The sequence below is a fragment of the Lissotriton helveticus genome, chromosome 4_2 (assembly GCF_964261635.1).
Source record: "Lissotriton helveticus chromosome 4_2, aLisHel1.1, whole genome shotgun sequence".
In the NCBI taxonomy this organism is placed as follows: Eukaryota; Metazoa; Chordata; class Amphibia; order Caudata; family Salamandridae; genus Lissotriton; species Lissotriton helveticus.
The window spans coordinates 122,381,713-122,453,801 of record NC_136064.1 but is presented as its reverse complement, the minus strand read 5'-3'; the positions used below and the strand labels follow the sequence as shown (position 1 = coordinate 122,453,801).

Sequence of the window (72,089 nt, the reverse complement as noted above, 5' to 3'; positions counted from 1 at the left end):
CCAGCTGCTGATATGACTGTAGCCATCTCTGTAAGGAAAAAGCAGGTCTTCCTCACTCAAATAACAAAGTGAGAATGAGGAAAAAAGGTTGGGGCTTTGATCATTTGGAAAACAAAACTGTTCTGAACCAATGAAAAGTGTTATTTTCAAGTCAAATGATCCGGGCTTTCATCATTTGGAAACCAAAACTGATCTGAACCAATGAAAAGTGTTATTTTCAGATCACATGACCCGACGCGCTTACGCTATGCGCCCCGGTGCGTGCCCGTAGTCGCGCTCTGGGGCGCGCCCGTAGTCGCGCCCTGGGGCGCGCCCGGCGACGCTTACGTTGCGCGATCGTATGCGCTCGAGTGCTTCTGGATGCGGTTACACCGTGCGTCATATGACGCATCAGGCGGCTACGCGATACGTCACGTTGTTGTTTTCGTTTGCGGCAATAGCGCTAACAGGACGCTCATCGGCACGTGCCCTGGGGCGCGCCGTAACACTTCGCTCACCGGTGAGCGCATCGGTACGCGCTAAAGGAGCGCTCCGGGGCACCAAAAAAAAAAATATTATATAATTATAAAATATAAAATTCATTATAAAAAATATTACATTTCATACCTATAGAGATTTGCTATTAAAAAACCTATGGAATTCACTGAAAAAACCAGAGGTTTCACATCAGTTATACTTAGGAATTAGCATTTGAAAAACCTATGAAATTCACTGAAAAAACCATAGGTTTCACACCAGTTATAGCCAGCTGGAAATTTTGCTCGCATAAAACCATTGAAATTCCCACGTTATAGTTAGTTGGACTCACTATAACTTGCGCGTGCAATGTACTGCTGATGACGTCACATATTACATCACTCATGACATGGTCAGTGACATCACTCATGACATCACTGATGACACCATCTAGTGAATGTGTGTCTTTCTGAAAAATAAATATGTGCTATATATGTATATGTAAAAGTTGATGGAAGAATAAATGTTTAAATAAGTGTTTACATGGATGTTTTTTAAAAAAAATTGATTGGTTAACTGGTTTATTAAGTGTATCTTAGTGAATACATATATCAGTGAGTAATGTTTAAATATTTAAATATATGGATTAGTGTTTCACTTTGTGTATAAGTGGCTGCATGGGTTGGTGAGTAGCTACATGTGTAGGTATACGGTTTATTAGATGTTTTTTTTAGTATCAGTATGAGTGTTTGTATGGTTGGGTGGGGGTATTACCTAGCACATAGATGCATGAATGATTGACTCTCTCTTTGTATGTGTTTTGAAGAAAGCATATGTGCAGGACTGTATGGGTCGATGAGTGTATATATGTGTGTGTTAGTGACTGAATGACTGTCTCAGTAGTGTCTTTATTAGTAACTACATATGTTTTAATCTAATATATGTGAGTATTGATGTATATAAGTGAGTATATGTGAGAGTAAGAAATTGTAAGAGTTCCTGTTTAAATAAGTATGTGTTTCTATAAGTGATTCTTTAACAGAGTAAGTATGCGTAAGTTTACTTAGAAGTAAGGTGGTTGTGTGTGTATAGTTATATATGCAAATAAATGGATGTTCAATAGTTTATTTGCATGTGTGAGTATGTGTGAGAGTATCTTTTGGATGACTGTCGGTGTGTAACAGGATGTATAGGTGTATCACTACATATGATGAGTGAGTATATGTATGAGTGAGTATATAGAACTGTTGGTGAATGAGTGAATGTGTATATAGATGGTGGAATTATTGAATTGGTATGGCTATCTCCATTTTTTTGAAAATATTAGTTTCTATTATTGAATATGTGTTTCAAGGGTTACATTACAGTGAAAGGAGGTCTGTTACTCTGTCACAAGGATGGTGCCATCAGTGATGTTATGTGTGATGTCACTGACCATGTCATGAGTGATATAATATGTGACGTCATCAGCAGTGCATTGCACGCGCAAGTTATAGTGAGTCCAACTAACTATAACGTGGGAATTTCAATGGTTTTATGCGAGTAAAATTTCCAACTCACTATAACTGGTGTGAAACCTATGGTTTTTTCAGTGAATTTCATAGGTTTTTTAAATGCTAATTGCTAACTATAACTGATGTGAAACCTATGGTTTTTTCAGTGAATATATATATACATATATACATATAATAATTATATAAATAATTAAGATATTAAAATATATATATATTAAAATATATATATTTTTTAAATACAGTTTATACTACATTGACTGGAAAAATAAAGAAAACGTTGTGTGGTAAATAAATAATTAATTACCGGTACTATTTTTGAATACATTAATAAAACAGATAGCTCAATAAATAAGAGGCAGGATCCGGGGAATCTGAGTCTAACAGGCTTTAATCTGGCACAAGGGAAGGGACAGGATCGGAACAGCCTGAAATAGAATGGCATAGAAGGCAGCTGCAACGTCTCATTAACAGTACAAGGTATATATAGTAAAACATTAGAATTACATTGCATACAGTAGGCGTAACAAGTGACAAGCGTAAGATAAGAACACATGGGCGTGAAAAGAAGGCGTGCACAGGGCGTGCACGTAGACATGTGATGAGAACATCACAGAAGTGTCATAAAATGGGTGGATACATGGAGGGGGCTGCCTGGGCAGCTGGAACCTTTAACCTAGTGGTGCGCGCAAACGGGCCATGACGTGTTACCGGGGAGAACTGGGGGCTATGACTTCTACATTGGAAGAGGAGACTAAAGTCTGCGATGTCAGGACGACATGTACCTATAGCATATCTGGTATCTGGTGTTTAGAGTACATGTTGATAGAATCTAAAAGTTATCAGGGCAAAGGCTACTTGACACTAAGGCTGATGCATGCATATATTCTACATGCATTGCGTGTGCTATGAATCTTCTATGGATATTAATTCAGTAATTCTCTTACATGGAGACAGAAAGACTAGACTATAGCTGAAGCTGTTTATGCGGTTCGTTAGCTTAGGAATGTGAAGACGGAGAGCTGAACTGATAACTAGAGGCATAACATATTCTTGGCAGACAGGCAGGCAGAGCCAGGCCGGGCACCGCGCTGCGCGGCAGGAAGTAAGTGAAGGGTCAGGGATGCAGGTGGGGGCTGCATCGCTCCTCGGAGTGGGTTCAGGAGACTGGAGCTTGAATCTGGTGTTCAGGCCCTTTGAGGCCTAGAAACGGGGACAATTCAATGAATTAACGTGCACAATGTAAAACGTGGCAACATAGGCCTAATACTCGTTGCTTTCACGAGAACTGGAAACTGGCATACTGACGTTGGACACAACTATAATTGCGTCTTTAATCGATCATAGGGGGATATATGCATATCGATCATGCACATATATCATAGGATGGGGAACACGTAGGCACATATGACAAGGCAAAATTAAATTTTCCTCATTCCCTCCTTGTGCCCTACGTTTCCATCAGGAAACATCAATATTCATGATACCATCTATCTGTTCATATAGCATCATTTGCTCGTCTCGAATTTTCTTGGAACGGGACTTAGGACTAGGAATGCAAGAGGTAGCGCACAAGCCGCAAATCGCAGGGCCACATTGTAGACATAGGCAGCAACTGAATATGATCATTACTGCTATACCTAGGAATGACAATACTTTCCATCTCCAGGCAGATATTATACTCCAGAGCCAACCGGACCATGTCCAGGTGCCTGGATTCTGGTGTAACTGATGGGCTATTTTATGAAGTCTGGTTATAGCTGAATAAACAGACGGTGCGTTATTAGGAATGAAAATGCAGCAACTAGATCCGATGACTCTACAAGCTCCTCCCCTATCGGCCAGTATGACGTCAAGGACGAGACGATTTTGGAGCACGACAAATCTCATAGCATATTGCTCTTCAGTTAAGTTACCTAGAGCGGAAGTAGTCTCATTCACTACTGCTTCAAGGGTTCTGGTTAGCCTACGTATTAGCTTACTATTCTGGACAGGACCTATGAAGAAAAAGAAACCTTTATTGAAGTCTTGATACTGTTCTAAGGCAGTTTCAGTTTGATCGACAATTGGGGACTCAGTCTCCCTTCTATGTCTAACGTGTACTAGATGTGTATTTCTGTGATAATCGGATGGGGCTAGGAAAACTGGTGGCAGTAGGAAGGCAATGTAACATGTTCCATCCCAATCGAGGGGCAGACGAACATATGCGGTCTGGCCACATACAAAATAAGAATGACGTGAGGCTTTGAAAGTAGATTTCCCACTGTCACTATACTCGACCACAGTAGTACAATCACTGTGTCCTACGTGTACGGAACCATTCTTTCTGACACAGAATTCACCTTTCACTGGTAGAACTGAAATAGCAGGCAAATCCGGAGTAGTCTCGGACTGAACATTCAAAACCATGAAATTCGAGGAATAATTACCTAGATCATATACTTCATTTTCTAGATCTAACCCTGTTCTATGGGAAAGACCTTCCTTGTCTGGGAAACATGTTCTATTCAGAAGAGACATATCAGTTAAAGATGACGTTAACGTGGACCATGCTCCACACGAACCATTATGTGAAAACGGGTAGGGAAAGAGTGGCAGAACTCCCTTCGGTGTCTGGAAAGGGGGGAGTCGACCACACACCCAACAATTAGTGGCATTGCTGGTCTGGTGTGAATAGTGTAACATTCGAATAAAAGTATTGTTGCGCATGGCAAGACGATAGGATAACTCGTGAGGAGGCAGGTCACTAAAAGTGTGCTCTACTGTAGCATTAGAGGAAAAATGTACATGTGAATTAATTGGAAAACATAAATGTAAGGCATAACTTATGCAGGTAACCATAAGACTCATAAATAACATGAAAAATAAAGTAACAATGCATCTACTTCGAAGATTCTTACAATAGCGTATTCTCTTAGAGTTTTGACTAACTCTCTCACTGTGTGGGTCTATCTCATACATGTCAGGAACCTGTCTAACCGTTTCACCCGAGAGGGACTTAGACAATTAAACTGGCTGACTTACTAGACCTCAGTTTTTCTTTATACTCCTGCTGCGGAGTTTTCTCTAACAGGGGAAGTTTAGAGTCAGTATCTGGGCAGTCCTTGAGAACGGGGCAGTCTTTGAAAAAAGTTTTTGGCCGAAGTCCATGAAATCGCTTCACATGACTGGAGTGCAACCACCCCTTGCGACCTTCGATCTTGATCGCCGTCCTTGTTGTCATAAATACGAGTCTTGGTTCTTTCCAGCGGGGCTCCAGCGGACTTGAACGATCAAAATTACGAATCAAAACGAGGTCGCCTGGTATGACCTCGTGCGGTTTTACTTGAGTGTTGTCTGGAAAAGCAGCGGCAACCTGTGAACGACAAGAGAGTAGTGCAGACATCAAGGAAGCCAGGTAATCTGTCAGCATATTACTGTCAACATCTGTAATTGTACGTGGTCTAGGTGTACCCCACATGTTTGGGGGACGACCGAACACTACCTCATAAGGAGACAGACCTGAACGGGAGTGAACGACCATTCTCATATAAAAAAGAGCGACTGGCAGTGCTACCATCCAATCTACGCCTTTCTCTGCGCATACTTTGGCAATGCGGATTTTCAGAGTCTGATTATGTCTCTCTACGAGACCAGCTGCTTCGGGATGTCGTACACAGTGGAACTTCCACTGGTACCCTAACAGAAGGGATACTTGTTTCATGAGTTCGGATGAGAATGGCTGGCCGTTATCTGAATACACGACCCTTGGTAAACCATAGCGGGGGAAAAACTCACGAACCAACTGCCTGGCAGTGGTCGCAGCAGTGTAATCTGGGACTGGATAGGCTTCTGTCCACCTGGACAAAGCGCATACAACTACGAGGACATACTTGAAACCTCGACATCGATCCATCTGAATATAATCCATCTGGAGGACTTCAAAAGGGTGGTCAGGAGGATGGAATCCACCTTGTTCCACCGGGACACCTTTACCTGGATTGAACTGACAACAGATCATGCAGGTACGCACTTTCTGCTTGGCTGCTGCTCGTAAATGCTTGTTAAACCAGAGGTTCTGAATACTGTCTAACATGGCCTTTTCTCCTAAGTGTGCTGGACTATGTGCGGTGTTAATAATGACTTGAACCATAAAGTCGGGGAGAAACCATGTGGCTTTTCCCTTCGTCAACCATCCTTGATCTGTCTGGACCCCTCCTTGTTCAGACCATTTCTTGATTTCGTCTGGGGTAGCATGTAACTGTATATCTAGTACATCTTGTGTAGGGTCCTTAACTGTCATACAAGTAGTCTGATCTGGAATGTCTGTCTGTGTCGTGTTAACTGGAATGTCTGGAGTCTGAGCTGTAAGCTTGGCTGTTCGATCTGCCAGGTTGTTACCCTGGGAAATGATGTCAGTGACTTTCGTATGTGCTTTGCACTTCATGATAGCGATAGCTGTCGGTAAATGTATTGCATCTAACAGAGCTTGAATGAGGGGGCCATGCTGAATCTTGGTTCCATGAGAAGTCATAAAACCTCTTTCTTGCCAGAGCACTCCAAAGTCGTGTACGACTCCGAATGCATAACGTGAATCTGTGTATATGTTTACTTTCAGGTTCTTCGCTCGTATGCAGGCTTGGGTCAGAGCGACGAGCTCTGCTGCTTGAGCAAACAGGGTGTCAATACGATGTGTTTCTATAACTTCAGTTTCAGTAGTCACTGCATACGCGGCTACTAGTTCTCCTGTACTTGTTCTCATACATGAACCATCCACATAAAGTGTCAGGTCGGGGTTAGGTAATGCAATGTCTGTCAAGTCTTGTCTTGGCTTCGTCATGGTGTTAACAACTTCCACACAGTCATGTGTGGCAGGATTCGAAGTAACTGAGGGTAACAGTGTAGCGGGATTTAAAATGTTGCAGCGTCTGATTTCTATGTGTGGCTGAAACAATGTCAGTTCATAACCTGTTAAACGTGCAATTGTCAAGTGCTGAGTCTGTGTTCGGTTTAAAAGAACTTCCACAGAGTGTGGAACTTGTACTGTCAGGGAGTGTCCTAACACTATGGAATCACTTTGTCTGATAGCTAGAGCTGTGGCTGCAACTGACTTGAGGCACGCAGGCAGAGCCTGGGCCACCGGATCTAATGTGCTAGAGAAATAAGCACAGGGCTTGTATTGTCCTGCTTGATCTTGTGTGAGAACAGATAATGCAGTACCATCACGTTCAGTGACAAAAAGTGTAAAAGGCTTACTGTAGTTCGGTGTCGCTAATACAGGTGCATTACATAAAGCTTTCTTTAACTCATTGAAAACAAGTGTATGATCTTGGGTCCAAGGGAGGACAGTCGATACGGCTGCCTCCTGTGTCATTAACTGTATCAGTGGCTTGGCTAGATATGCGTACTGAGGAATCCATTGTCTGCAGTAAGGAGTGAGGCCGATAAAAGCTCGTACCTCCTTCTGAGTCTTGGGCTGTGGAAGATGTGCTATTAACTGGATACGATCAGGTGTCAACTGCCTACCCCTCTTGGACAGTAAGTGTCCTAGGTAGACCACTTGCTGGACACAGAATTGCAATTTGGAAGGGGACACCTTGTGCCCCATCTCGGCCAGGAAATACAAGACTGTAAGTGACGCACGTTCGCAGTCACGTTCAGAACGGGCTGTGATCAATAGATCATCGACATACTGGAGCAGGGCAGTGTCAGTTGGCATGTGAATATTGTCTAGTTGTCTTTTCAGTGCTTGACTGTAAATGCTAGGACTTTCTGTGAAACCTTGAGGAGCTCGTGTAAATTTATAGCTCCTTCCATTTAAACAGAATCGGAAAAGAAACTGGCTGTCTGGATGAATGGGGACACTAAAGAATGCGTTCTTGAGATCAATAACAGTGAAGAACGTAGCTTCTGAATCAATGGCAGTTAATAGGGAAGAAATATCTGGAACCACTGGGTACTGGGGTATGATACATTTATTAAGTTCTCGAAGGTCAATCACTAATCGATAAACTGGAGGTGCATTGGGATCAGTACGTTTCAGAATCGGAATGATAGGAGAATTACATACATTGGAGTCAGTTTCTACAACTACTCCTTGAGCAATGAGCTCGTCAATAATTTTGGATAAGGCTGCTACAGCCTCAGGTGGCAATTTGTACTGTCGGATTCGTGGTAATACAACACCTTTTTTCAGAGTGACACGATGGGGTGTGATGTGCATACAACCTACATCAGTTGGACCTTGCGCCCATAAATGCTGTGGTACATTCAATAATCTTGGATCAAAATCACGTAATACATAATGACCTTTAAAATCTCGCAAAAACAGTCGCACCCCTTCTGGGGAGCAGCATATAACTGCTCCTAATTCTTTCAGGGTCTTAATGCCTAGTAAATTTTCTGGACATGATTTCGTAAGTAAAAAGTCTGTAGTTCGGGACAATGGACCAACTTCTAGAGTAACTGGTTTCGATATTTCATTAACAATAGGCTTTCCTGAAAATCCAAGGGAAACATTTCTAGAGCCTGAGAGCGGAGCCCCTGGAATCTCGTCATGACTGATGGTAGTCCTACTTGCCCCTGTATCAATCAGAAACTTTCTGTCTTTCCCTAATACTTGACTGTGCACATAGGGACCCTCTTGATCTACAGGAATCTCGATGAGAGGCAAGCCAACCTCCCTCTCTAGGCTGTTTCATGAATACGGCTGATAATCTGGATACTCTGACTGTGCATACTGGTACATCTGCTGTGTAACGTGTTGTGTTGCGGCTATAGGCTGCGGTACTGTAACTGTCTGTTGTGCATTCTGCGGTGACTGAGAATTCTGCGGAACTTGTTCTTGTCTAGGCGGACGTGGTCTCTCTTTCGTTTTACCAGTAGCTATGTTGTGTTTCAGAACTGCACATTCGTTTATATAATGACCTGGCTGTTTACAGTAATTGCATGTCCCTTTAACGGGAGCTGCAGGATGACTAGCTTGATTCGGACCCTCTTCTGTCTGTCTTGTGGAACAGACTGTGCAACTAGTACTTTCATTTTCGTGTCTTTCATACGTCTCCTTTCATGTTCCTGCTCCTCCCTAATTCTGTTCTGGTGGTATTGTAGCATCTGGAGCATCTGCGACGGAGTATTAGCTTGCCAGGTACTTTCGACTTTCAGTACTCGATTTTTAACTTGTGGTAAAGAATTCTCAACTAGTTTGGTAACAAAAAGATGTGGATACGATTCACTACTTGTTTTCAGACCACTATTAATAATGAAACATTTCTCAAATCTAGAATAGAAATCACTAGTGTCTTCGTCTTGTTTCTGTTTACAGGCTGAGATGGCATCCCAATCTTCCTTTTTCGTGGCTAATAATCTTGGCAAGACTCGGGCAATGCTTTAGCTTTATCCCTAAGACCGGTACCTGGAACTCGTGTGTTATCTTCAGTCTCTAATGCGGTCCAATCTATCTTATTCTCTCTCATCTCCCATTCCTTTTCTTTGAGTTTTTCATATGTGCCCGCAGGCAACAGGACCTTTAACATTTTAATGATATCAGGATACGTGTATTCTCCCATACGGAGCATGTCCTTTAATTCACGGTGAAACCCTGCTGGGTCTTTATCGTGACAGGGTATTAACTTTTTCATTTCTAGAAGTTCTATTTTCGTGATAGGGGTGTAAACAAATACTCGTTCTAGATCACCCCCCTCTCTCTCTATAACTGGATGTACTTCTCGTAACGGATTCTGTCTGTCTATGTAGAATGATTTTCTTTCTGGGGGTGGAACAGGAACAAAATGTGGATTCAGGAACGTTCTGTATTTGTGGCGCTGTTCTAAAATGACACTAATTAAATCGGTACCTAGACCTTTCCATCTGTTTAAGAGTAACTCGTTCAGTACATCATGTAAAGGACCTGGATCAGAATGCTGATCCTCATACAGTGTAATGAGGTGCTGGATCATATAGTACCCACCAGACGTTGCTCGGCTGGGGGCAGTTTCAGAAACGTTTGGGCCACTATTTCATCTGGAAACGTGGTAGAATCACTAGTCCATCGGACGGCTGATCGGGCTAGTTCTTGTTCATGCATTGTACTAAGCTTGCTATAACCTATTCGTGATTTCAGAATTTGATCGGTGGCCTGGAATACTTGTTCAAGAGAACACTGTTCTGGTACTGGAGGAGGAAAAACTTTCTTGTAATCTAGACGTGAATGTCGGTCGGAAAGTCTAGTTCTACCTACATACGCTATTCTGGAGGGATTCTCGCTGTCTACCTCTTCACTGGAAGAGTCATTCTCTTTCTCGGTTGCTCTTTTTGCTTCCTCTTTCTGGTGTATTCTTCTAATTTCCTTACGAATTTTCTTGTACATACTTTCTACACTACCTTGTGTCTTGTGTTTTCCCTCGGCTATATTGTCACTCCACCTAGTCAGGCCTTTCATCTCATCTTTGTCTTTATCAGGATGATCTTGCTCTCTTATTAAACAGTTAATCAAGAACTGTAAAATCATATTTTGAATCTCGGCTTTCCTGTGTGCCATAGCTTCGTGAATACTTCCTAGATTCTCCCCTGTACGGACAAAATGATATATTCTGTCTAGATGTTCCTTCATGTCAGGCAGGGTGGCCAAAAAGTTGGCAACCCGTCTTAAACGTACTGAATATAATACCATGTGATCTTCGCCTGGAACTGGATCATATATACAGTCAGTAAGAAGTCGCTTGAGGTCTGTGTATGTAGCCACTTTTGGCGTACGCTGTAACGCTGCTTCTCGCGGCGTCAGTCATCTTACTTGAGGCGGGGTGATAGGAGCACCTCCCCCCACTGCTCCTGAACTAGAATCGTCAGTTAATACTGTACGTGCTGGTAAAGTGACTGGCAAAATGGGTACACTTAATGTGGGCTGGTCCGGGGTTACTGGCACATTAACTTGGTCCCCGGGACCAGTGACTGGAGGAGCAGGAATTACATTATTCACAGGATGCTGAGGGTGAGCAGGCGGAATATGATTTGCATATGCTGGGACTGTATGTCCAAGTAGGACGAAAGAAAAATTTCAGCTGCGGTCGGTTTATGACGTAGCTTAATCGGGACCAATGGTGGCGGTAAATTACAGGGTGCTTCCGGGGTTGCCTTCGGCAAGCCCTCGGCAAGAAGAGGATACATACCTTTAATAAGGGCATTTCTCTGTCTGTCTGACTGTTCTGCTCTAACTCGTTCACCTTCTTCGATTAATTCCCTTTCTTGGGCTTTTTCTGAGGATTCCCTACTTAATTCTGTTTTTCTGAATTCTTTTTCGGTTCTTTTATGAGATTCTTTGCGCCATAACTCGATGGCATCTTTCTGAGACTGTCTGGCTTTCTTTTTCCATAATGCTTCTTCTACTCGCATGATGCACTCGGCATCCCATGTACCTGATACAGGCCATCTGTATTTCTCTTCAAGATCCTTCGTATAATCCACCCATAACTCTAGATATAATATGGCATCTAAGCCGTGCTTGTGATACATGAAATGTCCAGGACTGTCCCTAGGAGGGACAGGAACTGCTTCTTCGAGTAACCCTTTTCTGGTTTTTATCTGACGTAACTTCGAGAACAGAGGCATGTCTGAATTGGGCTTGCGAACACAATACACAATAATCACAGTAATGAAATGGCAAACAAATCACTCATACCACGACATAGAAATACATTAATAACAGTTCGAACAGAATACTACCTGATACACTGAAAACATAACACTTGAATTTCTCGAGAACGGACTTACTAGAATTACTGGATGCACTGCTAAAACAGTACAGAACATACCGGTCTCCTAAAGAGACACGTCATACCGTATCCACCTAGATGGACACGTCGGACTGGATCTGTGTACCCAAACCCATCGGACCGGAGACAAACTAATGACCCCGTCTAGATACTCCCCCAGCCACGGTACTCACCGGGAAGCAAAACTTGAAGGCCTCGGACTGGACTGGACTGCTACGACGTCGGACTACGAACTTCGGACTTCAGAAACAGGTGGGCCTCCGGATACCTCGGACCTTGCTCTCTCGGCTTGGGCTCTGGTCGGGACGAACCGCATTCCTCACCGCCTCGTCTGGATGCCGGACCGCAGTCTCCGTCTCCTCCGTGGGCCTGAGGGAGACTTGAGCAGAAATATCTGCCGGTGCGCAGTAGAGGTTCCGTCACGGCTGTAGAAGGGTCAGGGGGCCTGCGTTACATCGCCGGCGCGTGGGGAAGGGGCTCGTCCCTATTCGGGCGCCATTATGTGGTAAATAAATAATTAATTACCGGTACTATTTTTGAATACATAAATAAAACAGATAGCTCAATAAATAAGAGGCAGGATCCGGGGAATCTGAGTCTAACAGGCTTTAATCAGGCACAAGGGAAGGGACAGGATCGGAACAGCCTGAAATAGAATGGCATAGAAGGCAGCTGCAACGTCTCATTAACAGTACAAGGTATATATAGTAAAACATTAGAATTACATTGCATACAGTAGGCGTAACAAGTGACAAGCGTAAGATAAGAACACATGGGCGTGAAAAGAAGGCGTGCACAGGGCGTGCACGTAGACATGTGATGAGAACGTCACAGAAGTGTCATAAAATGGGTGGATACATGGAGGGGGCTACCTGGGCAGCTGGAACCTTTAACCTAGTGGTGCGCGCAAACGGGCCATGACGTGTTACCGGGGAGAACTGGGGGCTATGACTTCTACATTGGAAGAGGAGACTAAAGTCTGCGATGTCAGGACGACATGTACCTATAGCATATCTGGTATCTGGTGTTTAGAGTACATGTTGATAGAATCTAAAAGTTATCAGGGCAAAGGCTACTTGACACTAAGGCTGGTGCATTCATATATTCTACATGCATTGCGTGTGCTATGAATCTTCTATGGATATTAATTCAGTAATTCTCTTACATGGAGACAGAAAGACTAGACTATAGCTGAAGCTGTTTATGCGGTTTGTTAGCTTAGGAATGTGAAGACGGAGAGCTGAACTGATAACTAGAGGCATAACATATTCTTGGCAGACAGGCAGGCAGAGCCAGGCCGGGCACCGCGCTGCGCGGCAGGAAGTAAGTGAAGGGTCAGGGATGCAGGTGGGGGCTGCATCGCTCCTTGGAGTGGGTTCAGGAGACTGGAGCTTGAATCTGGTGTTCAGGCCCTTTGAGGCCTAGAAACGGGGACAATTCAATGAATTAACGTGCACAATGTAAAACGTGGCAACATAGGCCTAATACTCGTTGCTTTCACGAGAACTGGAAACTGGCATACTGACGTTGGACACAACTATAATTGCGTCTTTAATCGATCATAGGGGGATATATGCATATCGATCATGCACATATATCATAGGATGGGGAACACGTAGGCACATATGACAAGGCAAAATTAAATTTTCCTCAAGCGGAGTGGATAAAATTGCTATTCCCACTCCACGGATTGCAACAGTAAGGAAAGTGTTGGATAGCATATGGGTAAAAATTACTATTCCCACTCCAGAGAGTGCATAGTGTTGGATAGGGGAGGGTAAAAATGACTACCAACTCCTGTGAGTGCAACAGTAGGGAGAATGTTGGATAGCGAAGGGTAAAAAATGACTATTCCCATTCAAGTGAGTGCAACAGTAAGGAAAGTGTTGGATAGAGTAGGGGTAAAAATTACTACGTTTTAGTGGCAATAGGGGCTGCGCCTTATGTGCAAGGCAGTGTTAAGCCACTTAACATGGTTTGTACATAAGGCCCCATTTCATAATATGGTCAGCGTGAAAGGGGTGGGCAGCGGGTGTTGTGGTGGGCTGTCCACTGCAAAACCCATTACTTTTGTCGCTGCCCCCTTTGTACAAAGGTGTCAAACATAGGAGGCAGCACCAAAATTAAGACCAGGTAAATCCTGCTCTTAAGTTGGCCAAACAAGGAGAAATTAATTATTTCTCCTTATTTTTGCTTTTTCCTTGTGTGCTGCCTCACATGGAAAAAGCAAAATGCCATGGCTTATTCATGTACAGGAGGGTATCACTTCCTGTACATAACAAACCTTTAAAAAAATGTTTGTCACTCTCATACGTGCTGCATGAAGCAGCACACATGGAAGTGACAGTATGACAGCACACATAAACAATCCTCCCCTGCGCGCAGACACACTTGCACTCTAGTGCAAGGGTGCCTGCATTGGCGCTAAGTTGCTAAACATAGCGCCATCGCAGGGTAAAACGCAAGGCTGCAGAACATTCTTGTTAACACTGTGCGCGGTGTTAAGCCAAGGAGGCTAACGCTGCACTCCACCACTTCCTTGTACACATTCCCCTCAGTACATTTGTACTACAGGGAAGAACGTTTATAACACTCACCTGACGTATACATGAATCCAGTCAATAAGTGCACACTTCTGTATGACTCTGCCTGTACTGAAAAGTGAGATGATGTGTAAATTAAAATAAAAAAATAGTGGAGCAAACCAAAACCACTTGAGCCCAAAATGCCCGTCAGCGACCATGGGAAGGAGCTCCCAAAAGTAAATTAGAATTTGCCACTTAAATATTTTAAATCTTGGTCACAGAGACAGAACAATTGCTTTTGTTCTGGAAAAATATTGTGAAGGCATGCTGCCACCGTGTGGCCGCAGTGAGGAATCACAGGTTTACCCACATAATGTTGCATAACGCCTACAAAAGTGTCCATTCTGCTGGGATTTGGCAGTGAACTGGATAATCAAACCCTTCCTGAAGGCAAAGGAGGATCATGGCTTAAACGAGGAGCACCCAGGGGGGTCTTGAAGGTCAAAAACAGATTACATTGAAAACTATTTAACCATTGTTGGTTTGAACTAAAAAATATGCAGTGGGAAACATTTGACGTTGTAGTCCCTGGAGCCAGAGGAGTACAAGGGAGAGAAAGAAAATACTGACTCAATGTCGTGGTCAAAGTATGACTCAAAACCCTGAAGGTATGATGTGATTGCGTACAACATTAAACACAGCCCTGAAAAGCACTGAAAAGAGAGAGAATGTTTAAAATATGACCTTAAACATATAGGGATAAATAGAGAGAATTGAGACCCAGATTAAATGTCATTGAAGGGAGGTAATTACTAGGTTTAGCCCTGGAGCATAAAAGGGAATCAGCATATATGCATGAGCACGGTTGAATAGTGTAAACGAGGGACCTGGCATCTCTTGTAGGAGTGCTACTGTGTGAAAACAACTAACATACACCAGAAACCTATTGCTGCTTTTAAGTTATACAACATTTGTAATGAACAAAAGAGCTTAGACATAAATAACCCAAATATTGATGTTGGTAAGTTCAATGTAAGGCTGCTTGTCTCCTGTCTTCAACGGTGATAGGCCCAGGGATATAGAGTCTGTTTTCGCAATCCACTGTCGCCTTCTGCGAGACAGGACATTGTCAATATCACCTACTTGGGCTCCCGATGAGACACGTTCCATCACTTGCCAAGCGATATCTTCAAGCGTATGTTGCACTCGTTGAAAATGTTCTACAAGAGGAGCTCCAGCAACTCTGCATTAAATATTGCTTCTGTGCTGTAAGATCTGGCATTTGATATTGTGTGCAGTCTCCCTGATGTAGGTGAGCTTGCAGGGGCAGAGTATTGCATACATCACATTGTCAGTGCTGCTTTTTGTAATGGAAGTTAGTGTAAAGTTTACATTCATAGGTATACAAACTGTAGTACTCAAGCGGTACTTGCAAACCAAGAAATGCCCACACTTGGAGTAACCTCTAACCTGCTATCTTGGTAAGTTCAGAAATGAATCAACTGGGAACTTGTGAGGGTTGGTCTCTCATTTCCATGAGCTCAGAGAGCACTTTGAGTGCATCATTTTAGGATATATTTGTATACAAGGTTTTGTATGTCATTGGTGACCAGTAGTTCAGTAGTTTTATTCATGTCCATCTCCTCTGTTGTTTTTATAACATGCAGACTATCATATATGCAGGATGTGGTTTGAGGTACTAGCGGGTTTTAGAAAAAAGTCAATATACTGGCACAGCGGCTCAAAGATACTCCCACATACTTACACAATGGGGCGGCCCGGGGGCTTTTCCATCCTTTTATGTATCTAATATAATGTATCCATTACTGGGTTGCAAGGAATCTCCTTATTAAGGAATTTGCACTCATTTTTACACAAAAAAACATTGCTTAAGGCCTATCCCTAGGTTGTCTATTATAAGGATCTAATGGCATTGGTGGTGTCTTTGTTGACCTTGAGATGGCCTGTCTCATCCCCAGTTGTGTGAGAATCTCATTTTAATAGTCTAATACATCTTGGATTACAATCCTGCCAGCCTTGTCAACCAACTTTATGACTATATCAGGGTTTTTTCTGAGTCCATAATTTCCTGGTTTTCAGTCTTTGTTGTATTGTATTTGGCATACTGTCTGTCTTTGCTTAAGGTTTCCTTCATTAACAATTTTCAAACACTAATATCTTGCTAGGCATATTGTGTGAGGGTGGCATGAAGGTCGAGGGTCATCTAAAACCTGTGGTGAAAAGAGATAAGCTGCTGGTTAAGTTCAATCTGATCTCTCCTAACAGCTGCTGAATCTCGAGTTTGGTCTCAAAGAAGTTAGGTCTAGTGGTAGATACAATTGACAGAGATCTGCTCAAGGTGACGACCTCATCAATGGTGAGGTTGTGTTTGGACAGATTAAATATGGGTGCAACAATGGATGGAGCAGTGGGGTGGTGGTGTTATTGTATCTACCATTGCTGTCACCTCGTCTGTCTCTCCCCTTATGATTCTTGGTAGTAGGACCCTCTTCCCCTGCCTCTGAACACTATTGGGGAGAGGAGTTGGCCTAACGGCTAGGGTGGTTGACTTCGAAAGTGGGGAACTGGGTTTGAGCCTCGGCAACAACACTGAACATCCTGTGAATCTGGGCAAATCACTTAATCTCCCTGTGCCTAACAAAAATATGAATGTGTCATCATGTAAAGCAACTGGTACTATGTATAGCGCTCTGATACCAAGATTGTGCTATACACAACTATGTTAAATAAAAATAAATACAATTTAAAAAAAATCCATTTGGTTCCTCCAAATTCAATGAGCCATCTATTACTATTACGTCAACCAACTGATATGTGGTTTCCCTCCCATAGGTGTTTCCCCCCTTCTGTCCTGATTATGATCCTGTACAAACAGCACTCAAGGTTAGAAACATTGAAACTTTAATAGAGTACAATATATATGTAATGCAGGAGCCTGGAAGTCTATAGTAGAGTCTAGATTATACAATGGGGTATCCTCCTCAGTCACTATTGATATATACATTGTATTGTACAAGCACACGTCTCACCCGCTTACCTCACATCCGTTGCACCGTTGCATTGTTTGGGAAACCCTGCTTCAATTGCACATGGTATCAGAGCTTGATGAGTTCACTTTCCTATGATTATAAATAATTTGTATGTGAATTAAATTGTATGTGTTCTAGTAAAACCAATCATTTGATGGAGGTTGACTAGCCTTCTGTGGATGTTGAGGCAATACTCCTCCTTCAGGGACCATTGTTTTCCTTTATCATTATACTACCCAGGTCCCAGATGCTTCAAGTCATAGCATATAAGAAAATCATTAATCGGTTTCTCGATTCCTTATATGCATCTATTCATCGTAAATCCAAGTGGCATCACAAAAACATTTGTAAAAAAAGTGCAGGTACTTAACAAGGTCTGATATTCAATTGTTTTTAAAAAATCAGTGATCAGTAGCAATGTCCAATAATAGAATAAGATACGAACTCTTCACCAGTGGTAAAGTTATGTTCAAATCTAAAATTCTTTGAAATGGTGCACTGTGAATAAAACCATTAGATAATGAGATATGCTAAAAGCAAGATATGAGTTGGACCACCAGTCCACATGAGAAGATTTAAAGTACATGCTCAGAGGATGGGAGCAGCACCTTGGATTGGAGCAGAATATACACAAATGTAATTATCAAATGGCTAACTCTTTAAAACATTCTCATGATATCCCCCCTTCCCTATATACTTCTATGTCTTTTGTTTAAAGTCATATGTTTAAAAATAATGTATTTCAGTATGTAGAATAAACTAACCCTTAATTTCCAAAATAAATATAAAGAAAGCATGAGTGTATGGTCAACCTTCCCAAATAATATTTTTTTCAGAGATGAAGTGGAATTAGTGGTGGACCTCTGAACATCTGAAAGATGTATCCTGAAAACTGGGCACCAGTCCAGTCAGGCCTCTGGTTTAGAAATATAATTGCCTGCCTGAGGATAGAGGTCCTTGGGGTTTACAATAAAAACAAAACACCAGAAATTAGAAGTTCTTGAAAAGAAAGGCATGTCCAGGTGTTAGGATGACATCATTATTTATTGATTATATTTATGCACCAACAACTCACTAAGAATTGTACTCACTATTGTTACTCAACATTGCCCAGCGTTATGGGCTACTTTTATGTTTAAGCAATATTTCACTATAATATTAAAGAATTAATTATCTTTTTAAAGAAATCGGAAACAAAGTAATTTGATGCTCAGCTGAGCTTAATTTTTCATCATTTTGCACCTAGGCAGTTTACGTTTGATTTACTGTAGGATTACATTTCTCTTTCTTTGCGAGCCTTTAAAACAGCAAAATATTTAAAATCTGCTACATCGTACAAACTTTCTGTTTTCCGAGAAAAAATGTGTTCTTCCTCTATGGCAAAACCAGCCCCCTTGAGACCCTCCTTCAGAGTATCCTCATCCAAGCAGAAAATAGGAATCTTGACGTCACCGCACATGAAAAATGTTGCGTAGAACTTTGTAACCATGATCAGAGTTCCTCCGGGCTTTAACAGTGTGCAGACATTTTTCAGACCTTTGCAGTAGGACTTCTTGTCTGGGACAAAGTGCTCCACACAGTGTGCCAGAAGCAGGCAGTCAGCCTGGGGGTGGGTGACGGGAGACAAAGGGTTAGAGCTCATGACGTCATATTTCAGGATTTTTTTGAATTTACGTTTTAACACCGGTTCCTTCTCAGTCCATTGTTCACTAAAACAAAGAAATAACAAGTTGATTAATATGCTTTTAATTGTTGACTGACTCACATGTTGTACTGTGAAGACAACCATCATCATATCAGTTATGGAGAAATGTATACACATTTTCAAAATAGAGTGTGCTGTGCACTTTCTGTCTCACACTTCCCTGGAGCAATCAGTATCACTGCTTTATTAACTAGAAGTACATTCACATTCACATGGCATTGCATTTCTGCCTTCCCTGGATTCCTATTAAACATGCTGGTGTCAGTTTTGCTTTTTGGAAGTATTGGTTTGCTTGACATAAAAGAACATTCTGTATCTAGGGAATGTGAAAAGATCCATCATTTGAAAATTGCTTCAATAAACCTTCACATCAACTCAAATCCCTCATCTGTGCATGACACAGTGAAATCTAAGAGACTTACACAAAATCCACCAAGTGCATAGATACACTTCTACCTGGATTTCAAGACACAACTCACAGTAGTTCCTACAGAGATTCTTTCTAGATACCGATACATTGGAAGACTGGTGTCCTCCGGCCCCTTAACCTCATTCAAGCCCCATTCTCTTCCACTGATTTCCAAGGAAATTCTCCTCAAATGTCTTCCACACAAAGGCTGCTGGCCTCAAAAGAACACTTTCACTAAAACCTCAACATTGTATTTTATTTCTAACAGAAGTCTGGTTAAATGTCTTCTCGGTTTATTGATAGAATATGATAGTGTGTCCCTAAAAATGTGCCCCAAAATATTGAGACTGTAAGTGCAAATAAGTAAGTCCATCCAGTGGGAGCAGAAAAAAAGGAGGGTAAAAAAGTATGTTTCTAATCTTAATTCCCTTAAGGTTTTTAGACATGACTGCAGCCTGAACCACTGAACAGAATGACACCAAATTTGGTAGAAAGGTAGATCTTGGTCCAGTAAGCAACCTTTTTGTAACTTGGTGAAACTCAGTTTAGTCGTTTTTGAGACATTAAATGAAATTCAAATTTTTATATGTAGGGGCTTGCAGAACCTCCTTGTATTCGTGAATCCACATGCCAACAGCAATGCATTGATTGACTGGCCGCAACCTGTGAGGAAAGTTGGTGCCGCCATTTTATTCATTCTTATGCGGTCCTAGGGGGGAAAATAAAGTTAAAAAGGGATAGTGTACCCTCACGTCATGGGATTAATCGAACATCAGAAGCTATAGTTACAGTTATCTCAAATAACTATACATTGTGCCCTAAGGTAACTATAATTCAAGCCCTCATCATGGACTGCTCATCACCCCACATGTTACATCGCTCGTGACATCTTCCATGATATCAATGATAATATTACTGCAACATTTAGTTATTGATGAGAAAACTGTGCATGAGTTATAGTTATCTTAGATACAATTTTGGACCCAGAAACCGGTGCTGAGCCATTATACCCAGGATCCGACCTTTACATTTTTTTTTTTAAATAGTGGACAGGGTCATGGAGCTTCCCTCCTCTAGCCAATTTTCTTATGTTGCCACTGAATTCAAGCTAGCCTGGCTGATGAAGGGTGTTACCCAGAAACCGGTCGCAGGATGCTTGTTTGTGGTTCAGGGAAGACCTGGCTTGGCAGTTTGGGCTGGATTATTCCCATGAGGCACAGGGTCAAGACTGATTTGCTTTTGGCTGGGTCTGAATTGAGGTGTGAAAGTGAGCTAAAGAATGATGTTGGATGATTCAACCCAGATCTGTGACTAGGGTTGAGTTTCTGGAACGTTTCAGTGCTCCATCCATCATCTCCATTTGTTTGCTTTAAGCGGGTCCCCAAGGCACACAGTCTGCTCCTAGACCACATTAGTAGCCTGAAGGCCCCTGCTGTCCCTGTCGGCTCCTCGCCTCCTGCTTGAGGCAGCTTTGCTTTCACACACTGGGAGGTGCTGGAAATACAGCTCATTGTGTGTGAAAGTAATTTGTCGAGTGGAGAAGTGTGGTGCAGCAGCCAGGGCAGCTGACTTCGGAGCACAGGATTTACGGTTCGATCCCTGGCTCCGGCGGCAGCTCAGCTCAGCACCTTGTGACTCTGGGCAACTGCTCACTTAATTTCCATGATGGCCCCCAGCGCCTTGAGACCCGTAAGGGTGAGTAGTTTGTGTTTTACAAACACAGATTTATTTCCTGCTCCCTTGACAGTGTGCAAGGAAACAGATGAATGCTCTGCTTTCAGCAGATGAGAGCATTTTCCAGGTCTCGCTTGTGAAAGCGGAGTGTTTGCTGTGGCTTGGCGGGATAAGTTATAGCTCCAGCCAAGCAACAGTAATCAGCAATATCTTGGGTTGAGTACCCCGGGCATAGCAGGAGCTGGCACTGGGAGGTGGCTGTCGCCAGACCATCCATGGCTCCAGGAAGGGGGTGGCAAATCCCCCTCCACTGCAGTATATAGCCCCAGGGAGGTGGTGGTCCCTGGGGTTGTGGCATTCCCTGCAGATGTTTAGCAATGGGCAGCTGGTAGTCCCGGGGCTCTATACATATTCATATTGTTATGGTGAGGACAGATTTTCTATCAAAAGCGTCATTTTCAGGTTTTTCCCATGTTAAGTCCCATAGGACCGTTAGACATGACTACAGCCTGAACTGCTGGACAGAATGACATCAAATTTGGCAGGAAGCTATATCTTGGTTCACAGATCGTGCATTTTGTGATTTAGTGTAAATTTGTTGATGAATAGATATCAACTGGAAAACACATGCTTATATCTGGGGATGCAGATTCACATGCACTAGTAAACTCCTGATTGGCTGCTGCACCTTGACAGAAAATACCAATTTGTTTGCCAGGGAACGGTTTCCAGTGTGTAAAACATAGAGTGAATATTAAGTGAAGGGGACAGGCAAGAGGTTTCCTGGCCCTTGTGAATGCAGACAATGAGAAGTGAGGGAGTATTATGGCCATAAATATTGACAGTTGATGCCATTTTAACTCTCTCTAGCCTAATATCAGAGTGGGTTACCATTTTTATGCTTGGTTTTTTCATGCTTTCTTGAAACAAGTTTGAAAACCTGATACTGAGAAAGAAAAATGTTCAACACTAATCATATTTAAGAGTTTGTGTATTCATCTATAGCAAAACAAAATTGATACAGAAGGACTGAGTAATATTAAGATGGATCAAACTGAGAAGGATGTTTGAGAAATGTAAAATGAAATTATGAAAGTGAGTAGAACATTAAAATGAAGTGAAGTGTATTGATAAGTAACTAAGAATAAAAAGTGGTGAAGAAAAACAAAACAGAGGTATACTCGAATGTATGGAGTGACACAAGAAGTGAAATGCTAAAGTGTTGTGTGTGATATTAAGTGATTTTATTATATATACAGTTATGCAATGAGATATAAACAGATATGTAGATTAAGATGAGCTGGTTCACTCTGATGCTTTTACTAGAACAGCATGGCATACTTAAAAATATTCACTTTTCACTGATAATGATATTGCTATGTGCAGTAACAGAGAAAACTATACAGTGGTGCATACATTTACATAGTCACCAGAAAAAGAGTTTCAGCACTCTATAGACAAATTAGTAATGCTCCTTATTACAATCCAATTCAGGCTAGTGTTTCAAAAGAACAATTGCACATAAGGAAGAAAAGCTATCCAGATTCGATAGATGTATTTCTTGTTCCAAAATTCATTTTATTATTCACAGAACAGAAACTTCTTCCATAGACGAATTCACCATAGCCAACGCGTTTTGTCTCATTAAGAGACTTCTTCAGGGCTTTAAATATATGGTATATGTTATGTTCCTCAGGCAACGCGTAATATTTCAAAGAAGCAGTGTAAGTAAGACACTCAATACAGTATTCAAACAGTCTTACAGCGGCATAATAACCGCACATAACCCGGTCAGGTGGAAACTGATTTGTGCATCCTTTCCCGTACTCATTCAAACCTCCTTTATTCTCCTTCATATACCTACAGTGACCCTGGTATACCTCGCCCCGCTGAAGACCCCGCCTAGCAGACCCGGCAGCAAGAAAGCCCCATGGTTCACCGACAAACTCAAGAGCTCCAAGAAGAACTGCCGAGCCCTCGAGAAAGCCTGGCGCAGAGACCCAACACCGAACAACATGACTGCCCTCAAGCTCGCCACCCGAAAACACCACCAACTGATCCACGCCACCAAGAAAACTGCATTCAAGGAACGACTGGACAACAACGCACACAACAGCAAGGAACTCTTCAACATCGTTAAAGAGCTCTCCAACCCCAACGCCGGAAACAACGACATCACCCCTTCACAAGACCTCTGCAACTCCCTCGCCTCCTACTTCCACAACAAGATCGCGGACATACACAACAGCTTCAGCACTCAACCGACGCACGCCACGACTGAACCATCTCCCCCCACCACCACCCTCCGCGCCTGGACCCCAATCAGCACCGAAGACACCGTCCGCACGATGAACTCCATCCACTCCGTATCTCCGACCGACCCCTGCCCTCACCACGTCTTCAACAAGGCCGACGCTGTCATCGCACCCCACCTGCGGGACATCATCAACACCTCCTTCGACACCGCTACCTTCCCCAAGAGCTGGAAGCACGCCGAACTCAGCGCTCTACTAAAGAAGCCATCAGCCGACCCCATCGACCTCAAGAACTACCGTCCCATCTCGCTGCTCCCGTTTCCTGCAAAAGTCATCGAGAAGACCGTCAACAAGCAGCTGGCCGCCTTCCTCGAGACAAACGGATCCCTCGACCTCTCGCAGTCTGGCTTCCGAGCCAACCACAGCACCAAGACCGCCCTGATCGCAGCCACCGATGACATCCGAGCCCTGCTCGACAACGGAGAAACAGCGGCCCTCATCCTCCTAGACCTCTCCGCGGCCTTCGACACTGTCTGCCACCGTACCCTAGTGCAGCGCCTCAGCAACGTCGGAATCCAGGAGAAGGCTCTGGAATGGATAATCTCATTCCTCGCCGGAAGGACACAGAGAGTCCGCCTCCCCCCGTTCAGATCAGAAGCCACCGAAGTCATCTGCGGCGTTCCTCAAGGCTCCTCGCTCAGCCCAACCCTCTTCAACATCTACATGAGCCCCCTCGCAGCCATCGCACGCCAACACAACCTCAACATCATCTCCTACGCCGACGACACCCAGCTGATCCTCTCCCTCACCAACGACCCCGCCACCGCCAGAGCCAACCTACACGAAGGGATGACAGACGTAGCCAAGTGGATGATGAACAGCCGCCTGAAACTGAACTCAGACAAGACGGAAGTCCTCATCCTGGGATCTTCACCCTCCGCCTGGGACAACTCCTGGTGGCCACCCGCCCTATGCAGCGCACCCAGACCAACGGACCACGCACGCAACCTGGGCTTCATCCTGGACTCCTCCCTCTCCATGACCAGACAAGTCAACGCCGTCTCCTCGTCGTGCTTCAACATCCTACACATGCTACGTAAGATCTTCCGGTGGATCCCCACCGAGACCAGGAAGACGGTCACCCAGGCCCTCGTCACCAGCCGTCTGGACTATGGCAACTCCCTCTACGCCGGAACCACCGCCAAACTCCTGAAGAGACTCCAGCGGATTCAGAACGCCTCAGCACGACTCATCCTAGACATCCCCCGTCGCAGCCACATCTCCGGACACCTGAGAGATCTGCACTGGCTCCCGGTCAACAAGAGAATCACCTTCCGTCTCCTCACCCACGCACACAAAGCCATACGCAACCAAGGCCCAGGATACCTCAACATCCGCCTCAACTTCTACGCTCCCACTCGCCAGCTTCGATCGACCAGCCACGCCCTCGCCGCCATCCCCCGCATCCGAAGAGCCGCCACAGGAGGAAGGTCCTTCTCCTACCTGGCCGCCAAGACTTGGAACTCCCTCCCGACCCACCTCCGCCTAACCCAGGACCACCTTGCCTTCAGGAAGCAGCTCAAGACCTGGCTGTTCGAGCAGTAGCGGACCCCCCCTCCCCTAGCGCCTTGAGACCCTCCGGGTGAGTAGTGCGCTATATAAATGCTCTGATTGATTGATTGATTGATTTCACATACTGATACAGAGACTCTGGCATCCTCTCATATACCCATTGGGAGTCTCTCACACCCTCTAATATACTCATACATACACTGTCAAACTCTGTCACATATCCATTCAGATGTCCTTTATTCCTATCCACATACCCATACAGAAAGTCACAACCTCTCACATACCCATACATAGACTGTCACACCCTCACACATACCCATACATATACGGCCACATGCATCATTGTAGGATTTTGCATTTCCTAAATTGCGAAAATTAAGGAATCGCAATTTAGGAATTGCAAAATCCTATGCATCAACAAATCCCAATTTTTTGGGGGGATTTCTTAATTTTCGGAATTTGCGATTCCTTAATTGCGAATCGCAATTAAGGAATGGCATTACATTGATTCCTATGGGCCTAGAGGTCCATAGGAATCAATGCCGTTTTGCTTTTTTTTTTTTAGGATTCGCAATTTGTTGATGCATTGTAAGGGTGCTGAGGGGGGTCAAAAGGACCCCCCCCTGCACCCTTGAAATTATTTTTTAAGTGCAAATTTCACACACACATGTCCAAAGGACATGTGTGTGTGGAACATGACACTTTAAAAAATGCTTTTTTGAGCTTTTTTGGAGGATTTCGCAAATTAACACGAGGGTCAACCTCGTGTTAATTTGCACCTCCTATTTGAAAATTTGCATTTTTAAAAAAAATGATGCATTGCATTTAAGGAATCGCACAAATGCGATTCCTTAAATGCAATCGCATTTTTAGGAATTCCAAAAAATTGTGGTTTCTGGAAAATTGTTTCATGCATACCAAAAAATTATATCGCGAATTTTCCGATTCGCACCGTTTGCGACTTCAAAATCGTTTGATGCATGTGGCCGATAGTGTCATAACAATTCACATATGCATACAGAGACTCACATACCCATGCAGATACGCTTATATCCATTCACACAGCTATACAGAAACTATAACAACCATTCCCATACTCGTTAATACTTCATTTATTCCATTCACATTCTTACAGACAGTCTGACATGAATTCAGATACCCATACAGAGACTGTCAAACCTTCTCACATAAACATACAGTCACATCTTCTCACATATCAATGTAGACACCCTTGTATCCATTCACAACTCTAACAGACTCCCACATACCCGTACAGAGACTCTGACATTGTCACACATATCCATACAGACATCCTTATACCCATTCATATACCCATAGAGCGATTCTCACATCCTCTCACAGACCCATACATAGACTATCTGCAGACTCTAACATCCTTCCAGATACTTATACAGACCTCGTTTAATCCGATTCAGTTTTTTATGTAGACATTCACACCTATTCACACAGTTAAACAAAGACTTTCACATCTCCATACAGATGCTGAAATACCTATTTACATGCTGGTACAGTGTCTCTATCACTCTCTCACATACCCATACAGAGACTCACACCCTCTCAGATACCCATAGATAGTCAAGTCAAGTTTATTGTTTTTATGAAACACAGTATATTACTATACATTTCCTAAAATGACTCTCAAAACATTTGTTAAATATTACAGATACAATTCATATCTACTTTCATCTGATGACAAAAATGTCAAGATGTTTCTGATGTTAAAACAAATATTGAAAACACCTGTGCATAGTTAAATATTTTTTTGACCATCCATAATATCCATTTCCAGACTTCTTGGAGTGTCCCATGTTATCACCGAGATGATTCTTTGTAATGTATCATACTTCCGTTAGCAGGTGAGGGATGTTTTTGGGGTGTTCTCGACAGGCTATTTCTAACAATTTTACACATTTACAGTTTAACTGAGGAGCTCTGGGATGAAAAGAGGCTCTTGCAGCTTCCCTGCAGGTGTGCATGTTTCCTTCATTAAGGCAGTGCTTTAGGTATTGTTGTGGGGTTGTTTCAGACCTTGGCAGGTACAGATCAGATGTATGTCTTATTATTACAGTACCTGCATTCTGTAGGGACATTATATCTCCATATTGGCAAGGCTGCTATGTTTCCCATGCGTTGGGAAAGAAATCTGCGTTTGATATGTGTGGAAAAAGGGATGATCATATATGAGGCAGCAGAGAAGTCAGTATAGTGTTTTGTTACCATCCATGCATGTGGTACTGGGTACTAAAGCTGTTTTTGTCTGCCAACATGGAGGTCATTTCTGTGGATTGGTTTCTTATCCTCCTAAAGGTGTCATAGAAAACACATGATGTCCATAGCTCAGTAAGATCTAATTGCTTGATGGAGGCATGCAGGTATTTATGGTGCTCTGATGACTGATCATGTTGAAATGCTGATAATAAGGCTTGGGTAAACAATTGGTTGAATGGCTGATTGTTACTGCTGTCGCTAGAACAAGGCCAAGCTCAAGGTGGATATGTGCTGGAGAGGAACTCCTCTGTAAATTAAATACTCACCTAAATGCACTTATCTGTATCCTGTCCATCATTTCAGAACCTTGTCCTTATACTGCCATGCTTGGACAAGTGCTTGTTTGTATAATTTTAGATCCCTTTACTTTTAAGAGCGGCTGAAGGGTCAGCGCGTTCAGTTTCCTTGACAAGGAGATAACAGTGTTAATTAGGGACCTCTCCTTCTGATTGATATCCTGTTTTTGCTGTGTAAAATATCCTCTCAAGTCTAGGTGTAGGCCTAGATATTTGTATTGCACTACTGATTCGAGGCATGATTTGTTCAAAAAGAATCTGGGGGCAGGGCTCAGAAGAGTGTTAAGTGACATTGTTTTTGTTTTTGATATATTTATCTCCAGGTCATTGTTTCTTTCATAGTGTGTTCAGTGATTTTTGTAATCCCACTCTGGTTTGACTAAATGGGATGTTATTTTATGAGAATGATAAATGGATCTTGCAAGAAGAGATTGAAAAGGTGCATGGCCAAAACGTTCCCTTACTTTAGTACTTGATACGTGGGTATCATTCTAGATAAAGTTGAACCATCCTATAGTTTTACATGTCTCCATGTATTTGTATATTGTAAACAGAGAAGGGCATCTGGCATCCCCCAACTTTTTAATTCGAACCACAATTGCTGGCGGGTGATTGAATGCAGTTTTAAAATTGTTAAAGGGAAAATTTTGTTTATATTGTAATTGATTGCTTTGATCTGAAATTATGACGGCTGCTAAAATGTTTGTTATTCCCTTTTGAAGCCTGTCTGAGTCAGAGGAATGACATTTATTTTGCCTGACCAGATGATTAAATCTTGAGCAACAGGGATGCGTAAAGCTTACTGTGAAAATTAGTGTATGGAGTTCCTACGTGGGTCATCAAACACAAATGAAGGTGGCGTATGGTGAAAGGTTGGACGAAGATCCTATGTGGAGGGGAATTACTCCTTTTGGAACTAAGGCCCTCACACACCCAGCAAGCTAGGTGTCATGCTTCATCATATGGGCCTGCTCCTCGTTGGGTCGGCGCTACAATACCCGTACTTTGTTGGTTGGAACCTCTGACAAAAATGATAACCCCTATTACTGGTGAACGTAATTGCTATCATACAACATATTTCCATTTTAGAAACTGGGCCCTGCTTAGCTTGCACATTAATCTTCCGTGTTGGCTTGAACCTGCGATGAAAATAACGACCCGCATAGTACCTGTAGTATTTAAAACCATGCTTTTTAACTTGTGTTAGTTCAACTGTTAAACGTATCACCACATTTAAACTGCATTGTTTTAACAATCGATGTGCACTGTTTGATTGAAATTGACATGTATGAAACCTATTTCTCAAATCTTTGTTTCTTTTATGTATTTTACTGAAATAAAGAGTTTGATGATGGGGTATGGGGTAAATGTTCAGTGTTGAGGTTTAAAAAGACTGATATGTAAACTGCAAGGCCTCCTTTCAGTCTCCACTGAGTCTTCCATTTGAAGGCTGGGATTTGGTAGACCAAGTTTCCAGGATGAAGTCCTGGTTTAGCCAGGATTTGGGGGGGGGGGGTAGACTATCTTGTAGCAACTGTTTTGCTCCTGCAATGTTCCATGACGGTATTTTCAGAGCTTCTTGTTCTGCACCTGGGTCTGTCATAAGGATGGCTGTGCATTCAAGACCAAGGGTAGCTCGTCCCATCTGGGTGCCATTTTGCTGATTGCAGGTTCATTTAAGGAGTTATTTTCTGTGGCGAGCAGTGAGGAACTTCAGGCACCTTTCAGTATTTATTTTGCTGCTTCATTCACATAGCCATAGAGAGACTCCTGCACCCTTTCATATACACATTGAAAAACCTATACAGATATTGAGACTTTCACACCCCTTACATACTCATGTAAAGCTTCTCACATCAGGTCACATACCAATTTAGACACCTTTATACCTATTCACATACGTATACAGAGACTATGACACCAAGTCACATACCCATAAGTACAATGTCACGTCCTCTCAAATACCCATACAGGCACCCTTATACCCATTACATACTATCAATCATTTAGAGACTGTTATAACCATTCACATAGTTGTTCAGATACTGTGAGAAGTTGGCCTGGCATATGCTGTCCACTATTCTAGTGGCGCCTTGCACCAGTCCAAATGACCCCTTATTGATGTTAGGTTAAAGACAACCTTTATAGAAAGCTATCCTAGTGGTAGTTGTGAAGAGCAGCCTTCAGGCTAAGTCTTGAAGGAATGGAAAGGAGCTTGTTTTACCAGTCTATAATCTCTTGAATGACCAAATAAAAGGAGAACCACACCAGGTATATATATAAAATATATGTATTTATTCTAAACACATCCCTCAAGTTTCTTTATGAGGCTAGAGGCAAAAATACATAAGGAAAACTTAATATCACACAGTAAATTAGCACAATATACGTTGAGCCTCAGGGGCTTACCAAAAAATATATTAAGAAAGTGGTATAAGAATCATGACTTGCATAGACACAAGGCCTAGAGCGTTTAGAACTGCTGGGGCCACCAGGAACAACCCAAAGTAGTGACACAGGGGACCCACCTGGGGATGTGTGTAGTGTGTGAACATAGCTGCGAATCACCATTAACTGCTATGGGGAAGTCGCGGTTGGATTTTAAAAGATAAAGGACACTTAGAGGGGGACTTTTAACAAACCCTTTAATTCTTAAGGGGTCCTAGGGCCAACACCCATGGGAGTACCAGAGTTCTCGAGTTACCTCACCCAGGGAAGCCAGGTGCATAGGTGTCTTTTGGTGTTGTGTTTCGTCGTAGTTTTCAATGGTGATCTGCTGCAAAGTGCTGCTGCCGTGTAGAGGAAAGTGTCCGGTGTGATCCAATTCGGGATCGAAGTTAAGAAGAACTTGAAAGCAGAGGGCATAGAGTCTAGATCACTAGCCAGTGACCAGGAGCACGATCGGCGGATGCCCACCGATGTCGGGTGATTTCAGGTGAAGAAGGTGAAGCTTGACTCTTCAGCCACGAGGACCGGGAGGCCTCAATGATGACCAGGATCTGGAATAGAGCTGTCCCATAAAGGATGTTGAGTGCTGCATTGTCGGTTTCTGGATTGAACCCAACAAGCCTTGGAAATAGCAACCCACGCAGAAAGCAAAGATAGGTTTCAGTGCAGACCATCAAGGTCTGAGAGACTCAACACTTAGTAGGGAGTCAGGGCAAGTCTGGAAAAAACAGGGAATCCCAAGGAAAATCAGAATGACCTTTGTGGGGAGCCACCAGTCAACGGACCAGGGATCGCAAAGGAGCCTCAAGCGGAAATGCAATAAGCGGGCTCACGGAACACTCTTGGAGTGTAGGCCCACAATCTTCAGTACGACTGGTGCTAGGGGCTTGGGCTACAAGTATTCCAAAGCACAATTCAGGAGATCTCAGGAAGTCAATGCACTAGCAAATGCGAATGGTGTCCAGGGGTACTGGTTCCACGTCACTCGTGAGGGGTGCAGGTCTCAGCTTTGCTGGGGACTCGGGTCAGCCTTAGATTTATTATTTATTTATTTATTTATTATTTAGTGTGTTTTGGTATCGCGCACAGCTACCCCAACGGGGTGTCTTGGCGCTCCTGTATAACTACATGCAGACCTTTGGTGGTTATTTGAGGCAGAAGTAACTCAGCAGAACAGGCGAGTTTTGAGTGCTCGCCGGAAAGGTTGTTCATCTTTGATCAGCCGGATGGCATTAGGAAGTTTATTCCATAGGGCCGCTGTCAACACAGGGAAAGTTTTCCCACCTGAGCGGGATTTCCTGAATCTGGGAACCGACAGGAAGTTTTTTGACGAGGAGCGTAGAGTCCTGAAGTTATTATAAGGGATCAAACAGGAAGACAGATATGCGGAGCCTTTACCCTGCATTGCCCGATGAGGTAGTACCAAAGCTTTAAATTCGGCCCTCTTTTGCAGTGGTAGCCAGTGGAGTTTGCGGCTGTGAGGGGAAATGTGCTCACGTAGGGGAAGACCGATAACCAATCGCACCGCCGCATTCTGTACTGTCTGAAGGCGATGACTGAGCCCTGCAGACAGGCCAGAGTAGAGGCCATTGGCGTAGTCCAGGTGTGAAGTGATAAACGCCTGGAATACAATCTTCCTGGTGTTACTCGGCAGAAAGTGAATGAACTTTTTTATCATTCTAATCTTGGCTAGACAGGCAGTGGAGACTGTATGCACTTGATGATAAAAAGTGAGGTTGGAGTCCCATCTCACTCCAAGATTTTTCACCAAGTCTTTTGGAAGGGGGGGAGTACTTAAGTCGGTAGGCCACCAAATATTAGGGTCCAGTGGAGAAGGCTGGTGAAAAAAGAGAACCTCCGTTTTCCCAGCATTCAATCTAAGAAAATTATTGTCCATCCAGTGGGCAATTGTACGAAGGCAATTTTTTAATGGATCAAAAGTTGAGGGGGAGATGTTATTACATGAAAACATAAGCTGGATATCATCAGCATAGGAGGTGACCTTTATACCAGTTTGGGCGATGATATCAAAAAGTGGGGAAAAATAAACATTAAATAAGAGGGGGCTCAGCGAGGAGCCCTGAGGGACTCCCCACCGAAGTGGACGACTTTCAGAAATGAATGGGGGGGTAAACACTGCCTGGGTCCGGCTAGACAAGAAGGATGAAATCCATCCTAAGGCCGTACCCTGAATACCTTTTGAATGCAGGCGATCAAGGAGGAGGGGGTGGGAGGCGGTGTCGAATGCTGCCGACAAGTCCAGCAGCACCAACACCGCTCTTGATCCCTCGTCCAGCCACCATCTTACTGCGTCTGACATCTCGATGAGAGCCGACTCAGTGCTGTATCCTGGTCTAAAGCCGTGCTGAGAATCGTGAAAGGCACCTGATGTTTCAAGAAAGCTAGCTAGTTGTTGTTGAGCAAGTCTTTCTAGTACTTTAGCAGGGGCAGGCAGTAGAGAAATGGGCCTGTAGTTGGCAGGATCACAGGGATCGGCGCTGGCCTTCTTAATTATCGGAACCAGGCGTGCTTGTTTCCAGGTGTCGGGGAAAACTCCCAGCTGTAATGAGTCATTCCATATTCTGTTCAGAAAGGGATTAAGGATGGGAGCTAAGGATTTGTAGTGTTTAGCCGGCCATGGTTCCAGCGGAGAGCCAGATTTAATTTTAAGAAGTTCTGCAAGAGATTGTTCCAGAGAAATCTCTGCAAAATCAACGAACAGGGACTCAGGGCCAAATGGAGAGAGGGGTATAGGACTTTTATATACTGAAGTGTTGGTAGAGAAAGAATCATGGATGGTGGCTATTTTATTCTCGAAAAAGACAGAGAGATTATCACAGAGAGTCTGTGATACCACTGTCTCAAATATTTCCCTTGATGAACCTTGGGAACGATTGATTTTTTCTTCTAAGAATAGTCTTTTATGTTCAATGATCTTTTTCCTATAGTTTTTCAAGGCGGCTTTGTAAAGAATTTTACGATCTGGTGAGAAGGTGAATCTCCAACGTCTCTCAAGATGTTTACATTCTGATTTGAGCTTGCGAAGATCATTCGAATACCATGGGGCCGAGGGAGCAGAGCGATAGGTTTTTATGGGCCTAATAGGGGCGATCTGATCGATTGCCAAAGTAATGTGGTCATTAATGTGTGTTAATCGTGTATCAAGGTCAAGGCTTGTATCAAAGTGGTCAACAGATAAGAGATGAGGAGCTAGGCTATCAGGAGAAATCCTACTCCAGTTTCTGACCAGTTGTTTAGCCGGACGGACATGACGATTTGTGCAGTGGCAGGGAAATATGAGAGGTACAAGCAGGTGATCTGACCAGACTATAGGAACAGGATTGAGTGTGACTAGGCCTACCAGGTTCGTACAGATTAAATCAAGAGTGTGGCCTGCTTTGTGCGTAGGACCACTAACAACTTGATTCAATCCGCCGTCAGCCAGAGTGGACAGAAAATTAAGGGAGGCAGTATCCTCCATATTGTCAACATGAAGATTGAAATCCCCAAGGATGGTGAAATTGGCATGACGCAGTGAAGCTTGTAGGGCGTAATCCAAGAAGACTGGAAGGTGGGATAGTTTAGAATTGGGAGGTCGATACACCAGGAGGCCGGAAAATGTAAAATTGGGCGAAATATTAATACAAAAAGGAAGCGCTTCATAAGTCTGGAATTCCTCTTCCTGGGCTGCAAATACTTTGGAGTCCTTCAGAATCTTCAGAGATGCAGACTGGAAAATGCTTCATTGGTGCCTGCTTGAGCAGGGGAGTCACTGCTTGACTCCAAGGGAGATTTGTCTGTACTCTAATCTTTAGTAGAGCATCGAAGTTCAAGGGTTCAGTTTCAGAGTTTCATCCAGGTGTAATCTAAAGTCCTGTTGCCAGGGGTCCCTTCCTTATACTAAAGAAATGGGTTGGACGTACTCTGGGGACCCACCTATGGGAGGGTCTGAAAAAAAGGGATGGCTACACCCATTTCCTTTGTCCAGTTTTACACCAGAGCAGAAACTGAGACTATGCACAGGGACACCCACCCAGCCCCAATACACTAAAGCCTGTCTTGGAGGTAGTTACACCTCCCTGTGACAGGAAACCTATTGTCCAGGCCTCTGCTGGAGTTTTGTCAGGCGTGTGTCTGTGGCTGCAGCATCCATTTTGTGATGCCAGGGCTCGTTTAAACTATTACTGGGCAGACCAGTGTGTACATGACTCTCCCAATAGAAGGGTGGAATTTTACCCCCACCACCAGGACTGGGGGGGATAGGATTACAAAGTGTTTGACACCAAACACAACATGTTTCTATGCAGCCATTCTGAAGTTAGCATTTACGGCAAGGTTATAATGCACTTAAGAGTATATGGTCTGGCTGCATCACAGAACAGCCCCAGAGATTAGATTCCGAAGGCTGCAGAGGGGCTCTGCTCATACAAGGGCATCCTCTCACACAAAACCAAGCACCCTACCTTCAGGGTTGATAAGGCCTGCCGCAAGGGTGACCTAAATCTTAGTAACGGGTGCATGCACCACCTTACCCAGGCTGCAGTAGCAGTCCTGTGGTGTCATTTTGGAAGTCTTCCCAGAGGTGTCATAATATATGCTGCAGCCCCTGGTAGGCCTCTGTGGTACCTATGCCCTTAGTACGTAGTGTACCATATACTATTGACTCACAAGTGTACCCCAGTAAAAGACTGGAGTGTACCTATAGTGCATGGAATCAATTTAGAGAGGAAACAGCTAGGCTGGGGCCTGAATAGCAGGATCCTAGCCAAACTAAGTCACAAACCATCAAAACACCAGGAAAAAAGTGGGGGCAACCATGTAGTCAAATTCCACCTTCCTACATAACCCCCTCAAACGAAAGGAGATTAGGCTAACCTTGCCCAGTTAAGCCTTTATTAAATAAGTGGCCATGTAAGGAAATACCCACACTCGCATGGGTGCCCCCTTTCGTATGGTCCACTAAGCAATCCCTCACCCTAAGGGTATGAGAGGGTCTCTACCATGGGGTCTCACTACCTGTGTTACATTTTGGTACAGTAAAAGGCTGGTGAGGTGTCTCAGTGGGGAAGTGAGGCCCTAATAAGGTTGGTCTCAGCTTTCTCAGATCACTGGTCACCAATGATGCCTTTCTTTCCATGACCGAGTTGCACTTTACTCTAAGGGTCAACCTCTGGCTGCCTACAGCTGGGTGGTGGGTCCCATTGGGTGGAACACTGGAGGGACATGATAGGTTTGCGAGCGAGCAAACAGTAAGACACGAGCGGAAGGAAAAGCGGCAGCGGCTGCAGCTTTGGCAGCTTCGAGGAAAGCGGCGGCTTTGGTACAGTGATGCAGCAGAACTGTCTACCATGAGCACCGTGAGCACTGTGAGCGCCGTGAGTGCTGTGAGCGCCGTGAGCTTGAGTTTGAGCTGAGACCCGCAGAGACATAGAGCCGAGTGACGGAGCTGAGCTGAGTGCCGGAGCGGCCTGGGCACTACTGACTCTTCCACCATTAACTGATTGCGGATACTGCTCGCTGTATGTATCGCTGTATCCATTGTATCTCACTGTATCCGCTGTAAAACCCGGGTGAGGGCAAAGCGGGAACGCGGGCCGTGTTCCCGCGATACAGAGAGAGCGATACAGAGAGAGCGAGCCCGGTTGCAAGCAAGAACTGCATCCGCCTCGAGGAGTGAATAAATAAATTATGCTTCCTTTCTCTTCTCATAAACCTGAAATTGATCTCCTTTCAACCCAATGATACCCTACTACCCTACTGCACTGTTTTATTTTGTGTCCCAAATATTCACCACCGAATTCGTGGGTTTTTGCTTTTGTTTATGTATTATCTTTTTTCAAACTAATGGATATGCTACTATGGTAAATTTACCTACTACTTGTGATGACCGCTGGTTCATCACACACCATTCCTCCTTCTACATTATGAACCTTATATCAACTACTAATGTAAATTGATCGTACTTTGCAATCGCATACTGACGTGTATTTCAGTTACATTTAAGATGCCCGCTTGTGTAAATTTATTATTCTTATATTATATGCTCTACATGCTTCCTTCCGCTCCTTCTGTCTCTACTCTCTTCTTGTCCCTTTCTCTCTTATCCTATTCTCTGGCTATTTTTCATTGCCTCCTCAATCTTCCATTTCTCTATTCCTACCTGTGTGATTCCCAAAACTTGTTGATTTTTTTGCCTCTCCCATATGAGGTGCCATACTGATCTAAACAACTATACGCCTCTGTTGTTGTGTGCCTTTTCTCCCTTCTTTTTCCCCCCTCACTCCCCACCTACCCATTTCTCAGTTACTCCACAAACTAACACAATTCACTTTCCTCTTCTTTCCTCTTTCTTCACCGACCTTATTAATATTCCTCTTTTCTTTCATGGGGATACACACCACCCTCCTCCTTTGCAAATTATGAATGTATGTACAGCCCTGAGGAAGCCCCAGGCCAGTTGGCTGTGTAAAGGGGTGAACCACGTGTTGGCTGTTTCTTCACTCACTCTTACGGATGGAGTGACAGGACTTTCTTAAACACCTTATAAAAAAAACAGTGTGCGATCAGAACTTTTCCAGACAGAATACGTGAAACTGATCTTGCCCTGAGAATCCTGTTGAACCTTGTTTATATTAGGGAGTTAGGGGTTTCCCTCAGTCAGGGGCAAGAATCAAAGAAGATCATGTTCGCTCATTTTACGACCAGTAAGGGATCAGGACCGCTCATCCCTCATCTCTAAAAACATTCCAGCACCAGCCAGTTTATGGCTTTCTTTTAAAAAAAATGGGATCTGTTGGCAGTAGAGGACAGAAGGCATACCCTGTGGAGGAGAATGTATCAGAGGAGGAACCCAGATGAAAAACCAAACCATCCCATGGAAAGATTTCACCATCCCCGCCAGAGAAAAGAAAATCGTGTCAAAGTAAGTGAAGGACATTTTGTGTGCGAAGAACCTCTCCAGGGATACATCAAATACATATTTATGTGGAACAACAAGTGTGCTGACATACCATTCCAGTAGTTGACCAGAGCTGAGGGGGAGTGCAATAAACCACATCCCCCGGGGCCTGATGTATTCTCTAAGGGCCATCCTCCCTGAGCCCGTTAATGGCCCTAGGACCCCATCTCCCAGGCTTGGCTTACTAGCTTGGTCCCACTGCCAGGACATAGTGGTTTCCCTGCCTGCACTAGAAATTGGTACAAAAGGGGGGGGGTGGTGATGGACGGATCTGTTGACTGGAAGTGAGTGTTTGATTGGTTCAGATGCTCCATCCATCACCACCCCCTTTTGCACTAGAAAGTGGGCTTGACAGCCTTTAGGGCCTTGTGGCCAACTCCCTTCAAATAGGGGACAGGCCCTGCAGCCAACCCACTATCAATCATGCAGAGCTTTGGATTGGATTTACAGACGGCATTTAAATAATAAAAAAAAGAAAAATCACTGAAAAAAATGAAGGTGAAAGTAATGTTATAGTTAGGCTAAACTTTCAGTTACAACATATTGTATTTGACACTCCAAGAACCACTGAAATTCACCAGTCTTAAATATGGTTATGTCAAGTAACTATAACATGGGCCCTAATGTAACGATGACTCATGCCCTCACCATGCACTGCAAATCACCCCATATGTTGCATCACTCATGACATCTTCAATGACATCATCGATAATATCACTGCAATATTTACAGTCCAATTATTGATGAGAACATGGTGCATTAAGTGATAACTGCAGTTTGAGTACAGAAAGAGAAATGTTTTTTCCACTCATTTATTTGCAATTTAAAATCTTCTCTAATGGTAAAGGTGATTTTTCAGTTACTGTTCTGAAAAAGGCATTTTTTTGGGAAAGTTTACATTTGTTTGTCTAAAGCAAATCCTTCCTGTCAGTTTCCAGAAACATATGACTGTGAATTGCTTACTTATTGTGTGTCTTGTATGTGTTCAAAGCGATACAAAAGGGGATGATGGACAGAGCGTTTGAGCAAATCAAACACTCACCCGCAGTCAACTGATCTGGGTTTAATCCGTCACAATTCTTTAGCTCACTCCGCCACCCCAGTTCAGACATGGCCATATGCAAATCAGTCTGACCCTGTGCCTCATGGGAACAGTCCAGCCCGAACTGCCAAGCCATGTCTTCCCTGGACCGGAAGCAAGCATCCTGGGACCGGTTTCGGATACATAATCCTCATCATCCAGGCTATCTTGAATCCAGTGGCAAAGTGAGCAAGGGACTCATGTCTGAGCATACCCTGCCAACTTAGGGTGAACAAAGCGATACAATACATGTATGTGTACAGACATGGGGGAAATGTACCTGGTATACATAAAGTAGATCTTCCTGATATGATGGTTGGGATGGAGTTGGTCCCTACCCTGAAAATACTTCAAAGGACCTGATCTGCAGTACACACAAAGGAACTTAACAACAGGCCTGCCCTTTGCCTTTGTCCCCTAGACAGATTGTAGCCAAACCAAGTGAAAGGAAAACAAACTGGCCAAAAGCTAGTTTAGGAGTAAGCAAGGACTGCCCTTCACAAAGACTGACACTGATTATAAGAACCCCTCATTAGAACACTCCTGGGCCTTTAGAAAGTTTCAGAAGAAGCACTGGAGAAGGAAGACTGGACCTGCTTGCTTTGAACCCAGCATCCCAAGAAGTGAATCCAAGGGTAAATGGACTGACTTCCTGTGTGATCTACTGGTATACAATATGCTTCCAGAGGCCTGCCTGCAACTGTCCAATTGGCCAGAATTAGCTGGAGCTGCCTGAGACTTGCTTACATCTGCTGTACCATTGTCTAGTATCATTGCGAACTATCCCATGCCAAAAACTCAAGCACAGGTGAAAATCACAACCACAAGTGTGCTTCTTGCATCAGCAGCAATCACTGTGTTTTCAACAGTGAACTGCTCTTCATGCCACACAAAGACTGAACATGTATCGTGGCTTGAGGAGCTCCAGCTCTGAGCTAATCCTTGCAACAGCAATGATTTCCCTGCAGCCCCTTTTCCCATTTAATTGGGAATCTAAGGTAAACAATAGTCATCTCTTACATTTGAGAACAACAATCGTAAGTGAGTATACATGCTGAAACCTTCGAAATGCAGCAGTTCAATGTTGTAAGAATACTCAAGTATGCTCATGTGGTCTTGTGACCCTAGTAACTTGGGTCAATATGTGAAGTTAGCCATAAACCCATGAGTGGTGCTGTGGTCTTTCTGTCAATGTTTTCACCTACAAATTTTAAATATCATAACTCTTTGAATCTTGTCATTTTAAGTGTTATATTTTACTCCACCATCACACTAGAACTAGGCCGCACCATCAATGCCACCTTTGAAACTGGCACCTTCCCCAATGACTGGAAATGCACAGAAGTCAGGCCCCTACTCAAGGAGCCCTCCGCAGATCCCGCAGACCTCAAGAACTACTGACCCATCTGCCTCCTCCCCTTCACGGCAAAGGTCTGCGAGAAGACTGCCAACGTCCAACTAATGAAATTCATCAAAGATAACTCTATTCTCAGCCCCTCCCAATTTTGATTCCACTGCAAACACAGCACTGAGACTGCTCTACTTGCTGCTACAGATAACATCCTCCTCCTCCTCGACCAAGGACACACCACAGTACTAATCCTACTCGACCTCTCTACAGCCTTCAACACCATCTTCAACCACACTCACAGACAGACTCCATGATACCTGCACACAGGGATCTTACACCCTTCCTCTCCAAACCCACAGGGATTAACTGTGGAGTACCCCGAGGATTGTCGCTCAGCCCTACGCTCTTCAAAATCTACATGGTCCCCCTAGCTGCCATCTTCAGACTTCACAGAGTCAGCATAGTATCCTACTCTGACAACACCCAAATTATCCTCTCCCTCACCAAGGACCCAAACACCACCAGACTCAACTTCCAGAAAGAAATGAAGGACGTTGCATCCTTTATGAGCAGAAGCTGCCTGAAGCTCAACTCAGAGAACACAGAGATCTTCGTATCCTCCCCCGCTGCACGGCACAACACCTGGTGGCCCACTGCCCTCGCCAGCCACCACAGGCCATGCCAGGATCCTCAGCTTCATACTCGTCTCCTCCCCCTCCATGACCTGACAGGTCAACGCCGTTGCCTCCACATCCTTCAGTAGACATTCAAATGGACCCCCGTGAAATCAAGGAAGACCGTCACTCACACACTCATAACCAGCATACTGGACTACAGAAATGCCCTCTACGCCGGGATCAACAATTCTCTGTTCCGCAAACTCCAGAACATACAGAACACTTCAGCCAGACTTGTCCTCGGCATCCCTCCACACAAACACATCACCCAACACCTGAGAAATCTCCACTGGTTCCTCTTTGAGAAGAGAGTAACTTTCAAGATACTCACCCAAACCTTCGAATGCCTCTACAACGCCAAACCCCAGTATCTTCACAATAGAATTCCTTCCATATACCCAAGATAAATCTCTGTTTCGCTGACCTTGCCGAACATTCTCCTACATTACACACAACACCTGGAATGAGCTCCTGATCAACATCAGATACGCCCCTACCCTGCAAATCTTCACAAATCCCCTCGAGACCTGACCAGAGGGGTTCCCCAGCACCTTGAGAGCCTGACAGGTGAGCAGCATGCTTTAAAATTCTCTGATTCATTGATCTATTTTTCTAAATTGATTTGGGGTTTTTCTTGTCTTACCTTTTCACTTATTACTGTTTCAGTGCTACATAAATGCCTTAGACATTGATGCTTTTGTGTCAAGCTACCTGGCCATTGCGTACAGGTTTATTTAGTGGCTTTTGTAGTTCACTTTGACAAGGACTGTGTTTATAACTAAATAACACAAATTTCTTAAAAATTACAGAACCCTCTACAAGACAATCAAGCTTTGCATCAACCGCAAAAATGACCCTCTAGGACCTTACTCCATGGGCAATTGCAAAGCCATTAACTTCTTTAAAGAAAAATGCGGATGATATGACAACACATTGACAACAACAATCCATCCATTCCTATGCCTCCCATCCCTTTAAACCCACTAAAGGTGTGTTTGCTTATCCTTTAATTTAAATGTACTTGAAAAGAGAAATAGTTCCCTTTGAGCCCTTCTTATATATGGTATTGTCCTAAATGATACCAAATATAGAATTTAAAACCAACTGGCCCTATAAGACTTGTAGCTAATTTTCTCATCCCTTTATCAACTCTTCTTTGGATCTAATTTTTCTGTGTGGTAGCTTTAAAAGGGCCATAATGTCACAAATCCATATTTTTACCTGTATGAACCTTTATAGAAACCATAAGGTGAGATCTGAGTGGTTTTATCAATGAAAAATAGAACTTAGTTGTACCAGATGTGCTTATGTGCAATAGTCCCCCAACACAATGGCGTGTCATTGGAGAGATAGGGTTGGGTGATTTTAGACTGCCAGGTTTTATATTTAACTCTGAACTCAGATTGTGTATGGAGTGTCCCTAAAAGATTCGTTTGAGCGTGATTTACATGTCATGCATTTGAAACTTGACAGTCAAAACCTCAGAGCTTCTATGTCTTTTATCATTGGCATGTTCAACATATTTGACGGACAGGCATGTAGTAAGGCAGGAGAATGTTTGGATGCTTCCAAATGCTAGATGTCTAACCCAGTGATGAAGCATTCCACCAACCAATGAGAAGAGAGTCATGAGATGATAATCCACTAAAGATTCTGTAACCACGAGGGGAGTATTTGTTGTATGTTCACTATAAAGTAATGAGGAAGACAACAATGTAATTCATACTCTCAATTTCTCACTTGTGTCCAACGTTCATTAAACAGTCTGAAGACATGAAGGTACCAATGCATAAACAGGTACAAGTCAGAGTGAGGAACTAAATCAACATTTTTAAAATCATGATCTGAAATTCAATTGGTATGGATTTAAAGATTTTCTACAAAAGAGGTACAAAAGTGGTGTGACTAAAAAGAATCCAGGGTAGCTTAGCAAGCCTTTGGTTTATCTGTGATTCTGTTTAACTGAGTAAGTGATCATGGAAGCCCAAGAATAAAGCACAGAAAATGACTCCTTCTAATACACTTCTAAAAGGGTGTCAAAACCTTCATTTAATAAACTCCCCTTTTGTTGTGTTTGCTCCTCTCTATGAGAACTCACATTCTTTATAGGAGTTATGAAAAGAGAAGCTGGATAGGAAAACAAAGTACAACTGTGTTAATACAGAGCAACATACTTACCCTGTGCCCTGAAGCTCACAAATCATCTTCATAGCATGACTAAAGTCCAGGACATCAGGTTCATTCTTCAACCATTTCTGCATCTCTTGGATGGATTTGTCATCACCGCAGGCAAAGGTGATCTCGTTGAAAGTGTCACAAAGTGGGAGAGTGTAATAGGCGAAGGGCCCAAAGCAAAGTGCAATTAGGGAGTCTCCTTTAACAGCACCTGTTTACAAAAACATTCATACTGAAGTGAAATAAACATCTATAAAATGTACATGTTGCTTTCTCATCAGCAAACTAGAATGAATAAACATGTTCAGTACGCTCATCATAATCATTTTTAAGTTACATATTGTGGTGTTCTTGCATCACATGAATCTGTCATATCCCCTCTCAGGTTTTCCTTTGACCCTCATTCCCAACCCAGATGTAACTTGGAGTCTACAGTGTTTAATTTGGGACTCAGTATCTGGTTGGTAAAGTAAGTTGGAAGGTTATCTCTTTCTGTCCTATATTTCAGAGGTGTTATTCAGTGGGGGGGAGTGCGTGTTGATTCATTTGTCAAAGGAACCTGCACCTCTTGTAGACTATGACCTGTTCTGCTGTCTGTTGTTACCTTGGATACATTTACACCTAGGGCTATAAGAGTTCCTGTTCAAGTGGTTTGGATTCAAACATCTAAATGATTCTTGCATCTACCCCTCACAGTACCTGCCCCAATGCCAGGCAACTTGGCCATATTTGTTGCAGGATAGTGTCACTTTTGGACCACTCAAAAGGTGCATGCCTGACGTAATCTTTAAGTGCAATTTCTCAAAGCACGCAATCCAACCTTGCATGACCCTGAGTGGTACGATAAAGCTGGAGTAACTTAAAGCAGCACACATTGCAGTATTGTGTTACTCTGACCTAGGGAAGCATTCCACAGGTGGTATGTGGGTGTTCCCACACAACACCCATGGATTGTGGCCATATCTACCATAAGTGGTAGACCGGAAAAAGGGTGAAAACTGCTACAAATCCCCTGGGGTGGCACAACGAGGAGAACTATCTTTTAATACTCCTTGGTTTTTCCATTTCTATGTGTGCCGCATTCTGAGGAAAATACCTCAGGGGGTTGTTTTTGTGCAGGAAGGTGCTAACAATGCAGGCACCAATGGCCTGTGTTAGCGGTAGGCAGCACAGTGTGCACCAGTACTAGAAAAAGGTAGGAATGTGGTATATAATGTTAAATACAGTGCACTGCCCTATTGGTGTAATGTAGTGCAGCACAGCACAGTAAGGTTACACGCTGCACTGCGTAACATATCGGCAACAGCCTGCAATCAACACATCCTTGTTTCTCAGTACTGACTCCCGCTCAATGGAGATAACAGGCAGCTCTCCCCAGGCGGTCCCCATTTACCAGCAGGTCACTTACTGTCTATGAATTCCTTCTCAGATATCTTGCAGCTTTCCACCAGAAGGTTTGCCTGGCTGCACAACAAGTTCAATCCCAACATTAACTGCCTGACTCATAGTTTGTACTCAGTGCCAGACCTGTTTGAAAACATCTGCTTGTGAATTGACCATGAGCAAATTATATTGATTGGCTATTTTCCCAGTTCACATAATTACTTTCTTTTTTATTTTTATTTATTATTGTTCTTAGCACAGTAAACTGCAAACAAAATCTCAATTTTACATTCAACAAATACGTTGTCCAGTAGTGAAGTCCAAGTTGTGATAACTTTCAGAAGAGATAGACTCATGACTCATAATAGTCTCGGAAGGCACCCCAGATTTTAATGCCCAGTCTTTTTTTCCTTGATCCTTTAATTGAGAATAAGCTCCACTCCAAATTATATAAGCTCAGCATTTTAGCACGCCATTGATGAAAGTCCAGTGGTTTTTCCTGTAGCCATTCACTAGCGATACAAAGGCGTGCAACTGTCATAGCAAAAAAAATAAAGTGCCGGTGTTAAAAAAGTGTTTCCGAATTATTGTCTTTCTGAATTTTTCCTAACAGCATCATTGCTGGAGAAATAACTACCGTAGTTTTAATCACTAAAGAGATACATTTTTCCAGATGCTTAATAAGTCCCTTTAACTTCACACAATATTAAAAAATATGTATCGCTCCGGCGTCCTCCTCACCGCAGCAAAAACATTTGCCTTGGCTTCCCACTACCCATTTCGCCATTCGCTTGGGTGTATAATATAAATCACATAATGACTTAAAGAACTGAGCTTTCAAATTCGCCGACATGAGCCCCTCCTTCGACAAAATTAGAAGATCTTCTACATCAATCTCTGAGTCTCCTAAAGTCTCTCTCCATTTCTCTAAATCATCTTTCTTGGCAGAGATCAAGGATTGATAAATCACTCCAATTTTGGCTGATCTGCTAATTTCTTCAATGACTTGGTGTTGAATCAGTTTCCCACCCCGCCGAGTTAAATAATCCCGTATTTGAAGATATTTAAAGAAATACCATCTGGGCAGTGAGTATCCGTCCTTGATCTCTTCAAAAGATTTGCACATCCCATTCTTATTCTAGTGTCTTAATATCTTTCTCCTGCCACTTATTGGACATTACATCAGAAAAAATGCCTGGTAAAATCCTATGTGCATTAAGTGGAGTATAATATGACACTCTTGATAAATCCATATTTTTCATAAACCATTTCCAGACCTTAAAAGCCCCCATGATTACCTTAAACCTTGTTCGCTTGAAATAACTCCCATCAATTTCCTTTACAAAAATAAGCTTTGCATTTATCCCAAGCTGTATTTCAAAAACATTTGACATGTTAGGGTCATCCGCTTCATTAACACCTGTTATTAGAACTTTCATTTTCAATAAAAAGCAAGTGACATAATAAAGAAAAAAGTCAGGTACCCCCATTCCTCTCCTTAAAACTGGCAGCGTCATGTATTTCATTGCCCTTCTAGGCCTCCCCGGGCTCCATATGAATTTCCCACATTTAGCTTGCAGGTCCTGAATTCTATCTTTAGTAATTTCTAAAGGTATCGATCTAAACAAGTACAGTACCTTTGGTAATATATTCATTTTTATCACATTTGATCTTCCAATGATAGTTAGATACAATCTTTCCCATCTATCCAAGGATGCCGTGATTTTAACCATTAATGTATTCCAATTAGCTTGCACTATTTCCGACATGTTTGCCCTGATTAAGATTCCCAGATACGTCACTTCTTTAACCACCCTGCTGTCTGCCCAGGTAATTGTATCAGAACAAAGAATTTGAGTTTTAGTCTCATTCAATTTATAACCTGTTATAAGACCAAAAATCTGTGCTAATCGTTCAATTTCTTTAATTGCTGTTGCAGGATTAGTTGTTGCCACTGCTATATCGCCGGCGTATGCAAACACCGAAAAATAAAAATTCTGAATTTTAAAGGGGGGATTCAAAATATTCTGTCCCAGCAACTCAATAAAAGGGTTTATATAAAGAGCAAATAAAAGGGGAGAGCAGGGGCAGCCTTGCCACGTACCTCGCTTTATAATAACGTTACCAGAGAGTTGTCCCATAACTGATATCTTTGCTACAGGTTTTAAGTGCAAAGATTGTATTGCTCTTATAAATCTGCCCCCGTGGGTGGCACAGTGGGGAGGTGTGGGGGGGGGAAAAAGGGGTAAAATAGTTCTTGGGCACAGTGAACTGAAAAGAGAGAAGTCTAACTGTAATTTAGTGTTGGCAAGGAGTATAATGCTTTTTGATGCATATGATTTTTTAGAAATGATCTGGATCTTGAAAATAACTCGAAATATAAGAATAAAGGGAAATTTATTTAGAAAGTTTCAATGGCAACTAAGCGCTTAAGAATTTGTTCTTTAAATGTATCGGGACTTAATAATGTGAATAAAAGGAAGAAAGTCGCTGCTGAATTGAGGTATATAAGACCTCATATAGTAGGCATTCAGGAGACCCACTTACCTTGGTCTAAAAGATTGGTTTTAAGAGAGTTGGGATATACACTTGTAGTCGCCACGGGTCAAACTAGTATGATTAGGGGTGTAGCTATTATGGCTAAAGGTAACACTGTGGTAATAGGAAAAACTTTGGCAGATAAAAAAGGTAGATGGGCAATAGCTGAAAAAAGTGTAGATGGCAAGAACTTAACTTTTTGTAATATTTATGGTTCAAATTTAGATGACCCGGAGGTTTTAGTGGAAATGAATATTGAGTTAGCTACCTGGGCCCAACCTATAATCATTTGTGGAGATATGAACATAAATCTAACCAATACTGCTATAAAGGAAGGGCGGGCTATGTATAAAGGCCGTAAACCAAAAGTATACAAGGCATTGGTAAGCTTGGCACAAGATCATGGCTTGGTCGATGTATGGGGGCAATTAAGACGACAAGATAATGGTTACACGTTTATTCCTACCCACATAAAAAGCTAGTCAGACTTGACTATTTTTTTAACCCTATTTCAGTCACTACAGGTGCAATTATTTCTAAATATCCTAGAATATCATCTGATCACTCCCCGTTATTATTAGAGATTGATATGTAATTAAATGAACCTAGTCAAACTAGCTTTACATTCGATAGGAAGTTAATTTTTAATGAGGAGTTTCAAGAACATATAAGAAAATGGATGAAATTATATTTTGAAGAGAACGAGGGATCCAGTTCACAAGGTATAATATGGGATACTTTTAAAGCTGGATTTCGGGGAGAATGTATAAGCTTTTCGTCTAGGGCTCAGAAATAAGCGAAATTAGAATTAGACAGACTATACGATCAACTAATCTGCTCTGAAACATTACTAATGCAGGAGATAATTAACAAGGGGCCGGGGCTAATTGAATTGGAAGATAAAGTAGCCAGGGACAAAGCAAAAATAACAGGTATCTGGTCTCAGGAAAATGCTAGGAAGTATCTTGCATCAAAAATGGACAGACACGAATATGGTGAAACAAACGGGAGAAGGTTGGCGACTCAATTACGCATTAAAGAGTCGGCTAGGAATATTGCACAAATGAGAGATTCTACAGGGGCGGTGCAAACAACACCACAGGAGATACTTAATATTTTCCAACAATTTTATTCTGAGTTATATGAAGGTCCATCTGGTCCTGTATCAAACTGGGACACAATATTTGCAAAGGGTTTAAAAATGGTGGATTCAACTTTTTCTCTGGGACTAGAGGATATAATCACAGAGGAGGAGCTGGATAGGGCTGTTAAAGGTTTAACAAAGGGCAAAGCTGCTGGCCCTGATAGGCTACCTAGCGAAATATATACACAATTTTATCAGGATATTAAAAAAGAACTTCTAAAAACAGTGAGGGAAGCTCAGGTGGGTAATCCCCCAGGAACATGGGCAGAAGCTACTATCGTTGTATTTTGCAAAAAAGGTAAGCCAGCAGACCGCGTTGGGTCATATAGACCGATATCGTTGCTAAACTCTGATACTAAAATTTACTCTAAAATCTTAGCTAATCGGTTGTCAGATTGTATTACCCCTTTAGTATCACTGCACCAACATGGATTCATACCCAGAAGGGGGATGGTAGAACATGTAAATACAGTTATATCTCTCTTTGATACTGCCTCAGTAAACAAGAACGATCTAGCGCTGATTCTGCTGGACGCGGAAAAAGCGTTCGATCGGGTACAATGGGGGTATCTCTGGCAATTAATGAGTTCACATAATTACTTTCATCTCCTGTCATTATTTGTGTGCCACCGACTGCCATCCACTGACAGTGGTTAGAATGAGTAACCCAGTATCAATGTGTACTTGACTTTTATTTAGCATATGCTATGAAGAATTATTATAGTAGATCCCAATTTGTGTGTTTAGCTATTACTTTTATGATATTAGTTTTACCTGTGTAGTGTTATATGGTGTGAAACAAACTCCACAGAACATCAAAACACTTAAGTAGGAATTACATATGCAGTAGCAACAGTGTAGACAACATGAGGAGTATAGCAATACAGATCATATCAATGTGAACTTCATTGATGACATAAACTATTGAATCAATGATGTCAACAAGGAAAACAAAGTCATTAACATTCTATAGAAGAAAATTAGAGGCAAGAAAAATTGTATTTTTCTGAAGAGAGTTTAGTTGAACCATTCCAACCTGAAAATCCCAGTGGTAGAACATCTGTACACGAGTGTGCCAGGTATTTACAGGGCGTTGTGAAATATGAAAGCTCCCGCTCCTATTAGGAATCTAGAAAAGCATGATCAGATTTGGAGTATTGTCCCCCCCAATTGAACTGATGAGTGAGTCTTCCTTTAAAGGTGTTTGGTGCCAGGGTCTAACTTAGCTTGAACTTTAGTATTGAGAATTGGAGGCTTGATCCACCTTAAGTTTTGATCAAGCATAACATCCAGGATAAAATCACTGTTCCACTGCTGCAACCATATCCAAATCCTGACTGATGGTCTTGAGGAGGTTTTTTTCATGTATGTGTTTGTTCACCAGTCGTGCACTATAACAGGTGGGTGTATCTAGGGCAACAGCTGTTAAGATTGGTGAAGTATGCAATTATTTTTTTAAAGTGGGTGACTTGACCATTCTTGAGGCAGCCAGGCACTGTCCAATGGCTGAGAGATGAGCTGATTATGGAAGTGAAGTAAGGGATGAAGATATTTTCTTGAAAGTAGTGGGTGGGGTGGGCGAGGAAAATGAGAGGCTAGTCGGATAGCAGAGAGGATTTTTCCAATGGCAGATTGAGTTATCACTTCGAAGGAGGTGCTATCATCCTTAAATATGGAAGAATGATTTTCTTCTTGGAGAATAGTTATTACTAGGAGAGTTAGCTCAGTCTCTTATATTTTGTTTTGAATACATTAAGGAGGCTGTCACAGCTTTCTTTACCATTTGCGAGAATGATTTAGGACGTGGTTTGCTTCTTGATTATTTCAAATAGCTTTCTTTATTTATTTGTATGCATAATAATTTGTGTATAAAGAAATCAGCTTCAGCCTTGCAAACATGGCATTTGCGTTCTGCATTTTATTCAAAGCTGTTTCAGAGTTTTCTTTGAGTTAAGGGGGGCATATTTATTTGTGAATTCTGACTTTAAAGATTTAGATTTAGATTTGTTTTCTAGTCTGACACAGTCAGTACTGTCCTTTGACTTCATTTGCTTTGACACTATTTTTGATCTTATTAAGGGTTGAAGTGCATGACCCATGGAGAAAATAACAAGAAAGTGATCAGACCAGTCCATCAGTATCGGAGGTGGCATTCATTAAGATTTTTTCTGCTAATGAGGCAGTCAAAATAGACCCTTTTGTAATGGGTTAGGTTTGGAACAGAATTGTATAGCAACTCCACCCCAACCATTGTGGAAAACGATGACCCCAACACCGCAGCCAGACCCTGCACAGATAGATCTCCAACAGCGCCAACACCATAGCCCACTCAAGAAAAACAACAACACCCACGCAAAGAAACCTAGATGGTTCACCACTGAACGTTGAGAGTCCAAACGCACTTGCCGCCACCCCGAAAAGGCCTGGAGGACCAACAAATCCACAGAAGTTCACAGCAACTTCCGAGCCGCCACCAAGACCCACCACCAACTCATCAGAAAAAGGAGAAAAAAGTGCCTAAAGATCCATGTGGGACCCCCTGAGCAGGCCCAGAGGGTCAAAATGTTTCTACCCTGCCCCCTTCCCTTATTTTTCAACTTTGTTTTACTGTTTTCTTGTGACTCGGTGCTACCGAGGCACAAAATGGCTGCCAACACTTCCTGGTTTGGAGCGTTGACAGACAGTTGACATCCAATCAGCATGCAGCTCGTGCTCGTAATTGTACAGATTTCAGTACGCGTGCCGTATTTCGTCTCTAGATATCACACTGAACAGATTTACACCATTTAACGAAAAGCACAATCTGCGAATCGAACTCTACCTCTCTACCAAATTTGGTGTAATTCCGTTCAGCCCTTCAGGCTGTAGCCCTGGCTAAAGATCTCTATGGAAAATTTCACGTTTTGGGACCCCTTTTTTCTCGGCCCCCACTTGACGAATCACCCCCAAACTTTCAGGGAAGGAGGGGAGTGGAGCAGGCAATTTTTTTGAGAAATTCACTAAGATTCGTCCTCCAGCACAAGTTATTCCAAATAGAATGTTGTGGATTTCCTATGGAAAGTGGGTCCTAACTATTACTACCTACTGGCGACTGCCAGTAGGTTATATATATATATATATGCATTCAAGCACGCAGCAAACACCACGCTTTGTCGACACCATGTGCTGGCCAATTATTTATTAAAGTCAGTCCTACAGACGCGTTTTGCCTGACCGGCCAGCTTAATCACAGATGATCGAGCCTGCCGGTCAGGCGAAACGGACAGTTTGTAGGACACATTCAATAGGTTCCTTTGCTATGATCTTTAAGACATTGTTTTATTCGGACTGAGCCTATTCTGTGTTTAGCGGATCCCATTTGAATTTCAACATGCATACAATGTCCTGGCAAATAATCGGATATGTGCTTCACATTTTATAAAGTGACCAATTGTGATAAAATTATTCAAAAGGGAAAATCCTGTACATTTTTAATTAATAAACATCGAGCCCTTTGTCCCCGAATTTGAAGCATGTGACAGATCTTTTCACATATAATTCCCCGAGTTGATGCATTTTACTAATTTTCTCAAAATTAATAAAGTGAGAAATGTTCACTACCTCTTTAAAATTAGTGGATGACCCACGTACATTGAAATAAAGATAAACTTTTGTAATTTTTCAGCTGTTTGCTGGAATAAGAAATATCAAAGCAGAGGAAGAATGGAGTATCTGAGGAAAAAGTAGCTTTTAATGAAGTTGCAGAATAGCATTCAGAAAATATTTAATATATCACTGTTCCATATAGTTTGGGACCAGTTAGTTGTGTCTTTTGAGTCAAATCTAAAACTATTGGTAGAGATCTATCAGCCATTTGGAACAAACTTGCATCTTGCAAATGTTTGTACTCCTGAGATCTGACAAAATTAAGCTGATTCATTATTCTCCAGATCTCAAACAAAGTAACTTAAAAGTATAAGAGTAAATTACACACACAATACTCACAAGATAATTTACCTTTGAGAAGTGCCTTTACTGATGATGATATTGCATTTTGAATTCGTCAGCAATTAAAAAAGCAATTTTTAAACAATCTTCTTACATTTCTGTGCACAATACACCTGAACTCAATAGATGATCTGCTTCTGCAGGCTGTATACAGTTTTTCATTTGTTAGGGCAAAGGTTATGTAACACAGAGCAGAGGGGAAGAGCTTGCATTCATGTAGCATGAGACCTCATCGATTTTTTTTAAACACCTGGTCCATGGGTGACCTGGCCAGATCCCCCAGCTGCCAGATGTGAATTATATTGCATCATTATATTGGTGTGGAAGTATTTATTGTATTCACTGTTCCATTGTAGTGGCCACAGCACACGTTCTTAAAAAAAACATACATTCTTATCAATAATTTAGATTTTTTATTTCTTAATACCAATATTGTTGCATAACATTTATACTCAATCCCCACTACCAATGATTTTAGCTCATTGTTTATGTTAGACGTTATTCTGGTACCACATTTTGAGTTTATCTGCTGCAAGCGGAAATTTAAAAAAAGTAAATCCATGACTAGTACATACCTGATGAGGAGCATTTTAGGAATTTTGAAAAGACCTGCGTAATGGTGTCCTCAAAAAAATCTGAATCTTGGATGAAAAAGGTCTCCAGGACCTTTCTTGGAAAAAAATACTTCTCAAAGTGTTCTTTTGTTTTCATCGTAGAAGCCATTTCTCTGGTGAAGCCTTTACCAACCTGGATTATGTGCTACTTGCTCCTCTGCTATATAGCTTGAAATCTAACTTTTAAATTATCTTCAAATAGAGAGAACTCTTCATGCATGTGCAACTTCTGTTAGTTCCAACATAATTTCACTTTTACCCTCAGGAACAATGATCCTCAACCAACATAAAATATTTTGCTTGTGGCTGTTTGTGAGTTTTTACTGTTTGCAAGTATTGCACTTTGAGGCATGATGCAACTCTGTGCACAACATGAATATATTGCCCTAAACTCATGATGTTATGAACATGGTCTCAAATAATGGTCTTGGCCAAAACCCTACTCTTTCCCTTGACCAAACAGAAAAGCATCCAGTGGCTCCAATTTTTACAAGGCTTAAACTTGTACAGTTAGCAATTCAGTGCAGACTGGCAAATGCTTCACAGTCCCAAGAAAATTGTCCCTCATTATGAGTAGGCACTGTAATTTCAGCGGGTCTTGTAACTGTAATTTCTAGGCCCAATGGGATTTCGAGAACCAACACAACACTGCACATCTGTCTACTTTCCTTTGGAGATTTCCAGTTGATGTGGTGCTCTAAAATGTCTTTTTGAAACTCTACTGAGAAATGAGGAACTACCAGGGGTAATGAACCTTAGCAGAGCCTAAATGGCTGTGAGTGAGTACTTATACAAAACATTTTCCTAAGACATTTCAAATAAATACACCTTAAGTCATAATGTTTAAAACATGTTAAAACGTACATTCCAAAACATATATTTGTTTGAAATGTTGTTCAAAACAAGTATAAAACAATATAAAACAAGTCATTCACCATTTTGTGACTAGTGGTACACTCTTACTGTTTGTGACCACATGCCTGTTCACCTCTGTGAGATTTTTGAACGTTATCTACCAGATAAAGTAAGTACAACCTCTATCTAGAACCCCTTGCGAAGTCCTTCGCACTGCATATATCACCTACCATATGTACGCCGACGACACTCAGATCTACATAAAAGTCTCATCTCTTGAGGAGATTCTCTCCCTGAATGAGGCCGTGAAGCTGACCACCCAATGGCTCTCCTCCAACCAACTCAAACTCAATGCAAAGAAAACTGAGTTCCTCCTAATTTCCCAGCCTAAAAGCAACTCGGAGATCCTAACATGGATTAAAGCCATCACAGCCTTAAACTGACCCTCGGCCATTGTGGACTCGGCTAAATCTCTGGGAATTACCTTGGATTACAACCTAAACATGCGAGACCACATCATCTCAATGGCCACATCTGCCAGATTCCACCTGAGCTACCTATGGAAACTGAAACCCTTTCTTGACGCTGCTGACCTAAAACTTACAGTCCAAGCACTAGTTGTTTCTAGGCTGGAATATGGCTGTTCCAACCTCTCTGGTTTACCCAAGATCTCCTTAGCACCCTTAAAAGTCTGCCTCAATGCAGCAGCCAGACTACTTACTGGCACAAGGAAATTTGATCAGCCCACTCCTCATCTGAAAGTATTGAACTGACTTCCTCTTGAGGCCAGAATCCACCTCAAGCTGGCATGCATCACGCACAAAGCCCTACACTCAAACTCCCCTGCGTATCTTGCACAGAAACTTGTAATATCCAGAGGAAGCAGAAACTCACGATCGGCCAGTGCCCTCCTATTCCAGCCTGCACGCTTTCGGAAAAAAACGTATAATCGGGCGTTCGCTGGGGCTGCACCAAGAATATGGAACTCCTTCCCACCCGCCATCAGAAGAATCCCCTCTCTGGCATGCTTCAAAAAGGAGGCTAAATCCTTCCTCATGGGTAAATTCCTTGGCTAAACCCCGTCCATCAACCACCTCAGAGATTATTGCCTTTCTCCTTCCTTCTCGCCCCACCAAGAAACCAGGGGGTCCTCAGCGACTGTATTATTGACTCTCCGTGTCTGCTCTAATCCCTCTTGTATGCAGCACTCCCCTCCCTAATGTACAGTATATTCTTGTGATATCCTGCCTATTGTATGCATCTTATACTATGTAAAGCGCTCCGATACCCTAACGGGTCAAGTTCGCGCTCTATAAAACACTAAAATAAATAAATAAATAAATACAAATATCCACAATATAAGCAAATTGTTGTGCAAGTTAAATAGTTTTTTTCCTAATTTCACAGAATATGACATCTCATCCAAAAAAGTTATTCATATTGTACTCAATTTGATAACAGTAATGTGAGAAATGTCCATCTAGATTTTCCCTGTAACTAATTTAAACAGTTACCTTAAATTTGGAAACATTATTTCATTTTAATTTTAATATAATAGTCTAGCTTTAGTCCAGATTGTCCCTCAGGGCAGGTGCTGGACAGTGACTCGGGACAAGATTATTAATCTAACCTCACTGGGGCATCCCTCAGGGCAGCTGCTAGACAGTGTCTGGGATAAATGTATTATTCTAATTCAGATGTATGACATTACAACGCATGCTTTTACATCGCATGCTTTTACAATGCGGTTTTTACAACGCATACCATTACAACGCATAGTGCTTTTAGGCGCTGGATAGTGAATTGTTTAATTTACTATTCCAACTCCAGTCCCCGTGGATAGTAGAGAAGGTGTTGGATAGTACATTAAACCTATTCCCTATCCTAGAGCGCCCCCTAGCGCAATGCGTTGTAATGGTTTGCGTTGTAAAAGGTGCGTTGTAAAGGCACTGCGTGGTAAAAGTTGCGTTGTAAAGGTTGTTTACCGCTGGGGCGTCCCTCCGGGTAGGTGCTGATAAGTGACTGGAGGGAAATTTAGTAATCTAACTCTGCTTGGGGTATCCCTCAGGGCACAATTTGGACATTGACTGGGGGCAAAAATTAACTTTAGAAATTGAGAAACAGATTATGCTTGTCTATTGTGGCAGTGTCAAAAAATGTACTGCAAGTAATGTGAAGTCTCCAAAAGGATTCACCTTTCAGCCCCACACCAACAGGAGACATTACATATATATTTAAGTAGACCAACCTTTAAAATGAAGTTATCCACAATCTAAAACATAGCAATGGTAAAGCATACAAAGCTAATAACAAGTTCTATCGATTGTACTCCACAACAAGAAAACAAACAACATTGTACGGTGAAAAACACAAAGATAATCTAGACTTTGACCATCACGGACTGTATAAAAAAACAAAGCACAATACATTTCAGGCATACAAATGCCATCTTTCCATTTCTCCAAACACTAGCAAGCAACATTTGTTCTAGGATGTGCTGGACAAATTGTCAATGCCATTTCACATTTTTAACAGGGTGTGAAACTGTTCTTTTTCTCCCTTGGTATGCAAAATTAACCAATCAATTTGTCTTTTCCTACAAACAGGTACAAAAAACAGTGTGCAAAACATTAAAACAAAAATGATAAAAACACATTACTTAGTCCTAGTTTTTTCTGTACTTTTATCTTCCCAACTAGAACACCAAGAACATTGCAAGGCAAAAAAATAAAGCCAAAATGTAATTTTGAACATCACAAACCATTTTTGTGGTAAGCAAATCTCCCCTTTTCCTGTATCCCTCTCCAATATTTAATTATACAAAATATGTTTATTTATAAAATTAATAAAATATCAAATGGAGCTGGTCGAATAACAGAGAAAAGAGAGACTAAACAAGGTTGAACAGCCCTAAAAAGAAAAACAAGAGGATCACCTAAAAATAATTGAGAACTGAGAGTTGGCCAAATACTTTGGGAAGAGGCAGGTCTTAAGCATCCTCCTAAATTATAACACGCTGGTTATGGATCTCCATGAAAGTGAAAGTGAGTTCCAAAGCTTGGCTGCACTGACCATAAAGATCCGGCCACATTGCCTGGATTTCTAAAACGTGGTTGCGCGTAGCAGAATGGCTGATGTAGAATAGAGATCTCTGTTAGAAGTATATCTTTTTAGCCTCTTGCGCAAAGGGGCAGGAAAACCCCCTGAAATACTTTGAATGCAATGCAGACAGATTTGAGCAAGATTATTTACTTCAGTGGTAGCCAATGTAGCTTCTTTCGAGCTGGGGGGTTAGATGCTCTCAACGGTCTATTGAGGGCTAGTTTAGCTGCTGCTGCCTGAACCCTTGACAAGCGATGTAATATGTGCTCCGGCGTATCCAATAGAAGGGAATTACAATAGTCCAGGCAATTAAGAAAGGCCCTAGAGGAATGAAAAAGTACTAGGAGGATCTTCCGCAGGGATCTCAAGAGCATGATGCATTTGTCTGCAACTACATTCAAGTTTGTCATCAAACATGACTTCAATATTTCAGACCAATTTTATGGGAACCGTTGGCCCAACAATTGCTTAGGCCACAAATATGACAGAAGTGCAACCTGGGACTTTTTGGGTGTTGCAGCAGAGCAGCTCAGTCTTATCACCATTATATTTTAAAAAGTTAAGATTGAGCCACAGCATGATGTACTTCATACTGTCATGAACAATGGAAAGTTATTTATTGTTTGCCAAAGAAAGAATGAGCTGTGTATCATCGGCATAATCACCAACGTCACCTTGTAGGACTTAATGAGCCTAATCAGCAGAGCCATGTAGATGTTAAACAAAATCGGGTATATAGAGAGGCCTTGTGGCACTTCATGTTTGATAGCCCTGACCTAGGAGGGTCATGGAGTGAGAGTAACCACTCGACATCTGGCCAAAAGACAGGGACAGAACAAATACAAGACTGTCCATCTCCACCCATGGACTTCAGCGGAGCTAAAAGTGTGGTAAGGCAGACAGTATCGATTGTGGCCGAGAGGCATGTAGAATCAGCCCTGCTGATTGTACCTCATCGACTCACACCAATAGCTGTGATCAGAGATTATTCGGTGCCTTTTCTGGGCCTAAACCTAGATTACTCTTCTGCCAGGCAATTGTTGTTTTCCAGATATTGGACTTGATTGACGGGTACTGTAGTTGCCCCATCGGGGAGCATCATGCATGATTGAAAAGTTTGATAAAAAATTTGGTTGAACAGGGAAATCAGAACTTCTACATGATCTTTCCAGATTTTAAATGGGAGGATATCTAGGTGAGGGTAGCCAGATGGAGTGGCCATGACCAAGGTATGGAAGCCTTCCGCTAAGAGGGATTAAAAGTTAAACATTATTATTTTAGGACAATTTTTCTAGCATATTATGTGCATATTAACAAAGCTTTTTTACATTTTCTAACAATCTTTCTACCCTGTTATTTTATCTTATGGAAGACAGAATTCACCAAACAAAAACATTGTAAAAAACACATTATCTTAACCTTTTTTCTCTTTATTTGTTGTCAAAAGAATCTGCAAACACGTCTGCAACTAGACATGCTTGGTATGTAAAGTCAAGAAGGGGTAATTAACTGTTGAAATATAGTGGCTACCTTTATTGAAAGGATAGATTGACTAGCCCAGGAGTCATTGAAGGTATGTGCAATATTTTTCTAGTAGTATGACTGCAATACTTAATCTCATAAGGATGATACAGAGGAGAAAAAAGGCAAGTCATTCCCAACAGGTTACCCCGCCGACCTTTTCTGACATTAAGATTCCCCAAACATTATACTTATTTCTACTAATGAAACCTTTTTACTGCATAATACCGAAAACCCTAAAAAAAGACAAAAAATCTTTTTTACCACATCTACCCTGGTAATTCTTGAGAATAGTGCTATTTGGATGATGGATGGTACTTTTAAATCCACACTCCATTCATTCGCACAAATGTACACTAATTGTGACAAAATTAATAACACAACCATACCTTTGGTATACAGTTTACTCTCAGACAAACAATCATCAATATATACTGAATTTCTTTCAGTTCCAAAATCTAAAACCTTGAATAAAAGCCCTAGAAATGTGATTAGTTACTTTGAATTATCAATGACTAATACCATTACTAAATTATACCCAGCAACCAAATTCAAGGATGTTTTTCCACTTTTCTCAGGTATGTTTGCTGAAAAATCCAATTTTTTTTTTATTTTAGGATTATATGTCTGATAGTAAATTTCTATTCAAATTTAGCAAAGTTCCTCCCTTATACTTCTTACCACCTGCATGTGTAGATGAGTTCTACACATCAATTACTGAATCTGATTATTATACACAAAATGACAACAAATTGGCACCTTGCTAAATTATTTTAGAAACATCTGAAATGGCCATTTGAGTAGGTCGGGTTGCAGGAGGAAACCAAGGTTCCCATTTGACAGATGGAACTGCTACGTGACATGCCTAGAAGGTGGAGGGAAGACTAACAATGCCATTGAAGGACGGCACAACTCCTTCAACAATTCTCTTGGCAAACATCATCCAAACCTCTATCATTTTCTGGAAATTTTGAAGAAGGACCAGTGTTTCCAGGAAATGGGAATTGCACAAAATTTTAAAGGTAGCCAGCTTTCCTGAGTGTCCAAAAGTAGTAAGGAAATGTAAAAAAAAAACTATTAGCAAAAATCAAAGAAGTTTGGGGCTGGGGCGGTACATGGACTATTTATCAGGTGTTCCTTATGACTCTCTGCCATCGCTCTTTTCCATTGCCTGTGAACAAGGACACAAGGGGAGACTGTTACCCTGCTATGCTGAAGTCTTCAATTAAAGGTGTTTCAACTCCCCATGAGTGGCATCTTTATTTTGGAAACCTCTTTGTTGGCTTTTTAGCAGCTCTGCTTGGCCCCGCAGACGACCCGCTGCTAGATGTGCGGATCCTGTATTACAATTTTCAAACATGATGGAACGGGGGGGTCTGTATTGATGGATATTTAACTGAAGAGCCTTGCAGTGTGTTTGGCTCCTTTCTGACTTACTGGGGTAATACTTGGATTTTTGTGAGGGTATGGCGGCACCCACTGATGTTAAACTCATAAGGAACTGTAAGTACCAGCATGCTTGGTGATATTCGGCCACAGGGGTGCAACTTGGAGTATTTAACTGGTGTTTCTTTTGACTGTCTGCCACCGCTCTTTTCCATTGCCCGTGAAAAAGGACACAAGGTGTTTGAATTGCTTTGCACTGTTTTATGGACCTGGAGGGGGAGACTGTTACTCTGCTATGCTGAAGTCCTCACTTAAATGTATTTCAACTCCCCGTGAGCGGCGTCTTCATTTTGGGCACACTCTTAGTTGTATAGCAAACAGAATTAACTTGGCATTTCAGGTCGCCAGCTTTACCCATATGTATTTAACCCTTAGAGTACTTTTTTTTAATTAATGAGAGGTGGTTGACGCCATGTGATATTTACTAGTAATGGATGTGTTGTATTAAGAGCTGCTTTTTGATTTTATTTTATTCATTTATCTTCAATATTTGTAAAATTTCACACTTTGCAAAGTATTCCTGTTTATTTTAACAGTTATTTAAATGTATAATCTGAGTTTAAAGTGTCTGCAGCTCGTACAGTGTGTTTACCATTTCTTTGCTCTAAGCACCATCTATGTGGGATGAAAATGGCATCCATCAGATTGATAAAGGTCGTTGAACAGCAAAAAACGTTCTCTCTTTCATCTGCATGGGTGCAAGGGACCCTTTTCATTAAAAGAAGCCGTAATCTTATAAGCTTCATGTACGTGCCTTTTTTCCTGCTGGAGCAAAAAGGTTTGTTGTGTATTTCTACTGAACAACGGTGGTTGTTGTTCTTCAAGTACCACCAGTTGTCTCGGGCGGCCGGATTAACCGCAACTTAGAGGAACAGTATGGTAGTGCTTTCCAACTGCTCCCAGAGAAAGTCAAGGGATGAACAATATGAAGCGGATGTATGTCAGTACAACGCGATCTTTTAGATCGCGGTACATGACAACGCTGCCATTACAACGCAAGTCGTTACAACGACTTGCATCGTAGGGCGTGGATTGTGGAATATTATAATTTTATATTCCAACACCAGTCCACCTAACAGTAGGGAAGGTGTTGGAATATAAAATTACAATATTCCTTATACAACAGCGCCATCCAGCGCAAGTCGTAGTAACGACTTGAGTTGTAATGGCATCATTGTAAAGGCAACGCGGTGTTTTCACCGCGTTGTAAACGATGTTCCCCATATGAAGCACAGGCACAGTGGGAGACGGAGACTCAGCATGGGGAAACCTACTCCGCGGAGACGGAGTTTCTTCACGTACCCTACAGTTTCCCTCAGTAGTCCGTGGTCTTTCTGGTAACTGGACACCGCATGGGCATTTTCCCAATTGTGGTGAGGCTTGTGGTGCTTATCATTCTTGATATGGGGATGCCCCCGATCTTGCTGTAACATGTACATGGGTTGCTCTACAGTGAGATTATCTGGATTGGGCCACTTGTAGTGCCTGGGATCTGCCTTCACTTTAGCAGAATATGCTTAACGGCGGAACATTCATTTTTTGTCTACCATGGAACAATGCAATAGCTTGGTGACATTAATGTTTATTTAACCTGTGCAGTAAGCCCATACCGCTATACTATTTAGAAACACCTATGTTTTCTATTATCCTTATTTTTGGACATCTGGTATAGAGTGCCAACTATGGCATTATGGGATAGTAGTCTCTGTTAGTCCTCTCAGAAAATACAGTACTGTTGATACGCAAGTTTGGTGTTAAACGTTATTGGGAAAACGTATATCATTGCACTTGGACTAAATCGATGTTTTTTATTCATTTAAGTGGTTTCTGCATTACGTAATTCTGACTACATTTAGTAGTCACTGTTTAAGACATAAGCACATGATCATCTCACTCGGCAGACATGAAGTGAGCAGAATTCTATTGATTTAACTTGCCATTTCAAGTCGACAGTATGACCCATATGTACTTACCCTCAGAGAATTTTTTTAATTATTGGTTGACACCATGTGATATTTAGTAGTAATGGATGTATTGTATTAAGAGCTGCTTTATGATTTTATTGTTTTCATTTATTTTCAAGATCTGCACAATTGCACACTTTGCAAGTTATTCATATTTATTTGAACAGTTATTTAAATGTATAATCTGATTTTAAAGTGTCTGCAGCTCGTACAGTATTTTTACCATTTCTTTGCACTAAGCACCATATATGTGGAAAGAAAATGGCATCCATAAGATTGATAAAGGATGTTGAACAGCTAAAATCGTTCTCTCTTTCAACTGCATGGTCGCGAGGGAGCCTTTTCATTAAAACAAGCCGTAATCTGACAAGCTTTGTGTACATGGCTTTTTTACTTCCGGAGCCAAAAGGGTTTTTGTGTGTATATATATATATACCCCCACACGCCCCGGGACCGCCACCTCCCCGGGGCACTAAGATGCAAATGTGGGGGTCCCCACAGGGGCATTTGTATACTTGTCACATCAGGCCCCGCTCCCTCCCTGCACCACTGTGCAAACGCACCCTGTGGCCTGTTTTAAGTTTGGGGATTAAGTCCCCTTGAATCCTGAGGGTCCTTTGGGGCCAACTAGCCCACCTGCAATATGCACCAGGGAGCAGTGTTGCAGAGAGGTGTTCAGAGCCCACGTCCATTTTACACCTCTCTGCAACTCAGCTCTGTGGTGTTTACTGGAGCTAGTTGGCCACCAGGAACCCTCAGGACTCAAGGGGACTTAATTCCCCAATTTAAAACGCACCAGGGGGTTTGTTTGCATAGTGGTGCAGGGAGGGGGCGTGGCCTGATGTGACCAGTGTGCAAATGCGCCCTGTGGTGTGTTTTAATTTGGGGAATTAAGTCCCCTTGATCCTGAGGGTCCCTGGGGGCCAAATAGCCCACAGAACCATGCAGTCCAGCCATTGCCCTGTAACTACTAATGCACTCCTCCAATCACCCAGTGAGCACTATGTACTTATCCAATCACTCCACCAAAACACAGGCGCTTATATTTTCACCATGCACTCTCCTTGCAGTACTCCAATCTTCCACTCAGTTCCCATGTACTCATGGAGTGACCCTGGCACTAACACATGCACTGCTACAATCCCCTGTGCGCTACCCATACCCCTCTAACCGCCTACATAGTATTGATTCACTCCTCCAATTACCCAGGTTGTACCAATGCACTCCAGAAACCTCTCTGTCACTACCCATGCACTACTTCAATCACCCATCCAGCATCATGTACTTAACAAATAACTCCACCAAAACCCAAGCACTTATAAAATCACCTTGCACTGTCCTTGCAGCACTCTAATCATCCAGGCACTGCCCATGTACTCATGCAACGACCCAGCACTAACTCATGGCAAATGCAGAGGAGGTCATGCTCATTACAGGGGTACCCCAACGCATAGTGTTTGTATGTGTGTTCACTATATTCTAAGTGTCTTTTAGCATAGCACTGGCTCCGGTCCCAGTTAGTCTGAGTGAGTTACCACCAGTACCCATCACTAAAAAGTTGGGGGCACAGGAGGACCTTATGCTCCTCTGTTGGTTCTTTCTGCACATCTCTTGCTTCTTCCTGCACTTTTCTTCATCTTTCTGGACTGCTGTTGTCTTTTTCTGCATTTGTCTTGCTTCTTGCTGCGCTTTTCTTCCTCTTTCTTCACATGTCCTAACTTTATAGGCATAATTAGACATGAGTATTTAAAAAAACATTGATATTCACTGAAAAACCATAAATTTCAGGCACGTTATAATTAGAAATCAGCATTTAAAAATCTTAGAAATTCACTAAAAAAACAATAGGGTTCGGGGACGTTGTAGTTAGTTAGACATTTCACTCGTATAAAACCATAGAAATTCCCCCATTATAGTTAGTTCAGCTAACTATAACTCGCACCCTGGCAATGCACTGCTGATGACGTCACACATTACATATTTATTTATAATTCTTTTCAAGGACAACAGTGCTCATGGAGACAAAAGCAGTAAAACACCGGGAGTCTGCAGAAACAATGTTCCAAAAGTGACTAACTTCACACAAAGAGACCCCAGTTGGGGAGAAAGCATGGAACACAGGTTTAAAGAACATCAAGTAATTATTCCTGCAATTAGAATGATTACAAAGGAAGGAAATATCAAGGAGCTGGGAAATAACACTGGAGAAATACGTGGAATGGGGAAGAGTCCTCAGAGAGTTACGCATTTTCACGTTACCTAATCATCCAGATACCAGACTGAAATGTTGGAAGATTGGCGGAGGAAGAATATAGGTTGTTCAAGAACAATGATGCTAATAATCATGAAATATTGAAGATTTACATGTGGAAATATCAGAAGTAGAATCACAGATATTATTACTAAATCATGAGGAAGAATATTTGAAGAAATTAAGATCAGAGATCAGAGATGAAACTGAAGTGCAGGAACATAAACAGCGCAAGTTCAGGTGGGGCAAATGTGATTATGAGCAAGGAACCATTTTCACCTGTGCAAAGCGCTGTGACAACTTAAGAGAATAACTAGACTAAAAATGACCAATTTAGGAATCCCCAAATACTACCCAGAGTGAGTCCGAATCTGACTTTAGTGAGAGCGAAACCAGACAAATCTTTCCACGTCAACTTTCTTTTTTAGACAAAATGAAGATTCTATACCAGGACCAACAAAACCCGAGGGGAAGAGGAAGATGTCAGAGAATAAGAAGAATAAGAGCAAGGGGGAGAGGGACACCAATCCGGACAGAAAATGACGGAAGACAAGACGAAGCCTCAGAAAGAACAAGAGTATACTAGCTTCGCAATCGTACTATGATAAGGAAGTGATAAAATGCAAGAAACAAACATCCGTTGATAGTGATCAGAAATTAATGGTTAACTTATGAAGGTATACTTTAACATTCAGTCCAGAAAGGCATCAAGACTCAGTAGCGACTTAGATAGACATGCATAAATATGTCCGCAAAATGAAATTTAAAAAAATTCTTCACCAAACTACTGACTATTCCTGAAATGAATGAAACTACGTCTGCAATGCCAACATCAGAGGGAGATCCACCACATACAATTGCCAAAATTAAAGCTCTGAGAACCGCATATGAATTGGCCAATAACATTCAGGAAATAACTAATTCAGATATTGAAGTCTTGGAAGAGATGGAGATCACTATGAACAAATGTTGTAAGACTACTTTCAAGAGTCAATCAAAATTATGTCCCATACTCCATCCAGGAAATAAAGTGGACACTTTCCATGATATGGTGGCAGAACTGGAAACCTTGGAAAACGTTAAACACACTCAACGAAAGGAGAATCTATCTTACAACGAATGTCTATCCCTGAGATCACTACAAAATAACAATCAAATTGAAATAAAGCCAGCAGACAAAGGCGGTCACACTGTCATCTTAAATAAACAGGATTATATCGATGACGCTCACCGCCAATTGAAGAACACAGAGAATTATAGTGTGCTAAACAGAATCCGACCAAGGATCTCGCCATTGAGCTAGGTCATAAAATCAAACAATTGGCATGATGATGGGTTAACAAATGATGAAGAAACAAAATTCCTAGTGGTAGAGAATCAGGTAGTACCAACAATCTATTTCCTACCAAAAGTACACAAGACTTTAAACAAACCTCCAGGCCGACCAATAATTTCTAGTTGCGGTGCCTTATATGAGAATGTTGCATCATATGGCACCCATTGATTTCTTATATCAAGGACACTGGGGACTTTTTGAGGATTTTAATGGGCACCACCTGGCAACCTGACTATTTATTAGCGACAATTGATGTAGTAAGTCCTAAAATGGGAGGAACTCATATATCTTGTCTGTTATATGCAGACGACTTAGTGATAATGGACATGGCAGAGCTGAGCTTGCAAGAAAAACTTGATTTTTTTCACGAATATTGCCTAAAGAAACGCCTCACAGTCAACTTATAAAAGACCAAAATAAAGGTATTGGGAAAAAAGAAATTAGAAGAGGTTAGAGTGGAAGAAGTGGATAGATATAAATATTTGGGCATGTGGTTCGACACTAAGTTAAATTGGAAGTATCACATACAGGCACTCAAATCAAAGACGCTCTCTTTAGTATGGGGCCTTAACCGATTTAAGCAAAAATATGGAGGCCCCTCCCTGCAGCCAATTTTATCGGCTTTTAATGCATTGGTACGCCACACTTCCAATATGGTGTAGAGGTCATATATATGGGAGGTAAATTGCATTGGAAATAAGAAGAGGGTAAATGCGTCAAACAGCTGCTAGCACTCCCCACAGCAAGAATAATACAGGCTGTATGAGTGAAATGCCACCTTACAGCCTGGAATTTCCGGGGTATGCAAGCAGTATTGAATTTTTGGCAGAGAATAAATGGGGAGAGGCCTGCCAAAATAGCAAAACTCAGCAAAAAAGAAATAGAGACTAGTGAACTAAATTGGGCATCCCAAGATAGAATCAGGCTAGATATCAAACTATCCTTAGAACCAGACCAATGGAGGTCAAGGCAGCAAATTCCCAAGTCGGCGTTGCGTGCTATTATTAACTCGAAGGACCGAGAGGAAGGTTTGGGTTATTTGAGGAGTAAATCGTCCTCCCGGTTCTTGATAAATGGGTGGACCAAAGACCAAATATTGAGGTTATGCCTAATCCAAAACTTAGAAATGTAATCTTGAAATTTAGCGTGGGCCTGAACCCATGGCACTCGGATCAGATGATAAAATCTGCTACGATGAATGAACAATGTGAATGAACAAGGTTAGTGTACATGTGGACTGCAAGTAAAATGCATTGGCCCACATATAGTGTTGGACTGCTTGAGGTTCTTAGAAGAACGGAAAACATTTTTGAAACCCCTTTTTACTGCCTATAACATTTTTAGTAGGGATCAAGCGCTTAGCTTGCTGATAAATATGAGATTTTCAAATGTGACAAGTGCAATGGGAAGATTTTTATTTGCTATACAGGAGTCATTGAAGGAACTGGTTATATAATATATAAGGGGTGGGGCAGAAATGTGATGTTATCCATGCTTGGGGATTCCCCAGGCCCCTTTTATTTACAGTGGATGTACAAATGTATACCTAATATATAAGTGACCCCTTCCCCTCGCTGATGATGAATTAGGCACTTCCTATGGTCTGCTAGAGTTTCTTTGTTCGATTTTATCAGTATTTTATTGTGGTTCATATTGTTTTAATGTTGTAGGGCTTGTACAAATCAGATTTTAATTAAATGTATTGTAGCTCTTTCTTTTAATGGCTATATATGCCAAACAAAATAAATATATAATAAAACTAATTGATGGTGTCGCTTTATACAAAGACCATGACATAGGAATGAAAGCCACAATACATTTCCTCAAATAGAGACCAATAAGGGAGTACAAACACACTGCCATGCTAATGAAGCTGATCAAACTTTGTCTCAAAAATAATATTTTTTTTAATTTGTTTATTTAATCTTTTTTTTTGTCTCAACGCTGTGGTACTGCGATAGTAGTTTCCTTCTCTCCAAGGTATACCAATCTCATGATGGGTTGGTGGGAGAGGGACATAGCTTGGAGAGAGGAAAACAACCATTACACTTCCAAAATAGCACTTTGCTTAAGATTCATCGATGATCATTTTTTGTTATGGAGAGTAACTGAATCAGAATTTTTGGAGTATATGGAGATTCTGAACAACAATGAGGGGAGATTGAAATTCGCCCACAACATCAACCGTAAAGAGATTGACTTTTGGATACAAAGGTGTACATCAGTAAGAACAATATACACACAACAGTCTACAGGAAAAGGACTGCTACCAACAGTGTGCTACATGGTTCCAGCTCCCATCCTCAATCACTCAGAAAGAGCATCCCCTACGGGGAATTTATATGAATGAAAGTAAACTGTTCAGAACCAAGTAAGATGGAAAGTCCCCAACACCAACAATGACCAATAACCATGACAAAAAGTCTGGGCCACGTAGCCAACGGCGAGCCCCTGTGCACCACCAACGAACATCGCTTGCGCAAATAAACGCAGGGGTTTTGGCTGAAACAAAACAGGAACAAAGCGGAGGCGATAGACGAACGGCACAGAAAACTGCATGGGGAAAGCTACACAGACAATTGCCGTACAGGAATGTAGGACGTGCAGAATAGAACTCCTCAAACTCGGACCACTCCATGTGTGCCATACACAAGCAAAATCGAGGCAAGCGCATGTGGGGACAAAGAAGACACAACCGGCGAGAGCAAAGACAAAGTAAGGAAAGCAGGCCGACCGGAGAGGGGACAATTGAGAGTGCAATACTCAACACACAATGCCCTGAGCTGCCCCTGGTCAACCCACAACACCACCAACTTCAACCGGGTCAAGGAGTGTCTAGCAATGTTTTTAAACATAGGGGCGAAAACCAACTAGAGGCAGGCCATCCGCCTGAAACGGGGGCAACAAGAACTGCGCAGAGAATACCCACAGTGTAGGAAGAAGTGAAGAACTGCAGTCCTCCTCGAAACAAACCAACAACGTTAGGGGAGTAGAGGCGAACAAGTCTTAAGAAGAATAAAGACCATCTAGCCAGGCTGCACAGGAAAACGGTACCTACTCCATCAGACCCCATTTAGGCGACATGAACACAGTAAGAACAAAGGCAGACAGAGAATCCAGACTACAAGCACAACTACAGAATAAGAGCAAGGGGGACCCACAAATATTGGACTCCCCAATCAAGCAGAAGCCGGACATAAACAGCACGTTAGACACTATCCTGAAGAAACTGTCAGAAGTACACGACCTAGCGAAGTCTACGAAACTCACCACTGAATCTATATAACTGGAATTAGCTGCAGTTAGGGCAGATCTGAACACAGTAAATACCAGACTCACAACGGCAGAATAACGCATCAGTGATACAAAGACTATAACCCAACTAACTAAAAAAGGGGTAAAAGAACACAAAAACGGACTCTTTACAAAGATTAACGGCTGAGATGGAAGACAAGAGCCGCAGAGGAAACATTCAGATACTGGGAATTCCTGAAGGGGCTGAGGAAGAGTCGGGATCATGTACCATCTTCCTGGATGATCTTATCCCGAAGATCACAAACCTAAAGTTCGACCGCCAATTCAAACTGGAAAAAGCATTCAGAGTTCCAGCTTCAAGACAACTCACAACGCAATTCACCAGACCCATTATCTGCAGGCCCCTGAGAGCTCAACATATGGAGGACATCTTCAACTATGCCAGAAAGAACCACCAAATGATTTGGAAAGGACACAAAATCATACTGACACAAGACTGCTCAAAGACAACCGTAGACACCAGGAAAGGATTGCTCGCCCAACGCCAACTGCACAAAAATAGAGATATCATATTCACCTTTGTCGCTCCCGCCAAATTTAAAATAACAGACATGGGCACAAGTCACTACTTCATGGATCCACAGGAGCTACACCAATACCTGACCTCCTACCCAAGAGATGGACTTCTCAACAACGAGGGAGAAAATAACTCAGAGCAACCTAACCCGCCTCAACACATACAGCCTAAACCTACCTCATCGGCACAATGCTACCTCAAAAATGACCAAAGTAACCGTGTCTACCTCAAAGAAGGAAAAGTGAACTGATGACGCCGACAATGAACAACCACTACCCATCCCAAAATCCCAGTTAATCAAACGCCCCACCAGAAGACTACCAAGGGGGGAGAGAAAGACAAGCAACTACTGCCCGATGCATTGATGGGACAAACCTCAAAGTGCAAAGTACAATGTGTTAACATAGACTCTTATGTAATTTTTACATCTGTGGCTGTCACGCTCAATACGAGAGGAGGGCAGTCACCCACAGATGTGTAACGTCTTAATCTGACAATCAATGGTTAAAATAATACATTGAAAATATCTACTGCAAGGACTCGCAGCAGACTTAGCTTCGGGAGGCGCATTGGTGATCCTGCCGTCACACCTTCCACGGGGGGAAGGGGGAGGCTAGGGACAGCGGAGGGAGAGGAATGGTAGGATATTTTTCTAAATTTATCTCTATATCATCTTTGCTTTACTTATTTGAACTAAAGTATCTCATGAACCAGGCAGTAGAACAGTGTGATGATTCCTTGAGGGTCGGGCACAAAAAACAGCCTATCTACCACCTAGACAATGGCTAGCAACAACTTCGTCATGCTCGCGGCAGACCTCAAAATAACCTTGCTAAATGTTAAGGGCCTGAACCACCCCATTAAGCGCCGGAAGATAGTTGACTACTTAGCCAAATCCAAGAGTGACATAATCCTGTTACAGGAAACAAAGCTCGACAAAGAGAGCTACAAACTAGTTAGGGCAAATTGGATAGCACAATTGGTGTGCTCCCCGGCGACCAAAAAAAGAGGAAGTGACGCTCATCTTCAAAAAATCCAAACTCTCGATTAACTCACACTCGCACGACAAAGAAGGTAGACTACTGCTAACCAGCATCTCAAGAGGGAATGACCAGCTGCACGTGACAAATCTGTATGGCCCCAACTCAGATGGTCTCCCTTACTGGAAAGAAATAGCAGAGACGCTAGCCAAAGTGCCAGAAAAGTAGCAGGATACATCAACATGCCATTAGACCCACTGTTAGACAGACAATCCCTATGCCAATACCACCCCACCAACTCCCATGGTGCCCTCCATAACATGTGCACGAAATTCAACCTCAAAAGCGCATGGAGACTGCTGCACCCAACCACGAGGGACTACACCTTCTATTCAAACCCACACAAATCACACACAAGAATAGACTACATCCTTAACTCAGGGGCTCATACGCACATGATAGAAGAGCCTTAATAGAAACGAGACTAGTTTCAGACCCAGTAGCAATCAGCCTCAAACTGGCTAGCACCCACTACGAGGTAAGGTCCCGTAGATGGAGATTCAGAAGTAGCCCCACACAAAAGAGATCATAGACGCCCTATCCGAGTACATGACCAATATTGATAATGACGAGGTTAACTTAGACACATTGTGGGACGCTCTGAAAGCCACATTCAGGGGGAAACTAATTGACATATTGGCTAGACTACATAGGAAGGCAAATTTAAGGCTAGCAGAACTGGAGGCAGAAATCAAAAAATAGAACTTGAGTTCATAAGAGACAATCAAGATGACACAACCCTTCACAGATTAACGACCAGCAAAAACAAGTATAACAAAATCATTAGTGAAATGGCTGGCCTCTGTTTCAACAGATGTAAATGCAAGCCAAGGGAGAATCCCTGGAAACACTCAATTCTATTGTATAAGTATATACCGTCACACTCATACACACCCGAAGAATATGGGACGTACACAGTATCGATTTCCATACTAAAATGAACGTTCACAGACTTTTAATTTTTTTTAAATTAATACAATAAGAACACAAATTTATGCACAAATCAACAAAATTTCAGAAAAGATTTCCTGAAAAATGTGTTACATAAAATACAATGAAATTCAATGAAATTCAATACAATGCAATTTACAATTTCTAAAAGAAGGCAAAAAAGATACTACAATACATCAAAAAAACATATTCAATACATGAAAGAGAAGACTCAACTGATTACATTCATTATTTACATAATATCTAAACAGTAGAAACCCCCAACTAGTAGTGGCCTACACGTTATCTCGCCACTCCTTTTCAAATATCCAAAGGCCTCCTTACGTTCTTTTTCTGGGCTACTAACAGTATCATAGATGTATGGATATCTGTTGTTCCCTGGGCTTAACTTGGATTCGAATTACAGAACTGTGTCGACGCGTTTCGGTGTCATAACTCTGGATACTTGTACACCTTCTTCAGGACTTTCCAACTCTCTGGGGTCACCGGCTTCACAAATTATTTGGGACACCCTTTAAAATACATAGAAAAGAGTGTCATTGCACATAAATTGCAGGCTGGTCTTATTCCCACTCTACGCATTAGCTTCACTATTTCATTTCATATTACAGCATCTTTGGTATCTCACATCTTTTTCAGAGAATGGCGCATTGTATTTAGCCACTATCTTGCAGTGTGTTATGTGCCAACAAGGTTAAAGGATTCCTTATCACCCTTTTCAATTTGACAGATATGCAAATTACAGAATACATCTTATCTTCATGATCTCAGTATGATTGTCCATTCAGGGCTGCCTTTTACACAGTATACTCAGTTTATGTTATTAGTGCCCTCCGTCTCATTATAGTGTAGAAAGCGTGGGGATTATATAGTGTCAGGGAGGGGACCATACTCTCTCACGCATGCATCTCACATCACCATTCAACTCTATGTTCACTTGCCTTGCTCTTTATATGCAAGGTAGGGTATGGTACATCCACCAACACGGGTCCTTAGAATATCCGCCTGGGTATGTTCCGGCCCTTATGTGTCTCTCTAATAAGGATAGAAAGCAAGAGTTTGTTCTATCTGTTCCCTCTTCATACACCAGAGATAGAGGCATCATACTTTAATATGTTACCTTCTTTAAATCTAGAGTTGTCCTTTTATTAAGGTCCTTATTCCTTTTGTGGGTTTTCTAATTTGGTAACTGGAACACCATAGAAGTCTCTTCCAACAATCTAGATAAACCAAGGATATCCCACAGATATTGCTTTATTTCCTTTATTGTATCCTTTGACTGTTTAATATATAGCTTATGTTACTACCTGTCAGTACAATTCAGTTTGTGATTGGTTACACCTTACCTTACAAATGATAAAATTCTACTTGAGCGAGGCATACATTGCTTCCTCAGGAACTTGATATGTCCTAGGAATTTAAATGAAGATTATTTTAGAACTCATTATTAGATTCTATTCTTAAAAAATCTTGTTGGTACCGATTACTTATTTGTTCCTACCCTCCCCCTTAGGCTGGGTCGCATTTGTCCATTAGGTCATATATGATATTTTCGTGGCATGTTGTCTTTTTCTACCCCTACTGAGAGGTCCGATTCACCTTGGTACTAACACTAGTATTGTTGTCTACCACTGCTCCAATCGGGGGAGCCTATTAGTTTCTCCGCACGTCTGATGGTAAGGGTCCTCCACTCCTCCATGTTACGAACAAGGTGCGTTATTAGATTGCACTGTATTATGCTTGGACCTCCATGTGTTAAGAGTTCAAGGTCCTTACGATAGTGCCGGTTACTTCACCTCCCACCGGACCTTTACTTCGATATTGTCCCAGGTGATAAGAAGATGTTACTCCACCCGCATTCTACATCCCCCTTGGTTATAGGTCCTACACTCCTACAAATTACAGACAAGGTGCATTATTAGGTTGGTCGCGCTGTGTTATACT

The 72,089-nt window shown here is 42.2% G+C and overlaps 1 pseudogene across 1 annotated transcript; it reads right to left on the bottom strand.

The window, feature by feature from the left end:
* Positions 1 to 18,316: 18,316 nt before the first annotated feature.
* Positions 18,317 to 42,908, bottom strand: LOC144751965 (nicotinamide N-methyltransferase-like; annotated as a pseudogene). Its single transcript, XR_013593989.1, has 3 exons — positions 42,881 to 42,908; positions 42,185 to 42,392; positions 18,317 to 19,000 (listed from the first exon to the last, which is right to left on the bottom strand). The product of XR_013593989.1 is annotated as a nicotinamide N-methyltransferase-like (transcript).
* Positions 42,909 to 72,089: the final 29,181 nt, after the last annotated feature.